At 36.6% G+C, this 72,089-nt stretch overlaps 1 protein-coding gene across 1 annotated transcript; it reads left to right on the top strand.

Annotated features, from left to right (window-relative positions):
* The first annotated feature begins 2,788 nt into the window (after nucleotides 1-2,788).
* On the top strand, nucleotides 2,789-55,270 carry LOC131070624 (asparagine--tRNA ligase, cytoplasmic 1). Its single transcript, XM_058006212.1, has 7 exons — nucleotides 2,789-3,431; nucleotides 10,411-11,001; nucleotides 12,275-12,460; nucleotides 12,575-12,639; nucleotides 12,792-12,921; nucleotides 13,107-13,165; nucleotides 54,787-55,270. The coding sequence occupies exons 1-7, from the start codon at nucleotides 2,958-2,960 to the stop codon at nucleotides 54,968-54,970; spliced, it is 1,689 nt and encodes a 562-aa protein (XP_057862195.1). The 5' UTR covers nucleotides 2,789-2,957; the 3' UTR covers nucleotides 54,971-55,270.
* Nucleotides 55,271-72,089: the final 16,819 nt, after the last annotated feature.

Here is a 72,089-nt window from a genome sequence, read left to right on the forward strand (position 1 = left end):
TTAGAGGGAATATTGAAAGCAATACAAGCTTTCAAATTTAAAAGTTGACTCGATTTCATGCAAAATTCACTTTTGAAAGTGGAAATCAAGGTTGTTGCAATTAAACACTTAATTTCAAAAGTCACAAACTGCAAAAATTTGAATAAAGCACTGAAATTTTGAATGAATGCCAACACACTTTTCAGATTTAGGACTGTAAGAAACACAATTTTAACACAAATTTCAATTGCAACAATTTTTGAATGATTATAAGCCTTTATCCAAGCAATCACTAGACCAACTTTGACTTTAATTTTGAGAGTGTTAGAATTGATAAAATCAGCCAAAATTCTGGATTTTAGCAGAAAAATATAGTAAGATCTAGCTCCCGAAATTTCGGAAAAAATGTCGGGGACAATGGCGCTCGGGGTGCACACGGTCCTCGCAACTTTTTTCAAAATTTTCAAGGATGAGAGATATTATGATTTTGTTGTGGAATCCAAAGTTACAGCCGATTTAGAGGTGTTTTGATCAGTGAAATCATCGGTCAAAGGTTGAATCAAGAGGGTTTTAAAAATTAGGGTTTTGACACTTAACCACTTAATTTTCAGAATTAAAGCACAAATATGAATTGACAATTTGCAATAGAAGGGTAGATTTGAAACAAGCATTAACAATTAAACATTTCACAAGCTCAATTACTAAAAAGAAAATTTTAGGGTTTTTATGCAATTAACCTCTAAAATTTGCAAAAGATCAAACATGGAAATGTAATTAAGGAAGCAAATTTTTCAGATCTAACCATGAATAATCAGAATTAGGATGTTCACGTTGGGTTCACCAAAATGTAAAGTGGAAAATCGAACCCTAGGTGTTCCCCCACTCCATGGAGAGAGAAAGGAGGTCACCAGGGTTGACAGTTTTCACTTAGGAGAGATTTTACATTCAAAAGAGGAGTTGAAACCCACAAGATCCAATCCCACACAATGCAAGACTGGATTCTAAATGAGTTTCAAGGGTTAAGACATCAAGGATACCCTCTTTTGTAAAGAATGTAGATAGAAGGATTGAACTAGGAATGCATGTAAAGTAAGAAAGATTCGCTTGTAGACAGAGATAGGGACATAGGATGAAGCTACAGACCTGAAATTAGTAGTAAAATGTCGAGACGATGCTGTCCTGCAAATTTGAGCGAAAGTTGACGGGACGATGGCGCCCGGAGTGCACACGGTCCTCCAAAAAATCTGCGAAACGAAGGGGGATCTGTTCGTCTCTGCACAAGGATTCCAGATCTTCAATTACAGCCGCGTACCTGCAACCTACACACAGAAAAGAGAGGACGATTGGGGGGTTAGGGATTAGGGGTTTGCCTTTAGGTCAAACCCCGGTTTTGGAATTAACCAAAAAATGAGAATGCTGTAAATGTAAATGTTTGTAATGTAAACAAGTACTGATACCTTGTTGTAAGAATGTTTGTATTCTTACATGCGAAGGTGTAATGATGTTGTATGTTATATGTTGTAAGTGATCTCCTCTTCAATGGTTGAACCCTTGTCTTTGAATGCAATGGAGACTTAGAATACTCAATTGCTTGAAGGAATGCTTGAATGCTTGAATGTTTGAATGTTTGAATATTGCTTCTGCCTCTTGCTCTTGATTATTTCCTTCCTCCCTTTCTAGGAGAAGAAAAGTAGTTTATATACTTGTCAATTAGGGTTAGGAGACTGATTTTTCCGACCTTAGGCCGACCTAGAAGCATTGTTTTCCGAATTGCAAACTTAAAGACCCGATGCCCAACAAGAGACCGGGCCCAAAATAGGGCCAGGGACCAGGGCGCTGGGCGCCATGGTCCCACCTCCCGGGACAGCAGGGTGCAAGGAAGGATTAGGCCAAGGTGCAGAAATATGCAGTTTTTGATGTCGCTAGCAGGTTTCGGGGTCTCCATTCAGATTCAATGTTGCGTCGCCATCGTAAAGACCCAAATGCAGTCGAAATTGCAAGTGTCGCAATTTTAGGATGCTACATAAATATTGTATAAATTAAAATAAAGATTTAAAATATAATTATTCTACTATAATCCAAATTTTAATACAACAAAAAATTTATAAATTGAGGTACTTCTAATAGCTTTTATTTATTAGTATAATTTCACAAAGGAATCATAAAAAAATAAAATAATTTCAAATTTAAATCTAAATTCAATAGTAAAATTAAATAAAAATGCAAACTCAAAATATAAAAAATCTAAATGTTAATAAAAAAAACAAACAAACAATAATGTTAGTGTATAATAAGCTTATTAAGTCAATACACAATTAAATATAAATAATATTAAACAATATGAATAAATTTTTTTTGACTATGACTACAAATTAAAAAAATACTGATAAAAAAATATGACATATTTAATATAGATATAATTTTATATAATTAAAATAATAAATAAATATCAATTTATATTAATCCAATTAAAAATCTATACAAAAATAAATAAATATAATTAATTTAAATAAAAATGTATAGTTAAAGTGGATGTGTTTTTTTACAGTAAATTCAAAGACAAATGAAGTAGAAGAGGATTGCTATAGTAAAATCACCATGGATTAAAGCCTTTTTTTGGTGGAGGAAGGTAAGAGTGGAGGGATACGTATTTAGATTCAAATTATAATGGATTAATACTTGGACATGCTCCATTTGCTATACTCCCATTTTCTACAAAAATTAGCCCCATTGAATGGGTAGTCTTTTAGCCGTTCAAATAACAAAGTTAAATAATAAAATAAAGAACAACATTTTGCAAATGCGTAATTCCTCAGCGATCATTGGCTTTAACAGACAAAAACCCTAACGTATCAAATAACAAGATTTTGCAAAAGCACCTTTTATGCAGGGAGCAATTGTGAAAGCCATACATTTGGAAGAGCGATAACCAATCGGGGGCGTGTGTTGGCATATCAGTGTGTTTGTTGTTGTCGTTCATGGGCACTGAAGAATCCCTCACAAGTGCCATGGAGAACATGAGTGTTTCCTCTGAAGTTGCCCAGGCAAAGTATTCGAGAAGGGTGCTGATCAAATCCATAATAAAACGTCCGGATAAGGGGCAGGGCCTGTTTGGACAAAGTGTTGTTGTAGGTGGATGGGTCAAGACATCCAGAGCGCACGGAGGTATTACTTTTCTCGAAGTGAATGATGGGTCTTGCTTTGATAATCTTCAGGTGTTGGTAAATGGGGAGGTTTTTTCTCTGGCTCAGCTTACACCAACAGGGACCTGTGTAATGGTGGAAGGTGAGCTGACGCAACCGCCTGAAGGAAAAGAGCAGAAGGTGGAATTAAAACTTACGAAGGTTTTGGAAGTGGGTACTGTGGATCCCAGAAAGTACCCAATTGCCAAGACCTACTTGCCCTTGGAGCATCTGAGGAGTTATGTACACCTCAGGGCCAGAACAAACACGGTATGGATATAGAAATTTTCAACCACCCAAATCAATTTTAAATTGGAAATAGGAAAATTTGTATGTACAGTGGTAAAATTGATTCATTTATTTTGGCTGTGGTTGAGACTGTTGATAAATCTCATTTCTTAAAGCTTTAATGTGCTCTGGTTTCTAGTTTTTGATATTATTGATTGGTAGGATTCAATAAAACTGTCTTGTTACTTGGATAGATTTAGAACCCTCGATCATATTCGAATGGGATTTTTTCTTTTTCGTTGGTGAATTGCTCCCTTATAACCTAAGGCATAGAATCATCGATTTTATCTGTTCTGCACCTGTTCTCCTCATTTGAGGTACACTGCCCACATACACCACTAGTAAAGATATCTATTCTACACATGGTCTCCTCACTTGAGGTACACTGTTCCCAGAGTTTGATGTAGTATATTACTTGACTCTACACAGAAAAATCAATGTAACGGACTTGAAACTGGGTTTATCCCATTGGCCTATAGAAGTCTAGTTACCAATATCAGTTTTAGAAGTATTTTTATACACCAATTAGATTTAATCCAAAATTTACAGGAATCATGTAACCCAATATCAGTTTTAGAAATATTTTCATATACCAGCTTAGATCTAATACAAAATTTACAGGAAACATGTTACATGATCGAAAAAGTGATTGTACTTCTCTTTGTTGAAACCAAAATAATGGAAGGTTGATTGTATTGCTTTTTCATAAATAATAAGTATCTTTTATGTTATTTGAGTGTAAAGCCAGATGGTGGGAGTCTCTATTGCAGATATTGTTTCAATTGCACATGAATTAGACATAATTACATTGACAAACTTTTTTTGATTTTTTATGATGGTTTGTTTTTCATTTCAGTTTTGTGACCAGAAAAAATTTGGAGGTGGACAAAAATGAATGCTAATAAACAATATTATGCAAATAATTTCCATCATGCACAAAGATTTTCAATTAACATTGAGAAAAGTTGATTTCTGTTAACATTGATTACAATACATTATCTTTTCTGCAAGATCATGGATGTCTATGGGAGAAAAACAATTGCCAAGCCGTAAATGAGATTCAACACCTTCTTAATATAAGCAATTGGAGTAAAGACAAATTTTTGTATCAAAAGCATTTACTGTCAGTGGATTGAAAGATAGTATTGTACTCTACATGTTCTCAAATAGTCAGGACCAAAAGTTAAAAAATTAAAGCATTTTAGTTCTTTTTGTATAATTAGAGCAGATGGAATCATGGAAGAAAATTGTAATAGGCTGGCATTGCCAAGCTGCTCTAACTTCAAACATTTCACTATAGCATTGGCATGGTCTAGAATTGCAACATTCAGATGGGGTCTGGAACCATTGATGCTACGCATTGAAACATGCATGTCCGGTTTTCCTTAATTCATAAATTTGCAATTTTCAGAGATAATACATCATACACTGTGTCCGTAACATATTTTGAATTCCAAAGAGAGGACATAATGGTGGCAACTAACTCACTGATGTGATATGTAAATTGTAGTAATTATAGCAGATTCCCAGCTGCTTCTTTTCCATCTGTGCTTGTTCTACAAGCTAAAAGGTAAGGTGAGACAATAAATCTTTCTTTGATATAATTTTTTGTCAATTGATCTTGAATATTTCATTACATTTTGTTGTCTAAAGAGCCAATCTTGTAATTTAGCATCACAGAAACTCGTTGTAGACAACTGAAGATGGATTGAGAGATCCTTGGCTGTTGCTAAGCTTTGTGAAATTAATAAAATATGGCTGAGGAGTCCATGAATGGTTTCAATTTCAAATGCATGTACCAAAGGTACAATGTTTCATGAAATAAATAATCATGTCTGAAAGGGCTGTTAAACCTTGAAGCTGCCTTGTTTTGATGCATGAAAATTAAGCCACAGATTACCAGTCAAGTTGTAAATTTCTGCACCTCATTCTTCTGAGGCATTGCAATAACATAATTCATTGAAATTCTGGAGACTTAAGTGATGGTAACTGCCCATGCACATAGGATATGCTGTTATTTCAATTCACAGATAAGATCTATCATGTACTAAAGGATAGCGTGGTATTACTTGCTTATCTTGCACTCCTTTGGCTTCTTTTCTTTATACACAAGATTTGATGTCTTTGACAAAGTCTTTTTTGGTACTTTCTACCAGCATCCACTAACTTGTATCCACAATGTATTTTAGTTGTAGATATCTTATCACTTATGGTTAAAACTTAAATTACATACCTGGTTTGTTGAAATGATTCAGAAAGTGTCTTATTAACTACTTTACTGCTTTTTAATAAGCCACCATACAAAACACATTCATGGGTTGAAGTGCAATGCCTATTGAAAAAATCCATGAATTGAATTGACAAGTAATATTACATAATTATTAGAAAGTTTGTGTTTCCTTGAAATGACCCAGAATGTGTCTTGTGAACTACCTTACTGCTTTTAAATAGTCCATAATAACAAAAATATTCATGAGTTGAAGTACATTGGGTAATAAAAAATATTATTAGCTGAATTGACAGGTAATATTACATAAATATTAGAAATTTTGATTATCAAAAACATGCTGTAAAACATGACTATGGTTCTTCAAATTCCAATGCTAGTCCATTCCAGAATTGCAAAAGATTGACTTATTAGTGCCAGTTGTAGGCTTTACACCTTTCCTGTTGCTTCCAGGATATTGATCTTCTCAGATGCAAGTGGTTATTAGATTTTCTCCCTGCCAGTTGAAGCTTTCAATGATATCTGCTTGCTTTTAAACACTTTGTATGTCTTTCTCTGGGGTTTATCTCCCAATGAATTTTGTTTACGCTCGAGTGAAAGTAATTTTTGGCAGTATCCTTTAACTGTTTCTTTAGTTCCTCCTGATTTAATGTTATCAGCTGGAATTTTTTCCAATGAGAGGAATACTCTTCTGGATGTAATAGTGTTTTGCAAGAGACATGAATGAATATAGGGTCTTTAGCATCCTCCTCTGATTTGATGTTGGTTTCTAGAAATTTGCCCATGATGAATAAACTTCTTAAGGTAAGAGTATAGCATTTGCTGCTTATTATAGTTTGAACTTTTGAAACAAACTTCAACGTTGAATACGTCTGAGCTGGGAAGCTTGTGGTTTGTGCAAGTTTCAAAAGAGAATGCTAAACACAAAAAGGTCCATCAACTCCCACACAGGTAGTGACTCTCTCAATATATGTAAGAGATTTATGCTCATACCAAAAGCTGTAACCCTGTGGCACAAGAAAGCAGCAGAATAGGCATTTAACTTTTAAATTTAGGTACACAAGAGTAAAAACTTATGATCCAGAAAATTGTAGGAAGTACATTTATTAATGCCAAACAAAGGGTCATTGTGAAATTCAGCATCATGCTAGCGGAGGTGATGGAGAGTGATCTGTCCTAGGTTGATCTTGTCTTCGTGACTGGTCTTTTCACCCTTACAGGTTATAACTTAAGCTCATCATAGATCCAATCCTCTTGAATATATAAATGTTTTGGAGGCAGATTGGGTGCTAGATTATAGGCAGACCTTTCCCCGAGTGGATAGGGACAGGGGGCTGATTAAGCTTTTGAAGAGTGGGGCTCAAAGAACCTGCAAATTAACTTAGCTGACTCCCTCTTGCCATCTATCAGATGGTGATATTTCTTGTCTTGAAGGAGCTCTACCTTGCATTCTACTGTTAAGTTTTTTGGAAAAGATTCCTACCTACAGTCAGCGGGGGAGCAGCATCTGCCTTGAGATTTGGAGTGCCTGCAATCATGGGGACGGACCTGGAAGCTTCTCCATTCAACCTTCGGTTTTCATTTATCAAGAGATGAAGAGTCAAGCCCTGTCTGCTGAACAGACCTGGTAGACTGAGCTTGACTATATGCTGAAGTTGTTTCAATTTTCGAAGGTTTTTCCATAAATTTTTTTTAGTACCAGATGCCAATTTTTAAAGATAGTTATTGTACTGATATTTTATAGGAAGAACATATATTTTGAGTATTTAGTTTGTCTTCATATTTATTTTTGAAGGAATATGAAAAATAATAAATAGGTCTATTCAATTTCATTTGTTTTTTATGCCACTGATATTTTAATCCTTGGTTTCTTACACCAAAAATACTTTCGAATATTAATTTGTTTATAAATATCGTTTCCTTTAGTGTAAATCTGCGCTTTTTTTGTCGGTCAAGTCTGAGGTCAGGGCCCTCACCCAATAGAATAAAAAATGACAACTCTTTAAAGGAACACAACACTTCACAGAGAAAACACCGAACATCAATCAGCCATCACTAAAGAAACTCCAACTTACAGAGGAGAGTCAAAATTTTCCTGAGAGAACAAAAGAAGCTAAACCACATGAATAAGCCACTCAAAGATGCTGATCGATAAACTTATAATCGAAACTGAGGCTGAAGAAACTATTGTTACTCAATGTAGAATCTCAGGGTCTCAAGAATGTTTTGAAAGCAGCTTCCACCTTCTAGTGATGAAAGCATCCATGGTCCACTGTGTTCCATCATCAACCGAGACATGAGCTTCCATTTTTAATTTTTCAACTTCTGTTTTCCTTGCTCTTTGCTTACCCAAAGCTCCACAAATTGGTTGATTATTTCGTGCTCAGTCTGGGAAATAGTTAAAATATTTGATGAGAATAACTGATTTTCCTCATTCTTGAGGAAGTTAATTTCAGGCTCCCACCTTCTGTAATTTCTTGGAGGAAATGAGCCTCATCATCTAATATCTGCTCCACATGGTGTTAAAATTCTTCATCATCACCAATTTTTGATCCATCAAATGATGAGCTTTATCATAAAAAATCTGAATGGGGTTAGATGCTAGAGGAACCCTTCATGGTTTAAGATTGTTGAAGGCATGGGCAGCTCTTCTAGCCGCCTGTATTGATCTGGGTTTTGAGATATTGGAGACTTCAATTGTGTGAAAAATTGTACATGGTTACACCAAACAAAATCATTATCAGGATTGCCAGATTTCCTCACCCATTTTTTCAGGTAGGTAGATTGATGAACTGGGGAAACATGGGAAGAACACCCTGAGATATTGTGGCCAATCACATTGCACCAAAAGCACCTGAGTAGCAACCCTTCATGGTTAAAATTTTGGTTCACGTGTTTTAAAAGTGGATTTTGATAGAATGAATGGTTAGCTTGTACGTGTTAATATAGGTGCAAATACATACTAACCTGCACTTAGGGTCATCCTGCTCGGAATCAATTTTCACATGCTTACCCACCTTTGATCTATCAACTTCTGAATGAATTTATGGTCTCTCGTGACCAAAGGAAGATTATTCATGCACAGCCATATCAGAATATTAGAAATGTTGGCAACTTCTGGGTTGAACATGGACCATCTGCCGCACAAAATTGTAATTTTCAACTAAAAGAAACTGCAAGAGAAAGAAATTGTGTTTTAAAGCAAACATGGAAGGTGTGCCATATTGCTCAAAATATTTTTAGTCCAGCAAACAAAATGAGGGTGCATCCCAAAACATCAGAAGACAAGAGACCTGCTGCCAATGTTGTATGAAGTTGTATCAATACAGTCATCAGGAACATGAAAGTCAAGAGGTTCTTCCGCTAAACACACTCTTGCGTAGGAAAAAAGAGGCAGAATTTTTGACTGTTTTGAGGGGAAGAAATAGGGGCATTGGGATTAGTTTTGCTATCCAGCTAATTGGTTAGAGAATCTGACAATTTTGTCACAGCCAAACTTTGAGCAATCAGGGAAGGAGAAAGATTAAGGTGGCATTTTAAGATCTGATGCTTGCCAAAATTGCCAGCTGTAGAAGGGATTTTCAATATTTGTGCATTCCTTAAACAGCAGAAGGCCTGCCTTACGTTCTGTCACGAGCACTTGAAGCGCAGCTTCTGGGCAGGGGGTCTTGTGGATGAGAGAAATCCATGCCAAAGACCACTAGAGACATCCCCACTGGCCTTAGATCGGGTGCCCTTCTGTTGACCAATGCCCCCATGCAGTCCAAACTCCTTGTTACCATTGCCATCTGCTGTCGATTTTGCCTTCTGCCACTCTGCGTCTCTCCCTTCTCCTTTCACTTCTGCATGCCATTGCAGTTAGTGCTTTCAGCTTACTGAGTATGGTCACTATGATGGATGGCAATTATAATTTATCTGGTGCCAAAATCAATAGTACTCCTTTGGCATCTTATTACTTGCTGCTCTTATCCTTTCTCTAGAACACTGATCCAAGTTTTAGTTCATTTTTTTGTTTAAAGCTCTAATTCTCTTGACTCTACCAGGGCTGTTACTTTGAAGGTCATGCAATATATCCAAATTTTTGAATTTGCTGTCCTTTATTTCTGATATGCTGATGATTAGAGAATGAGATTTAAATGTGTTTTTATTGACAACTGTGATTGCTATGGCAATCAATGGTCTTTATGTGTAGTGAAGGCACCATGCTAGCAATTTCTTTGAATGAGTACATGTGGAAAGGTTGAATTTGCATTTGGGAAACTTTCTGATCTCAACCAAAAACTAGGTATTCTTGATTTGAAATGTGTTTGGGTTTTATATTTTCTGTCAGAAGTCTCTTTTATGCAAATAAAATAAGTGGATTGTCTTTCTTTCAGATCCATGGAACTGAAATCAATTCAGTTGAACCTATACCAAGATTAATAGTTTGTTTTTCATGAAATATATTGCTTAGCTTGTAAGAGCTGGTTTTAATTTTTCAATATCCTCTATGTTTAAGGGTTTGTTAGGATGCATCAAAAAAGTCAGTCTTCTCTAAAAAGTAGTTAATTCATTTTCTTTGTCTGGCTAGTATTTGGATTACAAAGCTTTTGATATTTGTATAAGAATGTTGCTGCTGCAAATAGGAATGAAAATGGAAATAGCACTACAGTTGCATTGTGTTTTCTTTTATTTTGTATCCTATTCAACACATGCAATGACTATTTTGGGTCTATTTTGTTTATCGTATTGCAGATTTCAGTTGTTGCACGAATTCGCAATGCCCTGGCATATGCAACACACACTTTTTTCCAGAATCATGGTTTTAATTATATACAGACGCCTATTATCACAACTAGTGATTGCGAGGGTGCTGGGGAAATGTTTCAAGTTACAACACTATTTAGTGAGGCAGATAAGTTAGCGCGTGATTTAAAGGAAAGCCCTCCACCTACTGAAGCGGATATGGAAGCTTCTAAGCTTCTTGTTAAAGACAAAGGTCAACGAGTGTCAGATCTGAAAACAAACAAAGCTGATAAGGCATCAATTGGTGCAGCGGTTTCTGAGCTTCAGAAGGCAAAAGACCAGCTATTAAAGTTGGAAGAAAGGTTTAAATTAAAACCTGGCCTTCCAGAAAAAGATGGGAAAATTGATTTTTCTCATGACTTCTTTGCACGACAGGCATTTCTGACTGTCTCTGGTCAGCTCCAGGTTGAAACCTATGCTTGTGCTTTAAGTAGTGTTTATACATTCGGGCCAACATTCCGGGCTGAAAATTCTCATACCTCAAGGCATCTTGCAGAATTTTGGATGGTTGAACCTGAAATTGCTTTTGCAGATTTGGAGGTAAGCCTAAATGCATCATGATCTGTTCTGCAACCATGTTAAGTAATTAATTTATATGGAATTATTATGCATGAATCATTCACATTTCCTATTCCTTCATGTTGCATTTATTATGCTGAGAGGTGTTCTACATTGGTAGCAAGGAGTCTCATGTTGTGACTGTGCACATAAAAACCCTTTAACTTAAATTTTACAGCCATTTACCCATCAAATAATTGGCGAGAGGTGTTTGACTTTGGCAGCAAGGAATCTTATGTCATGACCATCTACACAAAATCCATTAACTTAAATTTGACAGCTATTTACACTTTAGAAAATTAATATAACTTAAGTTTAAAAGGCAACATATAAGTATGTTGTATTTACTACATTTTTTAGTGTAAAAACAAAACAGAAGAGTTACTGAAATAATGAATGTTATATTTACTACATTATTTAATGTAAATACCAAACAAAAGAATTACTAATGAACAGTGGCTTTTTCAAAAGTAAAATTAGATTTTAGTCAATAAGCCCTTGGTCTGCTGGTGAAGTTGAATGGTTCTGGATGAGCCCACCAGGGATCAAGTCTTGCTGAGTGCAAAGTCCCGGCATCATAAGAGATGAGGTTGAGATTGTGCCCCAGTCGACTTTGATGGAGTGGATACTCCTCAGTCCTTGGCTCTTCACTGAAGAGGTTCAGCCTATGGCTTATGCTCCTGTACTGGGTAGCTAAACAAATTGGGGTTTATATAAAACCCTCCAAAGAAAAGTAAAGTTAAATTTACATACAAAAGTAAAATAGCTCTTCAGATAATTAAAACCAATATAATAAAATAAAATAATTCTCTAATAAAAATAAAAATGTAAGTGCCCATGCAGTAAATGAAATAACTCTGAAGTTAAATAAAATAACTCTTTAAGTAAATAACATATCTTCAAACTGATATATATCAATATTTTTTAGACAGTTGTATATAATATATGTATGCCGGTAGTATTCTTTTTCATTCATTTTATATATAGATGCATTCAGTTTTTGGCTGGCAGAGGATGTGCATTTGTTTATTCTACTGGTTTTTGTATGTCATCTGATGTTATTTTCAGTAAATTTGAATCTTACAGTTTGATGCCCTGAGAAAAAATACTCTAAAAAAATTGAGATCTTTTAATTAGATTTAAATAAATCTAGTGCTGATCGTTAATGATATTGGGAGAATGAAGATCATGATAAAATCTTATGAATACTGTATGGTTGGTTTGACTGTATAATATTCTGTAATCTCATTTGCAGGATGACATGAACTGTGCAGAAGATTATGTGAAATTTCTCTGTCAGTGGTTGCTTGATAACTGCCTTGATGATATGAAATTCATCGCAGATAAGATTGACAAGACTGCCATAGACCGTCTTCAAAAAATAGTTTCAGCTCCATTTGCACGTATTACCTACACAGAGGCTGTTCAACGACTAGAGAAGGTTATACTTCTTTTGCAAGTAGTTGTAGACATAAATTATCATTTACATTTCTTGATTTCCCAATTTTTAAACACAATAATTTGAAATTTTTTGCATATGTTTGTAAATAAGCAGGTCACAGATAAGAAATTTGACAGCAAGGTAGAATGGGGCATTGATTTGGCATCAGAACATGAAAGGTATGCAAATTAAAAGATTCACATACGTTTTGCTGGAATGTACTAGAAACTTAACAAAAAATATGATTATACTTGCACAATCCATTTTTCTGAGACTGTTGGATCCAGTTTTTGGGAAGTTGGATGGAAATTTTAATACCCAATTGATGCAGATATTTAACGGAGGTTATATATGAAAAGCCAGTTATTGTGTACAACTATCCAAAAATGATCAAGGCATTTTACATGCGACTTAATGAGGATAACAAGACTGTTGCTGCCATGGATGTACTTGTGCCAAAGGTAGGTTCCTCATTTCCTGATGATATGTTTAGGTAGTGAGCCTAGATATAAGAAATAAAATGCACAATAACCATAAACTGGTTCTCTGAGATTGAGTTAAACCTGACGAGTCCACATATGTCTAAGCTTATGATTGTAGTCACATCTTTTGGTCAGAAGTTAATCTTATGTGCACCACTTCACAGGTTGGGGAGTTAATAGGTGGGAGCCAAAGGGAGGAGCGATTGGAAGTTATTGAGAAAAGGTATGTGGTACAATGCATTTTCTTTTTTCGTTCTTTGTGGTACAATTGGACGGAAAAGTCAACATAGTGCAAAGTGCATATTATAACGACTTTGAACCAAATCTAACAAAAAATGCTTGTCGTACTGAATAATTTCATTTAAATTATTGTCTTTAATGCCCTAAATAGTTTGCTTGTCATGTATCACCTGTAGTGGCTTTTGAGTTATGCTATGATCTTCACTATAAACTTGAAAGTGCCATAAAAATCGAGTTAATCAATTAAAAGAAACATAAAGCAAATATTTGAAGATTACAATACGTCAAAAAATGAGATGAGTTTCAAGAGGAAAGAATGGGAAGAAAATCCTGGTGCATCAAGAAGTTGGTAATGGTAGGACATGATCTCACTTGCAATACTTAGTGTCTTTTGTTTCACATGTGAGGGGATGAGTGTGTGCTAGGTGTTCTTGGAGCTATATATGAATGTAACTCTATGATTCCTATCTAAAAGTATGGAGGAGGTGAAATGCAAGTGACACTTCCATATTTTTTATTATATGGATTGAAAATTCATATGAGAATAAACAAAGTAACTTAGGATCTCTTGTTAACTTCAAATAATGTTAACCTTCTCACACTCACCGTTGAAATTTATTTTGGGGGATTATGCAGATTTGAAATTTAGTTGTCATAACATTATTCTTACCCTTAATAGCAACTTCCGTCATTCCAGTCTTATTGAGCAATGGCCAGATATAAACCGACAGTCATTAGGATCACCAACACAGTTATAATCAATATAACTTGCCAAAGAAAATGTGCAATTTGAGGTGCCGTATGCCTAAAGCTGGAGTATTTTTGATATCTCAAAGAGTTCTTTTAGCAGCTTTGAAATGGGTTTGTTGAGGTTTAGCCATAAATCTAGAGACTGAACCCACAGTCAAGGCAATATTAATTCTTATTGAGTAAAATAACTCAAACTTCCAATCAATTGTTTATAAATAATAGGGAATAAATAGGAGTAAAATTCATTATAGAAAGTTATTTTACTTCTTAAAATTAACTGAAATAGGTTTAGGAATTTCTGTGTGAGATTCAATCAATAAATTATGATTATATTTATGTTAGAAGATAAGAGCCCTATTTTTCTCTTTCCAAATGTGAATATCAAGAAACTAGTGCACCAAGCCTAAATCTAGCATTTGAAATGTCTTACTCAATGCAACTTTAATTTCTACACTTAAAGCAGAATTAGTAGCAGTTAAGATCAAATTAGCTACATATAAAAGGATAATAAAATAATTTGAACTGTTTTTGACATATACATTGGGATCATTTTTAATTCTAATAAATCCATAAGAAAAAAAAAATGCATTTATTTTGCTATACTTGGAATAAGAATCAGCGTACTTTATTGAAATAATAACAAGCCTTTTATAGGCAATTACAATGCAGTTGTCCAAGTTGGGACTAATTGTTAAACTGACTCTAAAAAGAAAAACTCCCAGTTATTCATAGTTCTATCATGAAGTCTCTAAAAATATAAACACCAACTAAAGAACTCTTTAAAAATATAACAACCAACTAAAGAACTCTCAAAAAATATAATAACCAACCAAACGACCATTAATAAACACACACAACTAAATATAACAATTAAATATTCTAATACCCTCCCTTAATGGTCATTCTATCAACCACCCAATTGATGACAAAATCTGATTATCAAAAAGCATAGAAGGTTGACAACTCCTCATTAAATGCTTTGCGAGATGAGCCTACTCCTGCTCCTGAGACCCTCCTTGGTCGGACTTCTGATCAGCCAACCTCTTTTTGCAAAACCTCTGGATATGTTCAGGTCCACCACAATAGTGACTTGTGATTTTCTTCATGAACCCCTCCTCAAGTTTGTGCTGTCCTTTTTGCCGAGTGGACTCGCCTTTGCCTTTGTCTTTGGCAGTAAACACTTATTCCACACTAGTCTTGTCAATGTTGCTACCAAATTGTTGTCTCCACTTGGCTTGCTGCAGGAGCTTATTGCCCAATTCATCAAACTTAAAGTCAACATTAGTGGAGGTAATGCTGAGCATCTCAATAAAGTGTTTGTAAGATCTGGGTAAGCTCTTCAGTGTGATCACGGCCATATCCTCTTCCTCCATCTTGTGACCAATAGCCTCTGACTGGTCACGAAATTCTCGATCTTCGTAAGATGTTTTATAGTGACATCTTCTCATCCATCATAATTGAGAACATGTAATGTCCCCAAGTAAGTTTAACCATTTAAGACATCATAATTCCAACATCCTCAAAGTAAATAGAAATAGAAATAGAAATAGAAATTAACAATACGATGGAGTTCAACTTAAAAACCTTACTACCAATGTAAGTTTGGAAAGGATTATGATCTTGAATAGGACGCCTTGATACCTCAGCGTGACGACTCCCTCAGGGTTTTGGTTCCAAGCCCAGGCCTAATTTTGGGATGACACCCTCAAGGTCTTACATGGGTCGCTGATCTCTACCCATCTTGGGATAGACGCCCGATGGTTTTACACAGGCCTTTCCCTATTCATTCATACAACCTTCCGACTACATTCATATTAAGCATTAACAATTTGTTTCTGTCTTGTTTAATTGTTCTAACTTGTTCATTTGCTAGTTACGGATAAGAGTTTGTATGATAAAGAATAAATAGTTCTGGATTCATACATGTGTTACAGATAATAAATTAATTACTGAATTATTGCGATTTTATTAAAACACTGATATATTTGACATCCCCTTTATAGTTTATTCTAGTAATCGTGAATTAAATTACTGATGTTGTATTTTGCTGTATTATGGATGACTTGCATTAAATATATATTTCTGTGTAAATTATGTGTACCTTGCAGGATCACAGCGGAATTCCTGTAAACTGATCCCAGACGCGTATTCCCAGCCTAAGGAAATCGGATGCCAACCAATGGCTAGTGATTAGAGCAGCGTATATTCAGATTGAAGTCCTGACATGATTTTTCCTCCACGATTTCCTCCCCTTTATATCTCTCAATTTGAGGGAGAGGTCACACCTCTTCATCATGTATGCCCTTTGGCAAGAGACATACCCTTTCATCATTAGCACCCTTTGAAAGAGTGCAACTCTTCATTATTTCTACCCTTTGAAAGGGACACAACCTTTCATAATCACATCTGCACTTATTATTGAAATCAGATCTGCACTTCTCATTTCCAAATTATCCCCCTCTCAAATGAGGTTTTCTTCTCCCTTTTATATCTCATTGTTAAGGGAGCCACAACTTTTCCTTTCATGTCTTTTGACTTTTCATTAACTTAATTAATTTTTAATTAATCACATTTAATTATTATTTTATTTTTTAATTTAATGTTTTAATTTTATTATTAAATTCTATTTCAAAGTGGGGACATTACAGAACAACATGTTCTTCAGAAAGAACGTTTGGCTCTTGTTGGATGTCTCATAGTGATCCCAAATCTCATTAGCTTTCTTGCCTGATGGCACTTTTGGGAGCATCTCTTCAGTGACTGATAACTTTAGCAATATAACTGCTTCTCGGTTATGCTCATCAAACTTGGTCTAGTTGTCGCTGGCCGTTGCAAGACAAGTTTCTTTACCCAGAACAATTTGGTCAAGGCATTGGTACAAAAAAATAGAAAGCATCCGTTGCTTCCAGGTATTGTAGATCTTGTCGTTGAAGTGCTGATTACCTTCCAACAAGATGTTGGTCAACGACGCCATCCCTCCCGTTTTCTTATGCACAAAAAATGAGGCAAACTCGAGCTTCAAAAGATGCCGATTTTTTTGTCAAAAACCAAGCAAAAACCTTTAGCAACAGTTGGCACAAATATCGAAAAATTTGGTTTTCAGGGTCAAAATCAGTCAAATCAGTTTGGCATGAATCCCAAGACAACTTCGTTTTTGAGGAAAAATGGTAAAACCCTTGTACAATTTTCGAGGCACAAATCCTAGGACACAAAATGAGGCACAAAATGAGGTGCTGTGTAGAGCAAGAAACCCCCTGATAAAAAAAATCAGACAAAAAACAGAATTGCCTAGATCTCGGAAAACTTTCTGTTGCCAACAAAACCCTAGGTGAGGCCAAACACAACAAACCCTACTCATCTTCAGATATCCGCGCGCAGAAAACATTATACCCTAGTCGGCATTAGAAAATAATCTTATCGTGGGATTTTCTCAAGTTGTAGGAAACACAGCTGTGCGGAGAAAAAAACCAAAAACACAACTGATCCGTCATGAGTTGCTGAGGGAACAAGAATGCGTGAGAAGAGAAATAAACCCTTAGCCAAGAAAAAATCGTGCGTGCAGAAAAATCACGCAAAAATTGCTGCTGACAGAAAAACACACCTAGAAAACCCTTCGGCGGCTCCCAACATGAACGTGAACGCTTAGAAAACAACTGCGCGGGTAGCCCAAATATTTTGCGAACTGCAAATATGAAAATGCACCGCCCAACAGAGTCAAAAATGAAAATCAGACTTGAAAATTGCCACTGCGAAAAAAATGTGGGCAGAAGGAAGGACTCGCAGGACAAAACAAAGCTGTCGCGCAGTTTGAAGTCACGATTTCAGAAGCCTGCGAAAAACCAAAAAATGCGTGCTAACAGACCACTCAAAACACAGAAACTCAAACGCCTACGATTTGTGATCTCAGATTTTTTTAATAAAAAAAGAAAGTTAAATAAAAACTGGAATATTTTCTAGGTAGCTAGGGCACGAAAACAATTTTTAAGGCTCATCACCCGCTTTGATACCATGAAATAAAAATCAGCACACTTTATTGAAAGGATAACAAGCCTTTTATAGGCAATTAAAATGTGGTTGTCCAAATTGGGACTAACTGTTAAACTGACTCCAAAAATAGAAACTCCCAGTTACTCACAGTTATATCACGAATTCTCTAGAAATATAACCACCAACTAAAGAACTCTCTAAAATTTTAACAACCAATTAAAGAACTCTTTAAAAATATAACAACCAACTAAATGACTATCAATAAACACACACAGCGAAAAATAACAATTAAATATTCTAATAATACTATTCCATTAGAGACTGTTATTTTTAGTACTTTCAGATTGAATAAAACTCAGAAAATTAGAATTAGGTTAATTAATTTATATTTTTCCAGACTTTAAGCATAATGAAGGAAATGAAATGCTAAAGACAATGCACAGTTACCCTGGGAAAACCTCCTAGGAGGAAAAACCCAGCCAAAGGATCCTCAGATCTGATTTATGATTTAGAATTCAATTGGGCATTACACACTTATCTGGAGTTGCAGCCACTATGAGGAAGGAATAGTTAGTTTACAGTTCTCCTTATCTGATCACAATCCTTTAATGGAGTCTTCGATATTTTGATGATGATCTGCAGTCTCTAAAGGAGTTCGCTGCCCTCAATTTGAAGTCTGCTGCCAATTGATCAAGTTCGCACTCTCCTATTTTGGATCTGCTGCTACATATGAGGTTCGCTGTTCGCTGTTTGGGATCTACTGTCAAGTTCGCACTCTCCTATTTTGGATCTGCTGCAACATATGAGGTTCGCTGTTTTCTGTTTGGGATCTACTGCAATCCTTATGAAGTTCGCTGCCACCAAATAGAAGATTTGATATTGCTAAATGCATAAGTATGAGATTCGCTTTTTATGAGATTCGCTTTTCACCGAAGATTATTTCATCAACTTGAAGAACTTGATTGTGCTAATGAGAGGAAAATGTTGCATTTATAGGAGACATATGTTTCCCAAACATGTCGGCCTCCTTTATATTTTAATCCATATTACTTATTGATTTCCCTTTTAATTTACTTTGATAGGGTCGGCCCTATCAAGGAGGCGAGTTTAGTTTGAGTGTGGCGTGCAATCCTTAGTGCCGTGAGGTAATAGGTCTAGCTCTATATTAAGGGGGCGGATTCCAATGTTGCCCAAGGCAATTGGAATCTGCCAGCCCTAATTACAACCAACACTCCCTCTTAATTAGGGAATAGAATCATAATCATAATCTTCCAGCTTGCACACAAGCATAGGCTGGATCCACCTTGTATTGCTCACAAAGGGTGGAGAGGATCCTTTACTACCATCTTACATTGCCCGCAGAGGATGGTCAAAAGGTTACAATACCATCTTACATTGCCCGCAGAGGATGGTTTAACAATTACACTTCTCTCTGAGAAGTTTACAATACCACCTTACATTGCCCGCAGAGGGTGGTTAACAATACCATCTTACATTGCTCGCAGAGGATGGTTAAGAATTATACTTTTACAATACCACCTTACATTGCCCGCAGAGGGTGGTTAACATTTACAATACCATCTTACATTGCCCGCAAAGGATGGTTAAGAATTATACTTCTCCCTGAGAAGTTTTACAATACCACCTTACATTGCCGCAGAGGGTGGTTTTATACAATACAAAGTATCACTGAAATTGAAACTCCCTCTTAATCGGAGTTTCATTTTCCACAATACCAAGCCTATCCCTGAAGTACACAAACTTCACTTTGGATAGAGGCTTGGTGAGGATATCTGCAACCTGCTCATCAGTGCTGACATACTTCAGCTGAATAGCACCTCTTTGCACCATGTCTCGAATAAAATGATAATGGGTTTCCACACGTTTTGACCTGTCATGAAACACTGGATTGATAGACATTTTAATACAACTTTGATTATCACAGTGAATAACTGTAGGATCCCATGGCTGACCAAACAACCCAGCAAGAAGCTTACGAAGCCACACTGCTTCTCTGGATGCAACACTTGCTGCAATATACTCAGCTTCACCAGTACTCAATGCCACTGAGGATTGTTTTCTGCAAGCCGAAGAGATCACTGCAGAACCCAAGCTAAAACAAATACCAGAGGTGCTTTTCCTGTCTTTGACGCTTCCAGCCCAGTCTGCATCAGAATAACCTTCCAAGGTTATTGGAGTGTTAAGTGGATACTTCAACCCAAAACCAACTGTGCCCCGCAAGTATCTTAGGATATGCTTGGCTACAACAAGGTGAACATGCTTGGGCAAGCTCATGAACTGGCCGAGAGCATTTACAACAAAACATATGTCTGGTCTAGTGTTAACTAGATACATCAGTGATCCAATCAACTGTCGGTACTCGGATGGATCTGCAAATTCAGAGTTAGCTGCAGAAACACTTAACTTCTTTAAGTTAGATTCCATAGGAGTAGACATTGGTTTACAATCCATCATTCTAAATCTTTTCAAAATGTCAATAGTATACTTCCCTTGACTTAGAAAGATTTTGTTAGATCTTTGCCATACTTCTAGACCTAGGAAATAATGCATTAGACCTAAATCTTTCATTTCAAATTCTGAAGCTAGTTCTTTCTTGCATCTAATAATAAGTTCATCTTTACCAGTAAGAAATAAGTCATCCACATAAAGAACTAGAATTAGCATTTCATCATTGGCTACTTTAAAGTAAATATTAGGGTCAGCATCATTTTTACAAAAACCTAGACTTAGCAAATATTTATCAATTCTTTCATACCAAGCACGAGGAGCTTGTTTAAGACCATACAGAGCTTTCTTTAACCTGCACACATGGGTTAATCTATCCTGAATCTCATATCCCTTAGGTTGCTCAATATAGACTTCTTCCTCAATGGCACCATTGAGAAAAGCAGTCTTAACATCCATCTGATGTAGTTTCCAACCCTTAGAGGTAGCAATAGCAATTATTGTTCTAATGGAAGTCCATCTGATGTAGTTTCCAACCCTTAGAGGCAGCAATAGCAATTATTGTTCTAATGGAAGTATATCTAGCAACAGGAGCAAAAGTTTCTTCATAGTCTATGCCTTCCTTTTGGGAAAAGCCACGCGTTACAAATCTAGCCTTATATTTTTCAATACTACCATCAGCATTATGTTTAATTTTAAATAACCATTTAGATGAAACAACAGATTTACCTTTGGGTCTGGGCACAAGGTCCCACACATCATTCTTGATGATTGACTGATATTCTTCATCCATAGCAAGCTTCCAGGCATGATGATTTAAGGCTTCTTCAACATTGCAAGGTTCAGTTTCAATGAGATTACACATTAAAGAAACGTAGTTGGAAAATACCTGAGGTCTCTTAGTTTCACGGAAGGTACCACTTGGAGCAGCAAATCTCTCAGCTTCTTGAATGGTGTTTCTTACCCAGAGTGGCCTCTTTTTGGTAACAACAATGTCACTAGGAATATCAGTGGGATTCATGGGTTTTGGAGGATCATCATGATCATCTTGAGGTGGAGGTTCAACTTGCTTCCTCTGAATCTCAGGGTTAGTATCAACATCTATATTTTGATTATCATTAGATTCATCAATAACACAAGAACCTTTCGATTTCTTAAAAGCAATGTCTTCTTCAAATTTAACATCCCTACTTACCTCAACGTACCTTTGACCTGGGATGTAAATCCTGAATGCCTTGGAGGATTCACTGTATCCGACTAGCATGCCTTTCTTTCCGGAGGGTTCCAACTTTGATCGTTTTTCCTTGGGCACATGAACATAGACGGGACTTCCAAAGATTCTGAGGTGGCTAATGTCTGGTTTGGATCCTGTGAAGGCTTCTTCCGGGGTCATGTTCTTTAGAGCACGGTGAGGACATCTGTTCTGGATGTATACTACTGTTCTAGAAGCCTCAGCCCATAGGAAGGTCTGCAAGTCCTGATCATGGATCATAGCCTTTGCAGCCTCCACAATGGTCCTATTCTTTCTTTCAGCAACACCATTTTGTTGAGGATTGTATGGGACACAAAACTCCCTCTTAATTCCAGACTCAACACAAAAATCATGAAAGCTACCGGAGGTGTATTCACCTCCATTGTCAGATCTTAAACATTTGATTCTTTTACCAGAGAAGTTTTCAGTTAATGCTTTAAACTCCTTAAATTTACTTAAGACTTCATCAGATTCTTTAGATTTCAAGAAGTAGATCCAAGTTTTCCTAGAGAAATCATCTATGAAGATTACATAATAAAGGAATCCACTAGGAGATGCTATAGACATAGGACCACATAAATCAGAGTGAACAAGTTCTAGTTTGTCTTTAGCTCTATTTTCACTTTTGTGAAATGGACTTTTAACATTTTTACCAACAGCACAACCTTTACAAGAGTTATCATGAATTTGACTGAGTTTAGGCATACCTTTAACTAACCTTTCAATAGATGGAAGGGCTTGATAATGTAGATGACCAAGTCTTCTATGCCATAACTCATAGGATTCCGGAGCCTCATTAATGAGGGCTTGAATAGGGTTAGTGGAGAGCTTGTAAAGACTATCATATCTATGTCCAATTATACGAGCAGATTTAAAACTATCTTTCTTAGGCCAAGCAAGGACTTTTCCTTCAGAAAATGCAATTTGATAACCTTTATCTTGTAGAGCAGAAATGGAAATTAGGTTTCTTTTAATTCCAGGAACAAACAATATATCACTGAGATGTAAGGAAATACCGGAATCTAATTTTAGAGAAGTAGAGCCAGAACCTCTTACCGAATAACGAGCGTCATCACCAATTACCACGTGAAGGCTAGAATCCTTTTCTACTAGGCCTGAAAGATGATCACAGTAACCTATGATGTGTCTGGAGGCACCACTGTCAATCAACCATGTATTGCTATCTGAAGGAACACTGCTAGATAGAGCGGAGATAAATAAGAAGTCATCATTTTGTTCTGAGACTTCATTTAGGTTTGCTTCACTTTGGTTAGGGTTAAACTGACATTCCTTAGCATAGTGACCAAATTTGTCACATCTAAAGCATCGCACACGCGAAGTATCTCTTGGTTTCTTCCAAAGATGTTGGGAAAAAGATCTGGATTCCCTATTTCTTTTAGGATAGGGTTGCTTCCAATTTCCCCTTTTCTTGCATTGAGCTGCAAGGATGTGATGGTCATCTACATGGGGGCTCTTGGATTGACTCCTTGTGATAAGGCGAGACTCTTCTTGGATGCAATCATTCTTAAGGCGATCAAGTGAAGGTAACTCAGACCGACCACTTATGGTTTGGATAAATGACTCCCATGAGTGAGGTAGACCATTAAGGGCAATCATGACGAGATCTTTGTCTTCCATGTTATGGCCAATTAAACCTAGTTGATTCTTTAGTTCTAAAATTTTCATGAAGTAGGAAATAATAGAATCTTCTTTAGCCATTTTTATATTGAGTAGTTGTTGTCTTAACATAATTGCCCTACTAAGATTATTAACTTCATATGTACCTTGTAGATGGCTGAACATTTCCCTCGCAGTGGTGAATGAGGCAATAGAGGTGACGAGGTGGTCTTTGACTGAATCAATGAGAATCTTCCTGGCCTTGATAGCATGCTTTTTGAATTGTTTCAACTCAGCTGCATCCGAAGGTTCAATTAGCTCTTTCGCTTCTATGAATTGGAGGAGATCTTCTTCCTCAAGAGCTAACTTGATTCGAACTTTCCATGCAGTAAAATTTAGATTCCCATCAAGCCTATCTTCAACTTTCAGCCCCATTGACCTGATTTGCAAAAGCTACAGCAATCTGAAAATGAAAGTGTATTGAATTTTAAATCTGAAGATTGATCTAACCAATTAGCTCTGATACCATGTTATTTTTAGTACTTTCAGATTGAATAAAACTCAGAAAATTAGAATTAGGTTAATTAATTTATATTTTTCCAGACTTTAAGCATAATGAAGGAAATGAAATGCTAAAGACAATGCACAGTTACCCTGGGAAAACCTCCTAGGAGGAAAAACCCAGCCAAAGGATCCTTAGATCTGATTTATGATTTAGAATTCAATTGAGCATTACACACTTATCTGGAGTTGCAGCCACTATGAGGAAGGAATAGTTAGTTTACAGTTCTCCTTATCTGATCACAATCCTTTAATGGAGTCTTCGATATTTTGATGATGATCTGCAGTCTCTAAAGGAGTTCGCTGCCCTCAATTTGAAGTCTGCTGCCAATTGATCAAGTTCGCACTCTCCTATTTTGGATCTGCTGCTACATATGAGGTTCGCTGTTCGCTATTTGGGATCTACTGTCAAGTTCGCACTCTCCTATTTTGGATCTGCTGCAACATATGAGGTTCGCTGTTTGCTGTTTGGGATCTACTGCAATCCTTATGAAGTTTGCTGCCACCAAATAGAAGATTTGATATTGCTAAATGCATAAGTATGAGATTCGCTTTTCACTGAAGATTATTTCATCAACTTGAAGAACTTGATTGTGCTAATGAGAGGAAAATGTTGCATTTATAGGAGACATATGTTTCCCAAACATGTCGGCCTCCTTCATATTTTAATCCATATTACTTATTGATTTCCCTTTTAATTTACTTTGATAGGGTCGGCCCTATCAAGGAGGCGAGTTTAGTTTGAGTGTGGCGTGCAATCCTTAGTGTTGTGAGGTAATAGGTCTAGCTCTATATTAAGGGGGCGGATTCCAATGTTGCCCAAGGCAATTGGAATCCGCCAGCCCTAATTACAACCAACAGAGACTGCTTCAAATAATAGATAAGTTTTCCTATTTGTAAACTAAATGTTCAGTTCCATGTTTAATAAAACCATTATGTCGGAACAAAAATAATTCTTTGTGGAAGTTACTATTTAAAATTGCACTTCTTACATCCATTTGTGAAGAAGCCAATTCATTTGTCCTTGCTAAGGATAGGACTGACTTAAATGTGGGCGTTTTAGCTACAGGAGCAAAAGTTTCAGTCTAGTTTAATCCTAAATTACTGGTTCAGTTTCAGGTACATTGGTATTAATGACAATTTTTTGGGGGGGTTTGGTTTGTTTCTAGTACATCTTTACAAAAATGTAAGTCATAAATATATACATGCAGCCTATAAACATTGATTAAGTTCAGAATACCACATAGCATGCACTTAATAAACAAAACTACCATGAATTAGAAATACTAATTTGATGTCAATTTTCAAACTTGAATGCCAATGCTATGTATTCATTGTTCAATATTAAATTAATAAAATCGGCAATGAGCATCATATGGATCTTCATAAAAATTATGAGGATGATCATCAACGTTAGATGTTATAGGTAGATTAGAAGAACCGCAAGGAGTGCCATTGGCACTCACATTAAAAGTATGCTGGCTATTTGACTCCAAAAAAGTAGATTGATTGTTGGGCAGCAGCGGCATCGAAGTCAGCTTCCTCTGGTTCTATATTGCACAACTTTGTTGCCCTATTTTATTGTGCAAATGAAGGTGCAAGTTGGAATACATGTCTACTAACCCAGCCCTTTTTGATGCCCAATTGGTTGTGCTTTATTGACAAGATGAAGATGTATGTACTCAAATTTTGCTTGGATGGAGATGAATTGACAACACGTTGAGTTGAAGTTAGACAGTTAGAGTCATTAATTTATAATGTATAAATCAAACTTCAAACTTGAAAAAACTTTAAAAAAAATGAAAGCTAGAAATTGAAATTCAGATAAGTTATAAGTAAAAAATAAAATACATACTTGCGATAAAACTTTGATCATGAGAGTTGTAGGTGTTGGAATATGTTTGGCTATGGAAGTGACACCAATCGCGAGCATCCTTCTTATATTTTTAATTGTGAGTGGAAATGCTTTGACCATTGGAGTGTAAAAGATCAGTGAACTTCTTTGTAACTACATCCTTCACATTACGATTAGGGAAGAGTCTAGCGGAGCCCTTTTCTAATTTCCACATTTCTATATGGTACAATCCTCTTTGACAAATAAAGCACCTTTTTGTGGTAACATTTTGGAGGCTAAGGATAACTGCTTTGCTTGCTTCCTCTTGCTCTCTAATATATTTCAAGAATCTTGTTTGGGCAATTTTTGATGCACATGCTAGAAATGGTGCACAAATGGGCTTTCACTCAATTCTATGAGCTAAGTGTATTTGACCTCAAACCCATTTTAAATCCAAATATATCCCTACTACTTGGAACTTGTGTTATGCCAACATACTTCCACAAGAGTGAATCGGGGTCGTTTTGAATTGGGATTGGCCCTCAAAGCTAGAAGTAGCTGCCATTGCAAATGTAGAAGAATGAAAAACAAAACAAAATAGTTTGTTTGTAGAAGGGGAAAAAACCAAAAAAAAAACTTACTTCTAAGGTTGGTATGCCTACTCCTATGAATCTACTACAAGCACGACATACAAAATAAGGATGCGAAACAATTTCATTAATAATCCTTATATGGTGGAGGCGGCATACCGAGCCAACCGAAATACAAAAAGCTTTCACATACAAAAGCATAAACCTTAAACATTAAAAGACACTACAACCATCAAATTTTTGTTGTTACGTGCCAAAACCAACATAGATAGCACAACCATAATGACATCTTATCAAGAAAGTTGAGAGTCTCCACTAGTTCACATTGGGTCAATTTGGAGCCATTCTCCACCAATCGTATGCTCCTTTTCTTAAAAGCCATTGTTTGAGCCATAGACACTTAGGTCTCCTCTACCGCCTCTAACCCATTGAATTTAATATCTTTTATCACCTTGGCTCCCTTGTTTGAGGTTGCAGTAGCTTCTCGTTCTTTAGCCATTTGAACGTGTGGCCACTTGTAATCTCAGGTAGACCTTTTTAGTGCGAAACAACCATATTCTTATTAATCATATGTAGATCTTGTCAAAATCCCACTAAGGTGTTTAGGTCTCAAATAAAATCTCATATCTCCTCTTGCATTGCCTTGTTTCCTACTCCCAACCCACTCACCATTCCTTGCCCAAAACCATGCACTCATGGGGGACACTTTTCTTCAATCATGGATTTTGACACTTCATACAACTGGTCCATTGCATTTAAAGGTTTCACAAGAAGTTGCAATAGGCTATCCCTTACATTTGCCAATTGAATTGCTGCCACCAATTTAGCCTTAAAGTCTTCCAAAATGGATGCTTGTGTGTGTAGCATCCCATTGTGTTCAATGCTGTCATTGCCCAATATATATTTGATTACCTTTAGGCTGAAAAGTCTTCTTGGATTTATGATTAGAGATTCACCCTTGTTGGAGAGGGTCCCTAGACTGCCTCTTTCAACCGTGATAAATATTAAAACTATCAACCACAAAATCGACACAAGAAACCATTGAAGAAAGGAATATGATAATCTAGTAGCAAATGATGAACATGCTATAATAGGTCATACCCCTAAGTTCTAAAATATAAACTTGTAGCACTCATCCTTCTTGTTAATTATGTGATATGCCTCAAAGCTCTTTCATCCTTAACATGTTTGACATGCATAAATCTTTTGCTATCCATCATCCACCACATGCAAGGGTTATCTATTAATCATGATACACTTATAGGGGAAGGAAAGGATAACATTCATGCAAGGCAGCAGATCTTTTGCAATAAGCTTAGACCACACCATTCATCAATACCGTGACTTTCAATGGCAAAAAAATTAGACAGTTCTACATCCTTGTTTACAAAAATGCTGTTCTATTTTGCTTTCTATAGCAATGGACTACGTTGACCTTTTGTTAAATTTACTTTTGAAGTTAGTTTTCTTCCAGCACTAGCAAGTTTCCACTTAGGGAAAAGAGCTTTTTCAAAGCATTTGTCACTATTGACAAATCTCCCTCAACTATTAGGTTATGAGTACACTGCCATCATTTTAATAGACCTTCCCATGAAACTTTGTTATTTGTTTAATGCCCTAGATAACGAGGTCTACCAAAATCAAAGGTTCTTGAAGAGTCCCAAAACATATATTCGGCCCCAATTGGGGTTTGAGATTGCCTTAAGGGTACCATTGAAGTTGAGCTTTCCCCCTTCTCAAGGAGCTTTCTTTTTCTCCTTTCTTCTATGATTCTTAGGAATAACTAACCCATTAGTGAAAGAATACGATGCCCTTATTATATTGTCCCTATATCTTCACTAGAGACATTCAATAAAACAAAATTGGAAAGACAGGACCTTGTAGTACTCCTTGCCTTATTATTAATTTGTAGCTAGTCTTTGTTTGTCATGCCATAGGGTTTTAGATCAAGCATGCAACCCATTTATCTCTCCTCATTCAAGTGATCTTCCATTTAAATTTTTCATAACCCAAATTTACCCATTAAGTTTAGCAATTTCTTTACTAAGGGTGCTTGCCATCTTGGAAATTAGATTTCAACCCGTTGATGTGTATTTCGTACACGACCAAACACAGAATAAAATACCTAAAGGTACCTTATCCTCTCTTGAGCAAAGTTTCCCGACTGCTGAAGATCTCGCCGAAGGATCAGTCGAGGCAACTCCAAGGTTCTTGTATGTAGGTTTTCTACTCATGGATAAGCTCTTTGTGGTATGATGTGATTTTGCTAGAATCACAAGGGGACTTACACTTGACGACTAAACATCTGATTTGCTTTGAACATTGTTGGAACACAGGATTTCACTAACCTAGATTTTGAAAAAAAAAAGGAAAAGGAGGAGAGCGAGGGAAGGATCTAATTCTGACACTAAGAATGTAGGAGCAATGAATGACCTTTGATGAAATTCTAACTAAGTCTTGTTTTGACATCCCAGGACCATCTCCACAAGGTTAGTGCGATCTTCGGAGGAAAACTTTATGATGTTCAGATCATCGCTACAGGAATAGACACCATCAGGCTGATGCATATCAGAGAAGAAGCGGCAATTGAAGTTAAGCTTAAGCTGAATGATTCCAGTTGACTACACAAGGCAAGTCTGCAATCAACAAACTGCTAGTAGTATGGATATACGAATTTCACCATCAATCAAACACATTTCTTCCCCTCATCTAATAACATGAAATCAAATATGAGAAGTATAGAGACCATGCAAATTGTTGAATCGACCCATAAATTTCACCATTTCTTCAATGAAGTTTTACAAGTCTTTTACAACAACGTCTTGGCAACAATCTTTGCCTTCTCTCTCTACTCTACTTTAATTGCTATTCTATCAACTGACTATTCACTATTTCTAACTATTCACCTTCTAACTACTATTGACTAACTATTCTCTATCAACCCCCTATTAGCCTTTACAAATGAAGAGCCAGGGCTTATATAGTGTCCTCCATACAATTCAATGGCTCAAATCAATTTGAGATTAATGGTCGAGATTTTACAATGAAAACCTTAATTAGGGTTTGTTACAACAACTCAATTCTGACCAATGAAATGATTGCATTATTTGGACACGTCTTCTCTGGAATATTCGACCAATGGAGAACCGGGGTAGGTACATCGAAGTTTGTGCCATCTCCCATGAGTCAGGTACATTGAATCTGGACATGCTGAAGTGGACCAACCCGACTGGAGGAGTGATGACTGGGATGCCACCTTGCCTTTCCTTCAAATGTTGGACTGGAAGAGGTCGTCCTTGATGAGGCTGGTTGGAGAAGGTCGTCCTTGATGAGGTTGGGCTGGAGAAGGTCGTCCTTGTTGATGCTGGGCTGGAGAAAGTCGTCCTTGTCCTGGTCTTCTTTCATCTGCCAAAACACAACAAAAGATGATTAAGGACACATGATAAATTCATTTCAACATAGCATTTCCTACCTTAAATCATCAACAAGAAGATATCAAAATGAAGTTTGCTTAAAATCCTTTCCAAGGACAGGCTCCATAAGAATTTCGCCCTGGACCCTTTGGAAGGGTCAGGGGTGAATTTTGCATTCCTGGCTCAAATTCTTCTCACCTTGTGATCATACTTGCTTAGATACATGCCCAAGGACGTCCTCATTCTCAACCAACACCAAGCTTGATGTAAATTTGGGGCAAAAATGGAAGTTTTAAGAATTTCGCTCTGGACCCTTTGGAAGGGTCAGGAGCGATTTTCTCTTCTTGTAGCTCATTTTTGATCGTTCCAACTTCAATCGACCTCACAAAGCTAGGAAATATCTTTCTTCTTTCACCCAATCTAAGTTTGATTTCGTTTTGCAAGGCAGAATAGGAGATTTTAGGATTTTCGCCCTGGACCCTCAGGAAGGGTCAGGAGCGAATATCCTCCTTTGGCCTAAAATCATCACTTTTGGAAACCAACATCAAGTCAAAGGTCGTCTCAAGGGCATTTCTTACCTTAATCAAGCCTTGTCTTAGCATAAATTTGAAAGGAATGGGTAGGTTTTAGGATTTTCGCTCTGGACCCTTTGGAAGGGTCAGGAGCGAAAATCTTGGTTTAGGGCTATCTTGCCATCCTTCCAACTTCAAATCACTTCCAAGGCATAGAACATCTTGTCTTTCTCCTTCCCATGGTATAAAAACCAAAATCTTATCTTGAATTGCAAGGAAAAAGGGGAATTTTAGAAATTTCGCTCTGGACCCTTTGGAAGGGTCAGGAGCGAAATTTTCATTAGGCTTCAAAATTTGCATTCTTGGCAACCAAAATCCACTCTAAGGCAATCCAAATGCCTTCTCACACGCTTGTCCTAGCTTGGCCTTGCCCAAAATTTTGAAAAAACAATGTTTTCAAGGATTTTCGCTCTGGACCCTTTGGAAGGGTCAGGAGCGAAAATATTGTCTAGGCTCAATTCCCTCATCATTCATGGTCTTTAACAACTTAAAGTCATTCTTAAGGGCATGCTCATCTTGATTTTGCCTCATCCCACACTTGACCTAGCAAAAAACTTGATAGCAAAAGAGGTTTTGAGAAAATTCGCTCTGGACCCTTTGGAAGGGTCAGGAGCGAAATTTGACTTTTTGAACTCTCCGTCAGGATCATTTTATGGAATATAACATTTAAGTATAATACTTTAAGTTATATTCCATATATACTTTCAGGATGTTTAAGAGTGGTTTCGGACCTCCAGGAGTTATATTGCAAAATCTAGTTTTTGGAGGATTCTTCAGTTTTCCAGACTTAGTCAAATTTCAGGATCAGGACATTCCAGACTTAGCCAAATTTCAGGGTTAGGGCATTCTAGACTTAGCCAAATTTCAGGGCATTTGAAGATCAGGATGACATTCTAGACTTCATCACTCACCAACTGGACCTAACTCAGACCTTCAAGGATGATACCCACTCACAAAGCAAGACACAATTAGCAACAAGCGCAAAACCAGGCCCTAAAGAAGATTCTCAAAGAAACCCTAACTTGGAGCACCTGCTGACTCCCCTGGCACAAGCAAAGCCTACCATCCTATTGATCTCCTGGCGACACTCAAAATGCAAAGGCTAATAGACAAACCCTAAACACCTAGAAAGCAAACCCCAGAAAGCAAAAAGCAAGGGTCCCCATTTGCAATGGGGCGATGTGTGAATACATCACAACACAACCACACAAAGCTCCCACTGAAAACAAAGATTTACATGTAGAGAGAATGTTGTCTCCTTAATTGGTCAAGCAAAAACCAAGCTTTGTTTCCTAATGTTAAAGAAACTAGGCTAATCATTTATTTAGGAACAATATAATTTATTTACAAATCAGCAACACATGAAATAAATTACCTATATAGCACCAGTAACTATATGAACATTGTTTTTTGATTACAAATACGATGGGAATTTAACTTGTTCTAAAATTGTTATATGGCCTGATTTTGGACAAATTTTGGACAAATTTTGGTAGTAGTTTGATGCCATTATTACAAAAAGTAATGACAGAGAATGTAATAACCCACCAAAATTGATCCAACAAAAATTGAGTATATTTTTTTTTCTTTATTACGTTTTATTCAATTGCATACTCTGGGCATCCATCCAAATAGGACTGGGCATTCATCCATTCGGGATGAGCTTCTAACCATACGGGTTAGGCAGTTGTCCATACGGGACGTAAATTTCATCTATCAAATACGGGATAGGCATCTACCCATACAGGGTAGGCATCCATCCAAACGGGATAGGAGATGCTCTGGCCAGAGACTTAGACTCATCGGGACCATTCGGGTCCTGAGCCACTCACTAAGTACTACATTCTTCTAACAAGAATGCACCGAGGTCGCCGTCCTTAGGAGTAATAAGAAAATAAGACAAGCTTGAATTCCGCCTCGGAATTTGGCTTAAAGCCTCGGGAAGTCAAGCGAATCCATACGGGATTCCTTCCGAGTATGCATTGAATTGAGTTTGATTATCTTATCTTTCGATTAGGATTCTTACTCAACCAAGCCTAGACCCCACCCACGAACGCCTGAGTACGAGGGACAACTCCGTCCCAAGACTGCCTACATACCCACTTCGGCGTGGGATCAAGGCGTAAAGTATGTAGTTCTATCTTCTAATCTATGGTTTGATGTAAACTGATTTTTTTTGTGGGTACGCAACCCTTTCTAGGGTCAGTGTCCCAGACAGTTTCTCTGCGGTTGCTACCCACGAAGGTAGCACTTAAGCGAAGGCTCAAGATGGCCTATTGCTTGTGGCCTAACAAAATAACTAGATCCTAATACTTAACATGAGCGTCACCCAATTACAAATCACCAATATCCCTTCGAGGTGAATAAATAGATAAATAAAGTCATTTTCACGAGAGCTCTTAACTAGACCATCCCTAAGAGGGGTTTACTATGGTTTATCTCAACGGATGTGAAATTCAATTAAAAGTTATCTTATTAATTATCGATCCAAGAGGGATTACCCGCCCCTTGGATTTTTAACTTCCAAATGACCCTTATTACTCCCCGACGATTTATAGGGACGATGCCACAGACGTCGTTAATGCAGCTTTATTAGGCGCTAAGTGCAGTAGTTCAACACGACGGCATTACCCGTAAGCGTGACCCAGAGGCACCATATATACCGAACGCTGCTAGTTTTGGTTTTCCAACTTCCTTTATTTAATTTTCTAACTACGAATGACAAAATGAAAGCGTAAATAATTGAAGTAACTACTTGAAGTGTAATTTGCATAGCAAATGAACTTGCATAATAGTAATTGCATGGAAGGTATAATTATCCTAAAAAAATTCGCATGCTATGAACCATTAACGGAAGCAATTAATCTATGATGAAAGATGACTTAACGAATCCAAAATAACGATTAAATCTAAGTACTTGTAATAAGGTAAGTTAATCTCAATCGAGTGTCTTAAAAATTTTAAAGTTTATTTAGGATAGTTTAATTACAATCTTGCTACACATTAATCCCATTTTCAATTGAAAGTCGATATCCTTAAATTCATACTAAGGAAAAAAAAATCATCATTTCCTAATGTCATTATTATCAACTAAAGAAGAAAAAAAAGACTAAATAAAAATTAACTTTGTTTCCTTTTTTTTTTTTTTTTTTAAAATAACCAAATTACAATTTCAATTTTCGAAACTTAAATAATAATAAAAAAAAAAACTAAATTCTAACTTAATGGCAAAGAGGGCTTGCATTGTTTTATAATAATATAGAGGGTTGCGGGGTGGGGACCACGGGTCCCATCACCCCTGCGGCCCTGCATGCGCAGGTCCGCAGGGATGAGGGGACCCTGCGGGCCCCTCCGTACCCTGCAACGGTTACTATGTAACCGTCCCTGCATGCGGCCTACCATTAAAGCAAAACGCCATGCGTTACGGGCGAGGGTGAAGTTCGAAAGTTTTATTTTCGTTTTTTTAATTTTTTTTTGTTTTTATTTATTTTTTTGGGTTACTTATATATATATATATATATATATATATATATATATATATATATATATATTTGTTATAGTATTGACATTATCATTTTATACAGGAGTATTATAACAAAAAAAATAGGTAATTAATAATGTTGCAGGTTTGCCTTAGGGACAAAATGAAACAATAACCAGAGGGATTCCTTTTTTTCCATTTCTTTGTTTTCTACAGGGAAATTCATTCACAGATAGAGGGAGTTTATTTCTTTTCTTCATTTCTTCTGTTTCCTACACAGGGAAAGCTTATTCACAGAGAAAGGAATTCATTCCTTTACACAGGAAGAAAAAAAGATTTCATTCACAGAGAAAGTTATCCATTTTTATTTTTATTTTTACATAGGGAAAATTCATTCACAGAGGGAGGAGATTTATTTATACACACAGGGAGATCTAATTTTTATCAAAATAAACTGAAGATAATAATCTAATTTCCATTTACTTGAAAACTAATTTCTTATCAGAATTAGAACAATGAGTCTTATTTTCAAGAAAGAAAATGAATTTCATTCTACAAATCTGAGACAAAATAATGAATTTTATTCTCTAAAATCTGAAACTAATGTATCTTATTTTCAAAAGAAATGAATTTCATTCTACAAAATCCAAGATAAAACAATGAATTTTATTCTCTAAAATCTGAAACTAATGTATCTTATTTTCAAAAGAAATGAATTTCATTCTACAAAATCCAAGATAAAACAATGAATTTTATTCTCTAAAATCTGAAACTAATGTATCTTATTTTCAAAAGAAATGAATTTCATTCTACAAAATTTAAGACAAAAACAATGAATTTTATTCTCTAAAATCTGAAACTAATGTATCTTATTTTCAAAAGAAAAGAATTTCATTCTACAAAATTTAAGACAAAAACAATGAATTTTATTTTACAATAAATCTCATTCTTTACAAAAATCTAAAAACTAAATTCATATCAAGAATTTTAACAATGAACCTTATTAAAACCAGGATTCTCATTTTCTACAAAATCTAAACTAATTCTTTAACAAAATACAATTAAAATTTCATACTCATAATTAATCTAATCAAATCTAATCTACCATAAAAATGAGATGCATGAACTAATTTGGAGGAACCTGGATGCTTGAAGATGGTGTGGAGTCCTCCTTGATCCTCCAATTTGAAGAAAAATCCTCCAACAAAATCCTTGCTGCCAATGAAGTGGACTACCAAAGAGAATTCAACTTGCAGAAATTTCTTATCAAGATTAGCTAGCTTTTCCTTTGAAACTTGTTCCCATTTTATAAAAGAAATTACCCTTTTCCCACTACCTATTTTTTTAATTTAAAAAAGAGATTCTTCTCCCAATTTGGCCTCCATGCAAATTAATTAGGCTTAGTGGGAGGAGTTACATGCAAGGAGGTGGAGAAGCCTCTAGAAGCTTCTTATTCCTCCTACAACATGTGCCTTAATTTGGGTGAGGGAAATTAAATAACAATTTTAAAATATATATGCATTTTCCATGTGTGTGTGGTTTATTAATTTATTCCCTTACAATATTCATTCCATAATTCATCCAAAGAATATAAATAGAGTTTTGTATTTTAAATCAAAAAAAGTGATAAAGGAGGGTTGTGACATCCTCCCCCCCTTAATCGGTGCATCGTCCCGATGCACTTATTAAATGTATTCAAAAGAGTTTATAGTTCATGTTCAAAACAAAAAGGGAAATAGCTGCTGCATCTCCTTAGTATCCTCCCAGGTGGCATTCTTCTCGTCGTACTGGTCCCATTGCACTTTGCACTGATCAACCTCTCTGTTGCGCAACTGGCACTGGCGCCTCTCCAAGATTCTGAATGGCTCTATCATTATTCCCCCCATTTCTTGGACCTGCAAGGCATCCCAATTCAAAATGTGTTTCTCATCAGGTACATATTTCTTAAGAAGAGATACATGGAAGACATCATGGATTCGGCTCAATTGGGGAGGCAAGGCTAACCGATAAGCAACTGGATTAATTCTTCCCAATATTTCAAAGGGTCCGACATAACGAGGTGCAAGCTTAGTCTTTTTCCCAAATCTTATGGAACTCTTGTGTGGCCTAACCCTTAGGAAGACTTTCTCTCCTACTTCAAACTCCCTTGGTGTTCTGTTTTTATCTGCATAACTCTTTTGCCTATCCGAGGCTTCCTTCAACCTTTGCCTAATTTCCTTAGTTTTCCTTTCCATTTCTCTCAACATATCTGGCCCAATAATCACTCTATCTTCAAGACTATCCCAACTCAAAGGTGTTCGACATGGTCTACCATACAAAGCTTCAAAAGGTGCCATTCCCAAAGATGTTTGATATGTATTATTGTAGGCAAACTCTACCAAAGGTAGGTACTCTTCCCATTTTCTCTGTTGGTCCATGCAGTACATACGAAGTAGGTCTTCCATAATCTGATTTGTCCTTTCTGTCTGACCGTCGGTTTCCGGGTGGTATGCGGTGCTAAAATTTAGTTGAGTCCCTAGGGCTGATTGAAGTGTGGTCCAAAACCTGGAAGTGAATCTTGCATCTCTGTCTGATATGATTTTCTCTGGTACTCCGTGCAACCTAACTATCTCCTTAATGAAACGTCTAGCCAAGGTGGGTGCATCATCTGTCAGATTTCCTGGTATAAAGTGTGCCACCTTAGTGAGCTTGTCAATTACCACCATTATTGCATCATGCCTAGAAGGTGACATGGGTAGCCCTTGTACAAAATCCATACTAATAACTTGCCACTTATGTTGGGGTACATCGTGCGATTGTAACAATCCAGCTGGGTGCCTATGTTCTGCCTTGACTCTTTGACACTCCAAACATTTGGCTACATACTTGACAATATCGTTCTTCAACCCTTGCCAAAAGTATAACTTCTTTAGATCTGCATAAAGTTTGTTAACTCCTGGGTGGCCTGAATAAGGGGCATTGTGAGCCTCCGATAAAACTACTTCCCTTAAATTCCCTGAATTAGGAACATAGATTCTGTTATTGTATCTGAGTAGCCCATCTTCATCAAATGTGTACCCTTCAACCTTAGGGTCGGTCGGGTTGTGTCTTATAGTTAATTCGACTTGCTCATACCATATGTCATGTCCTTGTTCATCCATTACTTGCTTTTTGAAAGAGGTTTTGAAGGTTGCTATAGTCATCAAGTGTCTTCTCCTACTTAAGGCATCTGCCACCCTATTTTCTTTCCCCTTAATATATTCGATCTCAAAGTCATATTCGCTTAAGAACTCTAGCCACCTTCTTTGTCTGGCATTTAAGTGAGGTTGGGTAAAGATGTATTTTAGCCCTTGGTTGTCCGACTTAAGCTCAAAGGGCTTCCCTAGTAAGAAATGTCTCCACTTTTGCAGGGCATGCACAATTGCTGCCAACTCTAAGTCGTGGGGTGCATAATTGACTTCATGAGTCTTTAGCTTCCTAGATTCATAAGCCACTACCCCTTCATCTTGGACAAGTACCCCTCCTAACCCTTCAATAGAAGCATCTGTTACAACTGTGAAGTGTCCATTTGGGTCTGGTACCTTTAGAATGGGTGCTGAAGTTAGTTTTCCCTTCAAGATTTGAAATGCCTTATCACTTTGCTCGGTCCATACAAACCTTTTGCCCTTCCGTTGCAACGAGGTGATGGGATTTGCTATCTTAGAGAATCCTTCCACAAACCTCCTATAGTAACCTGCTAGCCCCATAAAGCTTCTTACCTCTGAAACATTCTTAGGGATTGGCCATTCTACTATCGCCTTTATTTTATCTGGGTCGACTGCTATTCCTTCCTTCGATATTATATGCCCAAGATAGTGAATCTTTTCCTCAAAGAAGGCGCATTTGGACAATTTTCCATATAACTTATGTTCTCTCAATCTTTGCAAAACAATCTGTAGGTGCGCTAAATGTTCCTCTTCATTTCTAGAATAAATCAAAATGTCATCCAAGAATACCAAAACAAACTTATCCAAGTAGTCATGGAATACACTATTCATCAGGTTCATGAATGCAGCTGGGGCATTAGTTACTCCAAAAGGAACTACTGTGAATTCATAGTGTCCATATCTCGTCCTGAAAGCTGTCTTTGGAATGTCTTCTTCCTTAATTCTGAGTTGATGGTACCCTGACCGAAGATCTATCTTGGAGAAAACTGCCGCTCCTTTCATTTGGTCAAAAAGGTCCTCTATGCGAGGTAAGGGATACCTATTCTTTATGGTAACTTTGTTCAACATCCTATAGTCGATGCATAGCCTTAAGGTTCCATCCTTCTTCTTAACAAATAAAACTGGCGCTCCCCATGGTGATACACTTGGCCTTATTAATCCCTTAGCTAAGAGTTCCTCTAATTGCATTTTGAGCTCTTGTAATTCGGTTGTGTTCATCCGGTAAGGTGCCTTTGATACTGGTTCAGCTCCTGGGAGTACTTCGATAGAAAAGTCAAACTTTCTCTTAGGGGGTAAACCGGGTAGTTCTTCTGGAAAAACATCCCTAAACTCTCTTAAGAAAGGGGTATTTTCAAATGTTGGTGTATTTTCCTCCTTCCCTTCATCAAATTCGACCATAAAGATTTGTCCTCCTCTTCTCCTTTCCTTCTTTAATTGCATTGCTGAGATAGTTTCTACATTAATGGGTTTAAACTTTCCTTGGATTTTGACCCTTTTCCCCCCATCATCCAAACATTCAACAATTTTGCTATAACAATCTACATTAGCTTGATGGTCTGCTAACCAACTCATTCCCATAATTACATCATATAATCCTAAGGGTGCCACATAGAGATCTACCCTTGTTTCGAACTCAGGGAATTGTACCTTTGCCCTTGGTAAGCACTTAGTTACTTCTCTAGTTGCCTTATCCCCATATTGAACCGTCCATGATGACTCCATTTGATTAACTTTAAATGCATATTTGTTCACTAATTCAGGTGAGATGAACATTCAGATGATCCCGTGTCAATTAGAATTGATATTGGTTGTTCAAATAGTGTACCTGTAGTTTCCACGGGAACATTCTGGTATCTTCTTCTTTGGTTCCTAACTGCTGCATGAATCCTCTGTTGGGGCCCTTGTTGGGGTTGATTGGCTCTAATTTGTCCTTGCATCCTGGGGCAGTCTCTAGCAAAATGATTTTCCCCGCACATAAAGCATCCGCCTGGAGGACCTCTCCTACCTTGATTTCTAGGGGGATCATTCCTTGTTTCATTTCCCCTGGGTGGATAAGTTATCCTGTTCTGCTGGTCATTCCTGTTATAGTTGCCTCTGTTATCATTGCCCCTGTTATTATTGCCCCTGTTATCATTGCCCCTATTATTGTTGCCCCTGTTATTATCATTTCCATTCCTCTGATATTGATTAGGCGGTGGTCTCCTTTCGGAAGAGTTATTCCTTTGACCCTTGTTGAAATTAGTGTTTCCATTGAATTCTTGCTTCCTTTTGAATGAGTGATTCCCATTATAGTTTCGTCCTGCTAGTGTCTGAATCTTCCTCTCTTGCCTTAGGGACTTTTCAAGTACTTCATTCATATTTCTGGGTCCATGCATGTCAACCTCTGCCCCTATGTTGGTATTCAGCCCCAAAATGAACTTCCTTGCTTGGCCTTCTTCATCCCTTTGGTACATAGGCACATACTTAAGCAACTTGGCGAATTTATCCCAATATTGTTGAACGGATAGGGACCCTTGACGTAGGTTATGGAATTCTGTCACTTTCTCATCAAAGAACAATTGAGGAAGCCACCTATCTCGAAAATGGTGAACAAATTGATCCCATGTGATTGTATCCCTGTTATACCCATTTTGTTCCTTGGTGTTGGTCCACCAACTAGCCGCCTCCCCTGTGAGTTGATAGGAGCCCCATAAAGCCTTAGTTGTTTCGCTGAAATCTCTTAGCTCAAAATATTTCTCCATTTCATTTAGCCAATTCTCAGCCCCTTCACCAATCTGCCTCCCATCGAACTTAGGAGGGGTGATTTTCTTCAAATCCTTGGAGAGTTCTAATATGTTATTTTCCTTTCCATTACCCATCACATTTCCTTGATTGCTACCAGGGTTTCCATTCTCGGTACCACTTCTATTCTCATAGTCATTCTGCCTTTCCCTAAGGTCCTGCAGTGATTGTTCCAGGAAGTTGATTTTATCTCTTTGTTCGGTTAGAAGGTCGATTATAGCTTGGACCCCATCTCCGTTATTACCTAGGTTGTGTCGATCCTCTTCATGATCTTCCTCGTGGTTTCCTTCATGGTTTTCCTCATGGCTTTCCTCATGGTTTTCCTCCCTTTGACTCCTAGTACGTCTTCCATTACCCCTTCCTCTTCCTCTTCCTCTTCCTCTTCCTCTTCCTCTTCCTCTTGCCATTCGAGGTTTTACCTGGAAGTTAAATTATGTAGTTAGTTTCTTTCTGAAGAATAAAATTTAATTTCTATTATTGTAAAACATTCCCTTAGTTGAATAAATTGAAGTGAGCACAAGGCCTAGATTTGAACCTTTGCTCTGATACCACATGTAATAACCCACCAAAATTGATCCAACAAAAATTGAGTATATTTTTTTTTCTTTATTACGTTTTATTCAATTGCATACTCTGGGCATCCATCCAAATAGGACTGGGCATTCATCCATTCGGGATGAGCTTCTAACCATACGGGTTAGGCAGTTGTCCATACGGGACGTAAATTTCATCTATCAAATACGGGATAGGCATCTACCCATACAGGGTAGGCATCCATCCAAACGGGATAGGAGATGCTCTGGCCAGAGACTTAGACTCATCGGGACCATTCGGGTCCTGAGCCACTCACTAAGTACTACATTCTTCTAACAAGAATGCACCGAGGTCGCCGTCCTTAGGAGTAATAAGAAAATAAGACAAGCTTGAATTCCGCCTCGGAATTTGGCTTAAAGCCTCGGGAAGTCAAGCGAATCCATACGGGATTCCTTCCGAGTATGCATTGAATTGAGTTTGATTATCTTATCTTTCGATTAGGATTCTTACTCAACCAAGCCTAGACCCCACCCACGAACGCCTGAGTACGAGGGACAACTCCGTCCCAAGACTGCCTACATACCCACTTCGGCGTGGGATCAAGGCGTAAAGTATGTAGTTCTATCTTCTAATCTATGGTTTGATGTAAACTGATTTTTTTTGTGGGTACGCAACCCTTTCTAGGGTCAGTGTCCCAGACAGTTTCTCTGCGGTTGCTACCCACGAAGGTAGCACTTAAGCGAAGGCTCAAGATGGCCTATTGCTTGTGGCCTAACAAAATAACTAGATCCTAATACTTAACATGAGCGTCACCCAATTACAAATCACCAATATCCCTTCGAGGTGAATAAATAGATAAATAAAGTCATTTTCACGAGAGCTCTTAACTAGACCATCCCTAAGAGGGGTTTACTATGGTTTATCTCAACGGATGTGAAATTCAATTAAAAGTTATCTTATTAATTATCGATCCAAGAGGGATTACCCGCCCCTTGGATTTTTAACTTCCAAATGACCCTTATTACTCCCCGACGATTTATAGGGACGATGCCACAGACGTCGTTAATGCAGCTTTATTAGGCGCTAAGTGCAGTAGTTCAACACGACGGCATTACCCGTAAGCGTGACCCAGAGGCACCATATATACCGAACGCTGCTAGTTTTGGTTTTCCAACTTCCTTTATTTAATTTTCTAACTACGAATGACAAAATGAAAGCGTAAATAATTGAAGTAACTACTTGAAGTGTAATTTGCATAGCAAATGAACTTGCATAATAGTAATTGCATGGAAGGTATAATTATCCTAAAAAAATTCGCATGCTATGAACCATTAACGGAAGCAATTAATCTATGATGAAAGATGACTTAACGAATCCAAAATAACGATTAAATCTAAGTACTTGTAATAAGGTAAGTTAATCTCAATCGAGTGTCTTAAAAATTTTAAAGTTTATTTAGGATAGTTTAATTACAATCTTGCTACACATTAATCCCATTTTCAATTGAAAGTCGATATCCTTAAATTCATACTAAGGAAAAAAAAATCATCATTTCCTAATGTCATTATTATCAACTAAAGAAGAAAAAAAAGACTAAATAAAAATTAACTTTGTTTCCTTTTTTTTTTTTTTTTTAAAAATAACCAAATTACAATTTCAATTTTCGAAACTTAAATAATAATAAAAAAAAAAACTAAATTCTAACTTAATGGCAAAGAGGGCTTGCATTGTTTTATAATAATATAGAGGGTTGCGGGGTGGGGACCACGGGTCCCATCACCCCTGCGGCCCTGCATGCGCAGGTCCGCAGGGATGAGGGGACCCTGCGGGCCCCTCCGTACCCTGCAACGGTTACTATGTAACCGTCCCTGCATGCGGCCTACCATTAAAGCAAAACGCCATGCGTTACGGGCGAGGGTGAAGTTCGAAAGTTTTATTTTCGTTTTTTTAATTTTTTTTGTTTTTATTTATTTTTTTGGGTTACTTATATATATATATATATATATATATATATATATATATATATATATATATATTTGTTATAGTATTGACATTATCATTTTATACAGGAGTATTATAACAAAAAAAATAGGTAATTAATAATGTTGCAGGTTTGCCTTAGGGACAAAATGAAACAATAACCAGAGGGATTCCTTTTTTTCCATTTCTTTGTTTTCTACAGGGAAATTCATTCACAGATAGAGGGAGTTTATTTCTTTTCTTCATTTCTTCTGTTTCCTACACAGGGAAAGCTTATTCACAGAGAAAGGAATTCATTCCTTTACACAGGAAGAAAAAAAGATTTCATTCACAGAGAAAGTTATCCATTTTTATTTTTATTTTTACACAGGGAAAATTCATTCACAGAGGGAGGAGATTTATTTATACACACAGGGAGATCTAATTTTTATCAAAATAAACTGAAGATAATAATCTAATTTCCATTTACTTGAAAACTAATTTCTTATCAGAATTAGAACAATGAGTCTTATTTTCAAGAAAGAAAATGAATTTCATTCTACAAATCTGAGACAAAATAATGAATTTTATTCTCTAAAATCTGAAACTAATGTATCTTATTTTCAAAAGAAATGAATTTCATTCTACAAAATCCAAGATAAAACAATGAATTTTATTCTCTAAAATCTGAAACTAATGTATCTTATTTTCAAAAGAAATGAATTTCATTCTACAAAATCCAAGATAAAACAATGAATTTTATTCTCTAAAATCTGAAACTAATGTATCTTATTTTCAAAAGAAATGAATTTCATTCTACAAAATTTAAGACAAAAACAATGAATTTTATTCTCTAAAATCTGAAACTAATGTATCTTATTTTCAAAAGAAAAGAATTTCATTCTACAAAATTTAAGACAAAAACAATGAATTTTATTTTACAATAAATCTCATTCTTTACAAAAATCTAAAAACTAAATTCATATCAAGAATTTTAACAATGAACCTTATTAAAACCAGGATTCTCATTTTCTACAAAATCTAAACTAATTCTTTAACAAAATACAATTAAAATTTCATACTCATAATTAATCTAATCAAATCTAATCTACCATAAAAATGAGATGCATGAACTAATTTGGAGGAACCTGGATGCTTGAAGATGGTGTGGAGTCCTCCTTGATCCTCCAATTTGAAGAAAAATCCTCCAACAAAATCCTTGCTGCCAATGAAGTGGACTACCAAAGAGAATTCAACTTGCAGAAATTTCTTATCAAGATTAGCTAGCTTTTCCTTTGAAACTTGTTCCCATTTTATAAAAGAAATTACCCTTTTCCCACTACCTATTTTTTTAATTTAAAAAAGAGATTCTTCTCCCAATTTGGCCTCCATGCAAATTAATTAGGCTTAGTGGGAGGAGTTACATGCAAGGAGGTGGAGAAGCCTCTAGAAGCTTCTTATTCCTCCTACAACATGTGCCTTAATTTGGGTGAGGGAAATTAAATAACAATTTTAAAATATATATGCATTTTCCATGTGTGTGTGGTTTATTAATTTATTCCCTTACAATATTCATTCCATAATTCATCCAAAGAATATAAATAGAGTTTTGTATTTTAAATCAAAAAAAGTGATAAAGGAGGGTTGTGACAGAGAATGATTATCAAGATATTTGATATTCAATATTAACAAAGGAGTGAAAGTCTTTTTAAATAAGAGTTACAAAAGATCTATTCAATAAGGATAAGATCAACAACTAAGATTAGCAAAAGACAACTAAAAGAATAAAGAATATTCCTAAACCATTCCTAACATCTTAATTGACTATTACAACTAAATTTTACAATATTATTTTTATACCCTCCCTTAATGTTCAATCTATCAACTACACCAAGCTTATCCCAAAAACATGAAATGGTCTAGTGGTCAAAAAACATAAAAGGTCGACTCCTGTTCATAATGTTTTGGGACATGAGGCTTTGGTGGAGACCCTCCCTAGTTAGATTGCTGATCAGCCAACCTCTTTTTGCAAAACCTCTTCATGTGACAAATTTTACCACAATAATGACATGTCTCATATTGTCATTGTTATATGGAGTATTTCTCTTAGCATATGTAGGTTCCTAACATTTGGTATTAGAGCTTTGATTTGGGCAAAGTGGGAAGAAAGTTTTTGTTGATATTTTTCAGGCTGTTTGTCTTACACAAGTCTTCAATTTAAATTATTTTGAATTTTCTGGAAAAGAATTTCTTTTGAGCTTTCAAAAAGAGATCACAATGAAGATTTTTAGCTGCAATGAGGGAGATATGATGTAAAGGTGACCTTTTTATCTTAATTTTTATGATTTTTTTTGGTATGATATTAAATTTAAAATAATTATATCTTGCAGCCTAGGTGAGGAAATTGAATTCTATTTTGTTGTAAGTGGAAGGAGATATTTAGGTCTACCTTCCTACATTATTTTATTTTCAAATTTATGGTAGAAGAGTTGATGGATTGATTTTTTTGTTTTTTTTGTGTTTCTTACATTTGATGGAAGTGCTAGTGCAGAATGGTGGTTCCAATTCAAAAGGGCATAAAAGTTATTTTCAATCTAAATTATGGACATTAAAGCAATTATTTGTGGTATAAAATGGAACAAGTTTTTCTAAGTTGATGAGCGACAAAAGAAGTAATAGTGGATAAGGATAAGCAGATGGAGGAGGAGGAGGTGGTGATGAAGAATTATAACTCAAAAGTAAGGATGAAGAAAAGGAATAGGATGATTTTGATATTAACAAATAAGATGAAGAGATGTAGGATAAGGGTACATGCAATTTTGTGTCTAAGGAAGGAAGCTTCACTATTTCAAGAAGGAAGATTCACTATTTTAATTTCATCAATACGTTCAAACTGAAAAAGATCATTGTATCCATAAACCCTAGCTGCAAGTATAATTTCATCAAATGGACCTAGCCAAGAATATTAACAAAGAAGTTGAAGAGATGGAGGATGAGAGTACATGCAGTTTAGTGTTTTTAAGGAAGGAAGATTCAATCATCAAATGGACTTGGCCAAGCATGTTAACAAAGAAGTTGAAGAGATGTAGGATGAGAGTACATGCAGTTTAGTGTCTTAAGGAAGGAAGATTCAATCATCAAATGGACATAGCCAAGCATATTAACAAAGAAGTTGAAGAGATGTAGGATGAGAGTACATGCAGTTTAGTGTCTTAAGGAAGGAATATTCAATCATCAAATGGACTTAGCCAAGCATATTAATAAAGATGTTGAAGAGATGTAGGATGAGAGTACATGCAGTTAAGTGTCTTAAGGAAGGAAGATTCAATATTTCAATTTTATCAAAATACATTCAAACTGAAAAGATCATTTTATCCATAAACACTAGCAGCAAGTATAATTTTATCAACATGAACTTAGCCAAGCAACTAAAGGTTCAAGCAAAGTACACCAAAGTTGCTCAAATGGAAGTAAACATGCTCATTTTTTTGGAGGTTTGAAGCTCACCATGGAAAAATAGATTTTTCATTCAAATTTTTATGCTTTTGATATTGATGGGTTGGATTTTTTTTTCAAATATCCTGGTTAGAGATTTTGGGAATATTCAATTTTAGTGTGCAAAAGAAGTCAATGAAGCTTTTGTATAGGGAGAAATAATTAGCTTTGTAGGATATTACTCATAATGTGGACAAAAACAAGGGCAAGGTAGAGCAAATGAATGGAGTTGAAGAAGAGTATATAGAATGATTGGAAGAACACGAGAAAATGCATAAAATGATTTAAAACATTGAAGAATCAAATAACTCGAAGTAGTAAAAAGAAGCGCAATATATAAATATTTCTTACCATGAGAGGCAACAATCATGGAGGCATATGGCACTATGCATAAGGAAACACTAATTATGGATATGCATGGAATCAAAGGACCAATCACTATGGATCTACTTGGAGTAAAAGGAGAAGTGGTGGTTATTTGTGGAAGCAAAGGAGGAATTACTACAGTGGCAAATGGAATTAGAGTGTGATAACAAATTATGTAACAAGGTTAGGGCCTATGTACAATCAAGAAACGATCTCTACGTATAGATGTTTGGATGATAGATCATGTTTGTAATGACTTGCAACATTTTTACTATTTAGCATCTTCTCATATATAGGGGGATGAAACATTTTGAGGAGGGATGAAATGTCAACCTAGAGATATGAAATTATAATGCATATGGATTTATGGAGATGATGAAAATTGGCACACGTCCTTTAAGTTAGTTATGTTGGGGAATGGGCTTGGGTGTATATACTTTATAAGCTACCTTACACGGGGATGTGTCCCCTGTCCCAAAACCACCCGTCCTCGTTACCTACGCGTTTTTGGGGCAAGGGGATGTCAAGGGGACACTCCCTTGCTGTCCCCAAATCTTGCCAAACCCTCTAAAATGGCTGGAAATGTTTCCTGTCCATTGAGGACGTCTCATCGTCCTTGGGATGGCGAGGGGATGTTAGAAACATCCTTCGCCATCCCAAGGATGGGGATTTGTCCCTTGTATTTGGGATGACTTGTAGGTGCTAAAAACATAAAAGAACACCTTTTTTTATTGTTACTGAAGTGGGGGGCCCACAATTAGGTTAAAACACAAAAGTGAAACCTAAAATGCCAAAATACTTAAAACCAAAAGAAAACATTAACCTAGCCACCATATTTCACTTTCATCTTCTCAGGTTTTGCTCTTGCTGTGAGAGTTTGCTTGTTGGAGAAGATATTGGCATGCTCTAGAGTAGAGATTAGACTGATTAGATGATATCTTGAACTGATTTTTGTCTTGCTTTAAGTCTGAAACAAGTTCCCAGCTTCAAGTTTCAAGCTACAGCCAACGTATGTTATTTTTTTTAATAGTTTTTTTTCTAAGTTTTTAGCTTGCTAGTGAGTTTGTAGATTGAAAATATTTTCATTCATTTGTTTTTAGACCTTCAACCATAAACAAAAACATACAAACTGAGCAGCAACAACAATGAGAGTCATGAGGGTAGTGAGAGTGAAAATGATGCGACAATGTCAGTAGACCCTTCTTCTACATCTGAAAATCCAACCTCAGGTTCTGCTGCACAAAACCGTTTTGCATGCCCTACACACTCTCTTCAAAAGTTTTCAAAAGGCCCTTTCAACCACAAGAAACCATTGCTTTAGTTTGCCATAAATGTGACCTGCAACAAGGGCTAAAATACAGGAGGCATCAAGAAGTGGCTTTGTCATATTTGGAACACTCATTATCATGGGAGTTATTCTAGGGTTACATGCCATCTTGTGGGTGAGAGTGGAAAAGGTGTTAGAGTTTGTGAGGAAATAACATTGGAACAACAGATTGAAATGGCAATTCACAATAAAAAATGGCCAACATCTATTGATTTGCATACCTTTTCAAATGTATTAGTTGGAGATAGTGGTGTTAGGGGGAAGAGGAAAGCAAGTGAGAAGCCTTCAGCGACGGGGTTAATGCATGTGCAAAAATGTGAACAAGCTGATGATGTAGTGGCCAAATTCTTTTATGCGCATGCTCTTCCATTTCATTTGGCATGGTTGAAAAATAAATTGAATGAATGATTCAATAATCGGATAATGTATTCAACAATATACGAGCGTATATATAGAGATTACAAGACGACGTTCTAAATTAAGAACAAGTCGTTTAAAGTGAACTACTAAAAAGCTAAACGCTAAATAAAGCTTAAAAGCTAAACGCTAAATAAAGCTTAAAAGCTAATTAACTAAAAAGAAAAAGCTAAATGCTAAATAAAGCTTAAAAGCTGATTAACTAAAAAGCTAAATGACCATTAAACAAGGAACTAAATATAGGTGACTAAAATATAATTAAATATTCTAATACCCTCCCTTAATGGTCATTCTATCTACTAACTACCCTACAGAAGACACTGCAGGTCTTTTGATCACAAATGAAAAGAACACTCTGCTGTAGTGGAGACCCTCCCTAGATCTGAAAAGTGTTAATGACCAAGAATACCGGAATCCATCCAACCTAACGTTGGGTAACCAAACTGAAAACTGAAACCATGATTTTGAGGAAAATCGGCAAACCCTTTTGCAGAAGAGTATCAACTCCAAAACTGACTGCAAGATACCACGGTTGCAGATGTTCGCCCTGGCAAATGCGACCCAAACTAACTGCAACAAAGCACGATTTTGAGGAAAAAACCGTCAAACCCGAAAAGAGAATTTATGATTTGAAGGAGAAAATCGAAAAACCAAGAAATCTGAGGTTACAAATCATCGTTTTTGTGGAAAAAAACAGTAAAACCCAGATAACTAAAATCTTACGCGAATATCGCGGATTACAGATGAGATAATTTTTAAGAGGGAAAATTATAAACCCTGCAAACAATTTTTGAGGAAAAAATCGTGAAAACCCTCCCATGATTTTTTGTGGAAAAAATCAGAAAACCGACAGACAATTTTTCAGGAGAAAATCGTGAAAACCTTGGGACCTGTAAGACGAGGTCTGGCTTAAATCAATTTGATCAAGGCAACGATATTCAGATATCGTGAACATGCACTGTTTCCAGGTGTTGAACTTTTGTTTGTGTTCCAACATGATGTTAGTCAAAGATGCCATCACAAAAATGGAGGTTGAACGAGGTCAACCTAGTGAAAGCATGAGACAGAAGAATCTGATTCAAAAATCAGAATAGCAGCTGCACAAAAATTCTGAAACCTTGGAGGAGAATTCTGCCACAAATTCCAAGGTGCAAATTTCAAGGTTTGGAAGAAACCTAGAAATTAAAATTTTTTGCACACTTAAAACAGCATAAATGGTGCCCAAAAAACAGCAAAAATCCCTACGTCCACAAAAATAGCAGAAATTGTGAACTGTTTTTAAATTCCAAGGCAAATTTGTTGGCACAAAAATTGAGGCACGGAAAACGAGGCACTCAAAAAAATCTGAGACTAACTCAGAAAAGCTCTTGAAAAACCCACCAAGAATCTGAAAATAGAATGCAGATCCGACGGCTCAAAAATTGAGGCACGGAAAACAATGCACCCAGAAAAATCTGATGACGACCCAGTTGAGCTCTTGAAAAACCCACCGAGGATCTGCAACCAAAATAAAATTTCGACTTGAACAGAAGGGTCAAAACCCTAGTCGAAAATTGCAGAAACCCTAGGAAAATTTTCAACCTGCAAAAAAAATACTGCCTAGGAAGAGAAAAAAAATCTGCTTTTTAAAAAAAAAAAACAGTTTTAAAAAAATCTCTTAAAAAAAAACTTTGAAAAATTTTAATAATAAAATTTTTCGAAAGTTTTAATTTCCATGCTCTGATACCATGAAAAATAAATTGAATGAATGATTCAATAATCGGATAATGTATTCAACAATATACGAGCGTATATATAGAGATTACAAGACGACGTTCTAAATTAAGAACAAGTCGTTTAAAGTGAACTACAAAAAAGCTAAATGCTAAATAAAGCTTAAAAGCTAATTAACTAAAAGAAAAAGCTAAATGCTAAATAAAGCTTAAAAGCTGATTAACTAAAAAGCTAAATGACCATTAAACAAGGAACTAAATATAGGTGACTAAAATATAATTAAATATTCTAATAATGGTCACCTTATCTCAAAACTATGGTGAGAGATTTATTCAGTTGGACCCTCTTATGCTCCTTGAAGAACATAGCTTGCGTACCTCCCTCCTTGACAAACAATATTCAAAAGTTACCATGATGATGGAGATGTGACAAACATGGATCAGGACTGGATGTTCCATTGTCATGGATGGGTGGATTGATATTCGACATAGGCCACTATTAAATTCTATTGTTACATGGCTTGCTGGTTCATACTTTCTTCAAGCTATTGATTGTTCTGTAAAAGTTAAGGATGCTGATCTCTAGTTTGGCATTTTGAGGGAGGCCATAGAGGAGGTCAGGCCTTCTATTGCTGTGTAGGATGTGACAGATTCAGCTCGTGTTTGTAAGCTAGCTGGTTTGATGATTGAGAGTGCTTACAAACATATTTTCTGGACTCATGTTGTGTACATGCTTTGAAAGACCTTGACAAAATAGTGAAGGCAGTAGTGGCAGAGGTTAGAGACATACAATTGTTTGTATGTAACCATCACACTTCACTTGCATTATTCCGGTCTTATTCAAAGAAAGAATTCCTTAAACCACTTGAGACTAGATTTTCTAGCTATTTTATTTTGTTGGAGAGGATGTTGGAGGTGGAGGATGCCTACAATCCATGGTTGTATGTCTAGACTGGAAAAGGTGGCCTCTATCAAAGACAGATGAAGGGAAGGCAATGAGAGATTGAGTACTTGATGAGTCTTGGTGGGCCAATATCAAGTAAGAAATCTGGAAATTTGATTTATTTTTCGAATTTGTTAGAATTTGTTTTACATTTTGTATTTTACAAGTTTTAATTTTTAAATGTTGATTGCAAGTAGATTTGCTCTATCATATCACCAGCTGTGGGGTTGATTCGTTATGCAGACACAGACTCTCGTAGCCTTCGAGAGATCTATGAGACTTTTGATAGCATGCTTGATCAAATGAAGCTTGTAGTTCCTCAAAAGGATCCTGAATTGCAATTCTCTGAGTAGCATATTAGACCCATTGTCACAAAGAGTTGGAACACAATGAACACCCCTCTTCATAGGCTTGCCTATGCTCTTAATCCGAAGTGGTATGTACCTAGACCTGGCAGATTTCTTTTTTCTGAGGATGAAGAGGTGATAGAGGGGTTTACAACAATCGTTGCTAAAATGTATAGCAATGACCGGGCAACCACTGTTCGAGGGCAGTGGCTTCAGTTTGCCGATCTTCAGGGTCCTATATTTAGCAAACCAAAGGCTAGGACAAATAGGGCCACCATTGCACAACAAAACTCCATTGGATGGTGGAAATTTCATGGGAGGGACACACCGGAATTGAAACAACTTGACATTCATTTCTCTCCCAGATTTAACATTGGGACACTGTTAAATAGTATCCTCTGTTGCAATAGTATCCCTATACATTTTTCTTCCAGAAATTCCAGTGATTCATGCGATTTCTTCTCTTCCCTTTGCTTTTCCTTTCAAAAGAAAACTCTGTTTTGAATTGTTGCCGTTGCACCTATCTCCACTTGAATTAGCTTAAGTAGACTTGGGTTGGGAGATGTTGGGGTCTGCTTGGCTGATAATGGTGTTTTCTGCAGGTAAAAGGGGATTCAATCACATGAAAGGGCTGCATTTTGAGCAGGCCTCTCAAGCTATGGGTAGCCAGTAAGAAGATTGTTGCAGCTTATAAGCATTCCTTTTTCTCCCAGAGTGTCAATCAGGACAGTAGGAACAACTCTACGAGGCTCTGTATTGAGGAAATGTGGAAACTAGCTAAATACAATGATGACTTGGAGATTAATGACATATCAAGGCTCTTAAAGGAAAATGATTCTTGATCCTGGTTGATATGTGGGATGGAGAAATGTATTTATATGGTGCAGAGCCCTAGCTTTTGAGAAATGTGTTGATATGGTGCAGAGCCCTAGCTTTTATGGATACCATTCTTCTATGTAAACTCTAGTTTAATGAATTGGTGACGATAATTTCTATCATTCTCACCTGATTATTGATAGAATCTGCTCAATAATGCAAGGTAACAAGGAAATCGCAGTTTGGCTGGGCGTTAAGCTCTCCTTGGATACTTAACTCATTTCTGTGTGCTGTACCCACTCTGTCAATGAATCAGGAGAGACGGTCAAAATCATTTTACAAGCTGCCAGGAGATTCATTTGATGATTGATGCTGTGAATGATGTGAAAACTTGTTTAGTTGGGCATGGCCTCCATAAGTTGCCAAACAGCTGGGTGCTAATAGTCTGTGGAAAGTGTGAACTGTGGATTGTGTGGAACCTTTCCCACTTACACTCTGAATTCATAATCATAAGTGGAAAACAATATCTGCTTTTGCTATAATCTGTGTTTCAACTTAGTCATATTTTTCAAAGCATAGTAGGATGAAGGGCTTTGAATGTTTTAGTAGATGATATGAGAGTGCTTCAGCTGGTGTAATGGATCTCAATAATGAGATATTGAGAGATAGAAGTGGTCTGGTCTGTAAAATCTAATTTGTCCTATTCATGATAGAAGTAAAGTTGTGTTGAATTTTTGTGTGATAAAATCTCTGGGAATTTCTTTTCTCGTAGTACAAGCCAGCGTTGTAAAGAAGTATTTTGTGTTGATTTAATTCAACAGCTTTCCTGTATAGAATTCTCTATACCCTCTATCACTGTGCCTATGTCTAACTGATTCGTCCAAGTATAATTTTGGGATGCAAGAATTTTTCTTACATCTGACATGAGAATGGGTGTACTCTTTGTCTTCTATTCTTTGCTTTTTAGATGGCAGATGATCCGATTGTCTTTGGGATACTGCTTCTCCGGTGAAATTTGGATTATTGATCTTCTCAAATAATGATATTTAGGGTTTTTGGCATCCCTTTGGTTGAATTGCATAGAAATTTATGGGATTGAAAGTTGTGAAAAGAGCTTGGTTTACTCTCTTCATTTTCCATCTCCCAGTATAGAATGTTTGAAAACTAGCCTCTGTATACAGATTGATTTTGATATAATAAAGGGGTGAAGCAGTTAGAATAGTGTTTCAATTTCTGCTTATATCCTATTGGAAATGAAAATAGTTGTTTTTAATATCTAAATTTTTTGTTTCCTGTAATAGAATTCTTTTTTCCTTGTGTCAGTCAGTGTTGTGAAGAAGTATTTTGTGTTGATTTAATTCAACAGCTTTCCATTATTGATTGTATCCTCTATCTGTGAATTTCTCTCTATATCCTATTCTGGAAGCGAAAATAGTTGTTTTTAATTTTTAATTTTTAATTTTTTTTGTTTCTAACTATCTTGTAATAGAATAGTGTCTTGAGTTTCTGCCTGGATCCTATTTTGGATTTTAATTTCTATTTTTTTTTGCTGGAATAGAATCCTTGGTAAAACAGAGATACTAGGTCCTATTATGGGAGAGGAGTGAGAGAAATGCTTGAATTGTAAATGTCATTTACTCTTCCGTGCTGTGCTTCAGATAGATTCATAAAAAGCCAACGCACCATATTGTTTTTGCTTGATAAAGGACTACATTTTCTGTAGTTTAATCTCTTCTTTGATAGTGCTTCAAAGGTTAGATTGAAACCCATATTTATGAGTTTCTTTGGTTACTATGAAATTTATGGGATAGAGAGAATTTGCGGGAGTGGGGAGAATTGAGAGATTGAGTATGAAGTGGGTCCTTACTCAAATGGTTTGAATCTTACCGCATTTTGCCTTGTTCCAAGGGGATGCATCTCCTCCAAAAAGACTAGGCATTTCTGGGACGGGGATGTTTTGGAGACATGGGGACCTGGGGGAACATCCTCCTTCTCTCCCACCACTGCCATCTACCTGGGGACATTTCCAGGACATCTCCCTCAAAGGGGAGTTGTTATTTGGAAGGTCCCTGAGACATCCAAGGGACTCCCAAACATCTCCTGAGCCCCCTTGAGACTCTCAGGGACCCCTGCAGCAGATCAGTGAAAATGTTAAAATTTAAAAAAAAATCAAAAATATTTTGGAGCTTTGTCCCACAAAACCTAATTTTAATGGTCTATGGGCTCCACCCACACCCAAAGCAATCACAAAAAACTTTTAAATAGCCAATAGGCATCTAAGGCTCATTTCCAATCACTCCCAAAATTCAAAAATAGTAAGGACTTGGTATTGCTGAAAACAAAGTGATAAATTTGTAAACATGTGTGTCATGAAGCTTGTTGTGGTTTTGAAGGCCTTTATTTGTGCTTCAAGATGGGGGTTCCTCTCTTCAACTTCACCTTGTATCACAACAAGGAATGCACTTGGGGTGCTGCCCTCAGACCTTGCGAGGGGTGCTGTGCCTTTACTCCACCTCCAAACCTCCATCTGCGAACACCGCACCACCATTCCCCACCATTCCCAATCTAGGCCCTTTGGTCTCCTGTCCTTGAGATCCATCTTTCACGTCCCTTCATCCCCCATCTCGATACTCTGGAACATAGGCATTTTCTTGGTACAGTTGATGCCCAAATCCTTGATGAGAGATTATGACTGGCACCTAACTCTTTGATATATATTTGTATTGCCTTTTATCTGCTGAAGGGATTGTTTTCCTTTCTTCTTTATTTCTGGCTGAAAATGGATTATTTTTAGGATACGTTCTCAGTGTATTAGTTCTATAGGAGATAAGTTTCTATAAGTACTGTATTCTTCTGAAGTGCCTGTTTGTGCTGGCAATATGCTTGATGGTTGGCTAATTGAATTATCATAGAATGTGGCTACATCATTGTGATGATGGACTGTACTAAAATACTTCATCAGCTGCCAGACATTCTAACGTTGACACTACCTTGTACAGTCATGTTTTTCCATGATCCATAAATTGGAAGCCTTTCTCAGCACTCTCTGTTTCTTTGCATGACTGGTTAGTGTAATGATATCGACATTTGTGCTTCTGTGCACGATAATATTTTAGGATTGTATTATATTGTAATTTTTACTGCCTTTATTGTAATCAACAAATGATTTGTCTTTAATTATATACATTTCACAATGCAGGATTGAAGATATGGGCTTGCCAAGAGAGCCCTATGAATGGTACCTTGATCTACGTAGATTTGGAACTGTGAAACATTGTGGATTTGGCCTAGGGTTTGACCGCATGGTTCTGTTTGCAACTGGTTTGGAGAATATAAGAGATGCAATTCCATTCCCTCGATACCCAGGGAAGGCTGACCTGTGAACATGGTAAGTTTGATTACACTTGTCATGTTGCATAATATGGGATACACCATGGATAACTTCATAGTTGAATAGGTAAAATATTTTCTACTTAGATAAATGCTTGTAGCCAAAGGCAGCTGATTCCGATATATCCTATTTTGGGAAAGCAATTCTTACCTCTTGCGTTCTCTCAATTTCTGCTATTGTACTTTTATACATGGTGGAATTTTTGTACCTGGATTGACTTGCTTTTTATATGATATTGATGTAAATCCTCTAGTTTGAGGGTGATTAATGGAATGTCCGTTTCATTTTTGAATGGGGTTTTGAGCTTGTAGACATTAAGCAATGGTTTATATGCAACTTATTTACTCCTTCAGTTGTGTTACATATTTGCCTATTACTTGTGTAAGGCAATCGATCAAATGTTTAGGAGCTTTCGTTATATTTCTTTATATCTTGCTTTTACAAGACTACCAATATTCATTCATAGTCACTGAATTGTGAAGCAAGAAAAATGTGTTTGTCGTTTTAATTAGGCAGTGCTATAGTTTAATGCATACTCAGAATATTGTAAATATTGTATGACTAATAGAGAAGTTAGGTCCATTTTCAATGGTCCTATTCTAGACTTATTTGTCCTCTATAGTTCCTTCAAGGATTATTTTTATTTGTTAACTAAGTATATAGTTTATACAGACCAAAATGGGAGAACTCAACTGTATATATATTGAAAATTATTCAACTATTTATGCATGACAAGAATGATGTGGATATATTTTCTGTAAGCCAAAAAAAAAAAAGCAATTTGAAGAAAACTTTCCAGGACAATGAAAACAATATATATGTTTGGTTTATAGAAGTCCAGCTTGTCTAATTTCATTTAGCAAAATATGCTTCATCACACATTAGACATGAACTTGGAATCTTTTTGTTTCCTTGTATCTTTAACTATCCTCAAGATTCCTTGACCATAAGGTAACTATTGTAGGAATGCCAATTTTAATAGATAATGCATGAAGTCTCTGGTTCACATTGTAGATTTTTAAGTCCAAATTGACAGGAGAATGTAGATATCACTTTTTTTTTGGTTTGTTTCTGGATTTGGCTGTGTATAATTTTTTTTTTCTCTTTATCAACACTGTCTTTGGGTCACATTCTGTGATCCACCATCAGGATGAAAGAGAGTTCAAGAGATCACGGAGTGTGACCTGAAACTTTGATGATAACAAAAATTATACACAATCAAATCAGAAAACATAAAAGTGATATTTACATGGATTGTGGAAATCTGTTAATGTTAATTTTTAAGGAAAATGTAGATAAATAGGGGAATGTGCCCACAAATTGAGCAGGATCCAGTGGTTGTGAGTGCATCAGGACATTCAAAGACCATATATTTTATTATTTTAGCATTATTTGTCATGACTTAAAAAGGTTTTTGTGTTGACCATTACTACTCTAAGAAAGTGAAACGAACAGATTAGAATCAGTCACATCTAAAAATTAACAAGTCATGTCACATGGGCGCACAAAAAAGAACTTAATCTAATGCGTTACTATTGGACTTCCTTTTATTCTTTTGGTATTTTATGACCCCTCAACAAACACTCATTGATATGGCATTGTATTTGATGACATGGACCTGCACCTTAGGTTTATACAGTGAACTTATGAAATAAACTGTTATAATGATATATGAGTAATTCAAAATTACTTTTCAGTTTGAAAGTTGCAAATTTAAGGTGCACAACTACTAGTTACTCTTCCCTAACTAATAATATGTAGGTGTAAGTAAATATAGTACATTACCATCTGCTTTTTTATAAACTTTGTAGCATTTGCTGACTCCAGTGATTTTTAGCATACAACTAAAAGTTGGAGTGAGGACTAGGCTGATTTTAAGAGATTTTATATAAAAGTATTGTTGTCAATCAAGCTCTAATGAGAGGACTAGGCTGATTTTATGACTTTTTATATAAAAGTATTGTTTTCAATCAAGCTCTAATGTTCCATAAGCTCAGGATCCACCTTGTAGGCACAATGGAACCACAACTTATTACAGCAAGAACATAAAGCAAAGTCTGATTTTGTGTGGTTCATTGTTTATTAGAGTTTTCCTTATAATGTCACCTATGATATGGTATTGTGTTTATTGAGAATCAACTAGAAGCTACCACCTACATAGAAATCATCGTTTTTAGTTTTATATAGCTATATTTATACTTCTGTTGTGACCATTTCACACATCGCCCCATTAGAATGGGGACCCCTCTTTTTGCTTTAGGTTTTGCTTTCTCTTTGCTTGTTTTTCTCTCTGCTTTTTAGGGTTTTGAGTGAGTGAGTGATTTCCTTGGGCTGGCTAGATTAGGGCTAAACCTTGGAAGCTCGTTTTAGGGTTTCTTTCAAGCTAAGTCTAGTCTTGTTTTGGGGAGTTGTTAGTCGTCTGCTCGAAACCTCAAGTTTGCCATAATGAAGCATGCCTTTTAGGGGAGTCAAGTTGGTTAGATCAGGGGACAGGGAGAATAGGTCTCAGGTCAGGTCTAGATTGAAAGAGGTTTGTCTTGTCAGGGTCCTCTTTGTTCCCTGTCTAAGTCAGTTGAGTAGAGCCAGTGAAGAAAAGGAGTTGGTTTGATCAAGTTTGATGGAGGATGAAGCGAGTCAAGGTAACATCCAGTTTGAAAATGTCAATTTCGCTCCTGACCCTTCCAGAGGGTCCAGGGCGAAAATCATTGTAAACCTCTTTTTCTCCTCATTTTTGACTAGGTGATGCTTTCTAGGGCATGCTTGGAGGTGAATTGATATGTTCTTGCCTGGAAAGGGATTTGATTGATTTTTGAAGAGCAAGATGATGCTTGAAAGAGGATTTTCGCTCCTGACCCTTCCAAAGGGTCCAGAGCGAATTTCATCCTAAACACTATTTCTTGCCTTGGATAGACTTGCAATCTTGTTCCTAGCTTAGAAAATGACCTAGCTTTGCCTTATGAGGTGGTTTGAAACATGAAAATTGAGCAATTTGGCCTGGAATGGAGATTTCGCTCCTGACCCTTCCAAAGGGTCCAGAGCGAAAATCTTATTTGAGCTTATTTCTCACTAACTTTGGCTAAATTGTGATGTGCAGGGTATCTTGGGAGAAAGATTGGACATCCTTGAGATTTGGAAGCATAAAAAAATGGAGAACTTTGGACAAAATGGTGAATTTCGCTCCTGACCCTTCCAAAGGGTCCAGAGCGAAATTCCCAAAAGCTCTTGTTGTGCAGTGGAGAAGGTCAAGTTTTTGGCATGAGTGAAACAAGAACAACTTGCTTTTGCCTTTTGAAGATGTTTTAACTTGGAAAAATGAAGGATTTTGCCCAAAAGGAGAAAATTGCTCCTGACCCTTCCAGAGGGTCCAGGGCGAAAATTCCTCAATCACCTATTTTTCTTGCAAAATCAAGTCACTTTTTGGTTTTTATGGCTTGGATGAGAGAGGAGTAGTGTTTTCTTCCTTTGAGAGGTGAATTCAACTTGAACTGATGATGGAATAGGCCTAAAATGAAAAAATCGCTCCTGACCCTTCCAAAGGGTTTAGAGCGAAAATCTCTATAGGAGGTATTTCTTGTCTTGTTTGGTCAAATTGATGTGTCAAAGGCATGATGAAAGGAAGAACGAGCATGTTGAACTCCTTGAAGATGTTTTAGAAGTAATGAAAATGAAGGATTTTGGCCAAGAAAGGCAATTTCGCTCCTGACCTTTCCAGAGGGTCCAGAGCGAAATTCCTTATAAACACATTTTTAGCCTCTTTCTTGGACATGAAATCCTATCCCTAGCATGATGAAACATGAAATCCCACTTAGCAAAGAAGTTTCAAGGTGAAAAAATGAAGATTGTTGGTCAAAATTGAGAATTTCGCTCTTGGCCCTTCTAGAGGGTCCAAAGCGAATTTTCTCAAAATCACTCTTTGCTATCAAATTTTGCTAAGTCAAGTATGGGATAAGGTGAAACATAGAAAGAATTGCCCCTGGGAGTGAATTGAGGTTGCAAGAAATCATCAAAAAGTGAAGGAATTGAGCCAAATGGTGAATTTTGCTCTTGACCCTTCCAGAGGGTCCAGAGCGAAATTCCTAAAAACACCTATTTTCTTGCAAGGTCAAGACAACTTTTTAGTTTTTATGGCTTGAATGGGTGTGAGGAAGTGTGTTTTGCCTTTTGAAGATGACTGAGATTGTCAAGAGGAAGCAATTAAGCCTAGAACATGATTTTCGCTCCTGACCCTTCTAAAGGGTCCAGAGCGAAAATCCTCAAAACTATCCTTTCTTCCAAAGTTTGGGCAAAGCTAAGCTTAGACATGGGTGTGAGAAGGCATTTGAATTGCCTTGAAGTGGAATTGGATTGCCAAGAATGCAAGTTTTGATGCTTAGAGGGAAATTCGCTCCTGACCCTTCCAAAGGGTCCAAGGCGAAATTTCCAAATCCTCCTATTTTCCTTGCAGTTCAAGATAAGACTTTGGTTTTTAGGACTCAAAGAGGAGTAAGGCATGATGTTCTATGCCTTGGAAATGATTTGAAGTTGAAAGGATGAAGGAATTGCCCTAAAACCTAAAAATCGCTCCTGACCCTTCCAAAGGGTCCAGGCGAAAATCCTAAAACCAACATGTTCCTTTCAAGTTTGTGCTAAGGCAAGACTAGACCAAGGTAGAAGAGGCCTTTGAGACCACCCTTGAGTGGATGTTTGTTCCAAAAAATGTTGATTCTAGGTCAGAAGAAGAAAATCGCTCCTGACCCTTCAAGAGGGTCTAGGGCGAAAATCTCAAAATCCCCTATTTTGCCTTGCAAGAACAAACCAAGCTTGGGTGGAGTGAATGAAGGAGACCATTGCCTAACCTTGAGTGAAGGATTCAAGACAAAATGATGGAGGAGTAAGCCTAAGCAAGAAAAATCACTCCTGACCCTTCCAAAGGGTCCAAGGCGAAAAACCCTAAAATCACCTTTTTCTTCCAGATTTGAGTGAAACTAAGCCTGGACTTCAATGAAAGAACCCATCTGGAATGCCTTGGAGAGGTTTTGGACCTTCAAAAATAAGAATTTTGAGCTCAGGAGAGAAAATCGCTCCTGACCCTTCCAGAGGGTCCAGAGCGAAATTCCCAAAAATGCAATATTTCCTTCAATGTTTTGATGAGCTAACCCGGTGATGGAGATAAATGAACCCTGGAGATTGCCTTGGAGAAGTTTAATGATCAAACTAAGGTGAATTTTGGCCTAAAATGTAAAAATCGCTCTTGACCCTTCCAGAGGGTCCAGGGTGAAATTCACATTTTCACCTAAATTCCTCATCTGAAATACCAAAATTTGAAATGCAAGACTTTGATTAGGTCAAAACAAACATGAACTCGCCTTCCGGGAGATTTTGGAGTGAAGGGAATGAGGTATTCAAGATCTAATTGGAAAAATCGCTCCTGACCCTTCCAAAGGGTCCAGGGCGAAATCATCAAAAAACCTATCATTCGACCTCGTTATTAAGTCTAAGGCAAATGGCAAGATTGTGAAGACAGAGTCATGGAAAGTTGCAAAAATAAGTTGTGAAGTTTTTTAACTCATGAAGTGAGTAAGTCTAGATAAGGGGTTCAAACAAGTCTTGAAGTGAATCTAGACCTTCATCACTTTGAATATTTCAAAGCCTAAGGAGAAAGGAAGCGTCATTAAACCTCAATCAAACCTCAATTCTCCTCAGTTTTCACTAAAATTGCCAAAATTAAGACATTTGGGGAGGTTAAATTAAGTTCGCATAATTTGAGGCCTTTATAATTGAATTAATTACTTTTTAAAGCCTTAAAGCAAATATAAAATCCACCTTGGAGGCCTTGAAATTCATTTTAATTTAAAAAAAAAATTAAGGAGAGCGCTCAAAATACATTTATTTGCTTTTACAAGCAAGTCGGCCTCCTTTTAAGTGGGATTTTATCTTATTTTATTGCTAAATACTTAGGTCGGCCTCATGGTTAATTAGGGTGAGCGCCCTATATAAGAGAGGAGTGTTGTAGCATTTTCAAATCATTCATTCATTCCTTCTTATGCGAATTTGAGGAGCAGATCATAGGAGCGAATTTTTGCTAAATTGGGGGCTAGTTTCCAGAATTTGCTAAGTGGTTGGAGGCTAGTGGAAGGTGAACTTCTTTTGAAGGTTAATCAAGCCATAATTCATCCAAAGGGAGATCAAAATTCAATCCTTATCGAGCAAGATCTAATCTTCTTTCTTCCATTTTTGAAAGTTCATAGTTAAGCTTTCAAAGAAGGAGGTATGAAGAATCGAATTTTTGAAGTTTCTATTCAAGAGTTATTGTGATTTCATAGCAATCTTTTAAAGTCTAAGTCTTGAAAATCTAATTTTCATTCATAATTAATTTGAGAATTTATAATCCTGGATTTATCATGTCATTTTCAAATTAATGTTTTGAATTATTCCCTTGAAAGGTCTTAGATCATATGCTTTAAGATATGATGCTTAAAAACTAATTTTAAATTTTTTATGTAGGCATCAAATGACGACCCCCAAAGCTGGAGGATCTACTAGTCGACAGGCTCTCATCAAGGAAGATCAGAGGAGCGACGAATTGGAGACCAGGATCGTGTCCAAGTGGAATAATATCGGAGACACCAAATTAGGAAATTTCAATGTGAAGAAGTTTGGAGAGGTCCCCTACATTGGCAAGCCATCACCTGTTGCAAGGAGGATAATTGAGAGTGGCATCATCAAGGCTGCAGGTTTCCCTCCTGTAGTCAAATGTCATGAGTTGATGATCGAGTGTGCTCGCCACTATGACTCACAATCAAGGACGATCGTAACCAAGGACGGGAACATCTTAGCCTACCTTTCAGAGGAAGCTATAGGCGAAGCTCTTCATCTTCCGGACCATAAAGACATGATCTACAAGAGCTTGGAAGGAGCAAGGTCGATCTATGAAGATGATCCTGAGTCTTGTTTGAACTTCATCAATAAGAATTGGTTGTTCAAAAGTCGGCCTCGCTTGAACAAGATTCCCAATACACCACATAGGATTGACTTCCAGGAGGAATACATGGACTTGATAACTTTGCTCAATCGAGTTACGGGTGCTTCTCAAGCCTTCTTCTTCGACAAGTGGATGTTCTTCTTTATACAAGTGATTGTCCAAGGAAAATGAATGCTTCATTGGGCCAGAATCATTAGCAATTGTCTGGACGTGCAGTTGAGAAGTCTAAGACCCACCAAATCATTCCACATGAGCTCATATATTATATATGCCTTGGTCAGGTGTTTCGAGTATGCAGGGTTACCTCACAGAGGAGTGATTGGAAGAGGACCTGGAGAAATAAGAGTTTGTGATTCTTATGTTCAACTGCATCATCCGCCTACAAGTGACTACAAGTTAGTCAATGACACCTTCACGATGAACATTACTAGGGTATTGCAAGGTGGGATTCACAATCGACTGTCTCTGGATGCATAAGAGCTTGTGAAGAAGCATGGTGCATGGTTCATTCAGTTTCAAAAATTCACATACATCAGAGTTCATGGGTGTCCTTCACCTCCCTACATGTTGCCAAGATATCCAACAGACAGGATAGTACTACTTGAGGTGACCAGACAGTTGGCAGCTTAGGCGAAGGCATCCAGACAAGCATGGAAATGGAATTCCCGTGCCCATCATACTAGGGAATTCCTGTGCTCCTAGAGATTCTTTCTAAAGGGTTCCTGACTACATGAGATTCCAGAGTCGCATCCTCGAGTGCTTCCAGAGTTTCTTTCTAGTGGGACATTATTGAGCAATGGATATACAATGACATCATCCCAACCGGAGGTCATCTTTGCAGTTCTTCAGCTTGAAGCACATTTTTGCAGATTCATATCTTCCTGTCTTCAGATGGTCAGTTTCTGTATTCAGAGACCGTGTACCTGTCTGTTCATCCATTTGAGCAATACAGAATATGTACAACTGCATTTTTAAAGTATCCCAGAGGTACTCATGCAGTGGTTTCTATGATTTTGATACAATCCTGTTGTAGTGTGGATTCATTTGCAGTTCTTCATCGATAATTGTAGCTTTCTTCTTTAGTTCGAATAATGGTCAGGAGTTTCTCTCCTTTGGGTTTTCTCCATTCTTATTTGTAATTGGGTTCCTAATGAGGCTTTGTTGCCAGGATCCACATCTCTCCTATCTCTCCTTAGTTAGACTTAAGGGGGGGTGTTAGCGGTGTATATCATGCAGTGATAGAATTGCGGTGGTAACTCCAGTCCATCATCTCCATGATTTATGGGCATCACCATTAATTGCATGATATCGCATAATCCTAACTAAGAGAAATGTGTAAACAACAAGTTAAACTCAACTTGCCTCTTCCGTGAATTCCATTGATTTCTGCATGATCAAGGTTCATGCATTGGTTCATGATTTGTATAAGATCATGCGTTGGCATAATGTAATCAGAGACAATGGATTAATATAATTCCTTTCTCAGCTGCTTTGTTTATCTTTTGGATTGGATTTGCAAGTTTCGTTTTCTCTTTCCTAGCTAGATCTGTATTTTTGCTTTGCAGAAAATTCTACATGGTATCAGAGCACTCTGATTGTCACACCAAAGAATAGTGGGACTATCAGGAGGAAAACCAAACTCAGTCATCAACTGTCGAAGCCATAAGATCTCCTGACTAGCGAGCACAACAGAGCGGTACTCAGCCTCTGTAGATGACAGATCTCGGTCTGTTGCACTATTTCCTTGGTCTTCAGGTGATTCAGTCTTCTGATGGGATCTCTCTCTACCAGCAGAAGTATGCTCTTGACATTCTTCAGCGCTTCGACATGCTTGATTGCAAGCCTGCTCCCACACCATTTCAGTCAGGGGTTGTTTTGACCACAACTTGTCCCACTCCTTCAGTCGATTCTACACTTTACAGGCAGTTGGTTGGCAGTTTGTTGTACCTGACTCACACCCGTCCTGATATTTCCTTTGCGGTTGGTCTTGTCTCTCGATTCTCCCATGATCCTCATGAGAGTCATTGGTAAGCTGCCAAACGTATTTTGAGGTACATTCAGGGCACTAGTTCTCATGGCATTCATTATACATCAGGGGAACCACACATTGTTGGCTACACTGACTCAGATTGGGTTGGTGATGTCACTGATCGGAAGTCTACTTCCGACTTTGTTTTCTGTCTTGGCTCTGGTCCTATCACATGGTCTTGCAAGAAGCAGACTGCTCATGCATTATCATCTACAAAGGCTGAGTATCGCTCTGCTGTGCTCGCTAGTCAGGAGATCTTATGGCTTCGACAGTTGATGACTGAGTTTGGTTTTCCTCTTGATAGTCCCACTGTTCTTTGGTGTGACAATCAGAGTGCTATTCATATTTCTCGCAACCCGGTAGAGCATCAGCGGACAAAGCACATTGAGCTTCACATGCATTTCATCCGTCAGTTGATTCAGGATGGTGTTCTCATTCTGGAGTACATTCCCACTTCTGAGCAGGTTGTAGACATCTTCACGAAACCTTTTGCATCGCTGCGCTATCTTCAGTTGCGCTCTATGCTTGGGGTGAAGGAAGTTGTCCTTGGGGGGTTTTTATGAGGCCTTCCTTCTTCTTTCAGCATGTTCTTTTATCTTTTTTTGGAAATGAGTTTTTTCCCACTGGGTTTTGTCCTTTGTCTCTGTTTCATAGAGATTTCATTGTATTTGGGTACCTGATCAGGCCTTGTTGTCGGGACCCATCTTTCATCCTTTCAGTAGTTGTTCTAGGTTTTAGCTTCTCCCTAAGTCTAGCTTAAGGGGGGGTGTTAGAGTAATTGGGTCTTTACTTGATTAATTAAACATTATTTGTTTAATTCTTTAAGTTTCCAATTATCTTTTTACACTTAAGCTAACATTAGGTGCATAATTATTTTAATTAATTATTATGTGCAAGCCTAGGGTTTTCCCTTTTTAGGGTTTCTTGACCTATTAGAGGTTACTTTTTCTTTTCATTGTATTATCTTTTCAATATACATTTTCTGGTGAATTGGAGCTCTCTTTTTTGGAGAATATTTTTCCTTTGTTTTGTTTGTTCTTCAGATTTTGCTTCATTGCTTCTCCTTGTAACAGGTTATTCGGTTTGTAGAAGATCTTTAGGCTATTGTGGGGTTGTATTTCTCAACTCCTATAGATGTACAACATCAAAAGTTGAAGGAACAAAATGTATCAATGACATTCACCTTGGAAGCAAGACCAGAAGAAGGAGAAGCAAGTGTGAGTTAGAATACTTCTCATTCCAAAGGCTCAAAGAGGAAAGGACCTGAGAAGAGAGAACCTTCCAAGAAGCAGAAAACAAATCCTGATCACCCACCAAGCACATCTTCTAGGCATGAAAAGGAAGCGAGTCAAGGGGAAGATCAAAGGCAGATAGTATATGAAGTTGATGAGTCTATGGAATCCATGGTACAAAATGGTAAACAAGAGAAAGGATAGACGCCTCAACATTCATCAAGTCAATCTCCCCAAGTTGGTGCTAATGAGCAACACGAAGAAAAGAATGATGATGAAGCGACATCTCCTTTCCGGGAAGATAGACCACTACCTAAAGAAATACAAGTTAGGGAAACAAGATCTGCCATTCCTGATTGGCTGAAAGAGAGACTGACAAGGGTAGTTGTGGTTGAAGAAGAAGAAGATGTGTTTGACTTGGAAAGCCTTATAGGAAATTCTCATGAGGTAATGGAGAAGAAGATGGCCACCAAGATGTCTCAGGTAATTAGAGATGAGACAGGATCCAGGAAAGTGCAGGTAGCTACACCAGTGGTGGACAAATATGAGGATGAGATTCTTGCAGAAGAGTATGACTTAGAAACATTTGAGCCTGGTCCACTTACCTCCAAGCAAGCGATGGAAGAAGCAACTGATTCATTTGAAGCACTTAAAGACAAACTTAAAGAAGAAATGGAAAATAATAAGAAGCTTGAGAGAGAGGTTAGTGCTTGGAGGAATTATTTTAGTCATCTTAATCAACCCTTGAGACGTCAGGATCCAGCAGTATCTCCTTTACATGCACTCCCTCTTGAATCAGTAGGTGAGGCAGAAAGGGTGAAGAGCTTGGTTCAACTTATGAGTTCTTGGATTGATGAATCTCACAAGGTAGCTGTTGAATTTGCAACGAGAATGATGAAGACAGTTCATCGAGCTATCCAGGTCCTTGAGATTATCCATAATCTAATGATAACTGTAGCTGCATTCACTCACACTAGAGATGTTATCATCCCAGTCTTACAAGTGATAAGAGAAACACCAAGACAGATTTTGACGCAAGAAAAGATAATGGATGGAGGAACCCATAGCCTCCTACAGTGGTCAGCTCTGCTCCAAATGAAGGAAGTCCTTTTTGAAGACATCAACACCAGATGCAGTCGAGTTGAAGGCACCATTCATCCAATTCAAGATAAGGTGTTTGAGGTGTTGTGTACCATTCTTAACAAGCGGATCGAGATCGAGACAGATGTGGACATCCAAGAGTTGGAGGATAGAATCAAGGTCATCTTTTGCAAGAAGGAGAACATCATCACAGATAAGCAACGAGATTAAATGTTCACTACTATGTTCCTGATTGAGAAGACCAAAGAACTTGAACCTGGATGGGAGACGGCTCTTCTCATTGCTTTTGATCAAGTCCTTCACCTGGAAGAATGAATGAAGAATCTTCCTGAGATTCCCATTGCTGAGATTGAGGGAATTGTGTTTAGATTCATTGAATATGCTAAGAAAGAGCATAGGAAAGGGAACAAAATTCTAGATGAAAAGTTGTTATAAGATGATGTGGCAACTTAATTCCTATTGGTCTATGTCTCCTCGGTATTTGTGCCAATTCTTTATTGGCTATGGATTAGTGATGTTTATCTAAATGGGGACTTTTTTGTAATAAACCCTAATAAGGGTTTAGGTGTCAAAATCTCAGCCGTTGATCTTCTTTTGATTTTGGCCATTCATTGTATTTGAGGATGCTATATATGCCCTCACTCATTTCATTAGAAGAAGGTTAGAAAAGTTCGAAAAAGAGAGAGAGCTTAGAGAGAAGAAAGTTAGAAAATTATTGTTGTAGCAAGGTTGAGTAGTGAAGAAAGAATTTTGAACAATTGTTGTCCATTTGGCTATGAGATAAATAAAATATTGAAGTTATGGTGTTTTGTTGCAATACTTGTGGTTATCTTCATGATTGTTTATCTTCTTAAATCACTCTCAGTCAAAATAGCATTTAGATTTTAAGTTTGAAGGGCGAATTGTTGTGCTTGACCTTTGATAAGATTCATATTCCAAACCACTAGCTTCTTACTGATTGTAAGAACGCCTTGTGTGGTCAACTAGAAACATTAAGATTGATTAAGAATTCAATCATTATTGGAAGTATTGATATGTATCTCTATGATAGTATCTATATCCTTGATGATTTGAAAGTTATTGAATCCCTTTAGAAGATCGCATCAATTCCAGTAGAGTTGTAATTTCTTGGCGATACTGAAATTGGTAGAATCTTATCAAGTCTAGTCTGCATTGAGTCATTCTTAGGATTAGTTCAAGTATTCCTTCTTTGAAACCCTTATCTTTTGATATTTTTGAAATCTGTTAGTGTTAGGAAAATCCTGTTCCTCCATTTGGAAAGAAAGTAACACGGACAAGCTTTCTCTGAAAGTACGTAAGGCCCCTTGAAGAAACATCATATACAACGACCACTGGTGCATATCCACACGTAGAGATCCTACAAAAAGAACCTTGAAGTCATCCCGATTTATCCTTTACGCCACATCTTCAGCATTCGGAGACTTTAATCAAGAGAGGATAAGGTACCTTTAGGTATTTTATTCTGTGTTTGGTCGTGTACAAAATACACATCAACAACTCCCATACAATTTTATCTCTAGGGATCTATATATCAAGTAGCTTTGTTCCGACAGGTAAGTGAGATCGTAAGTAACCACTATTTTTGTGATCATGTATTTAGCTTGCTAGTAGCATTGAGGTGGCAATACAAAAAATGTTAAGATTAATTGTCATACTGGGGGCATAGGGGAAAGGAACCAGTAGGTGAGTATATCAAGTAGCTTTGTTCTGACAGGTAAGCGAGATCATAGGTAACCACTCGTGTATTTATGATTGCTAGTCCCATTAAGGTGGCAATACAAAAAATGTAAGGTTAATTGTCATAGTGGGGCATAGGGGGAAGGAACTAGAAGGGTGAGTATGTTCCAATAGTTATAGTATTTGATGATGTTATGTCTAATATTTTTAATAATACAACACCAATATTTGTGATTTTATAGTTTGTGTTGATGATGAGTATCCATAACTGAATGTAATGTATTCCTTGGATCTAAAAGCAACAAATCATGTGGTGCCACATCAGAATAACAATAAAATACGACTTATTGCACAAGTATTGGTCTAATTGTTTTTGTTTTGTTTTTTGGACACCTTAACAAAAAGTATGCTGATGTAGTCCTGAAACCTTAATTATAAGCAGGGGATTTGCTAAGAAAGCTACTGTTAAAAAATGGGAGCCATTTGAAATTTCTATGTAAGATTTTGAGAGGTACAAAATTAGGGTGCTCAACTATTAGATCCTCTCCCTTATTGAGCAAACATTGGTTGATTGAGTAGTTTGATAATTAATAATTAAATGCATATTAAAAAATAAACAAATTAGCTCAAAACAAACTAATAGAATTTCATGGCAAGTTGCAAACTACAAGCGGCATGTATCTTTTAGATAAGGCAACATGGATCTTTATTGTTGAAGGTGTATCTTTACGTTGATGGAATATTTGGTCACACTCAAGCTGGACAACACCCAAAGTGAACCCAATTAAATGCTATTGGAGCTTAATGAGATGACAATAACAATTGGAGCTTAACCAGACGACACCACCAAATTTCTTTATGCTCAATTAATTGGTATTGGGAGTTTCAAGTAATTTGTAGTCATTGGATTGCTAGGCAGTCCCAAGTATCCTTAATCATTGATTTGTACATGTAGGTCTACATGGTTAGAAGAAAGCAACCTTCTGCTCTTCATTTTAGAGCTTTGTGTTGTCTATGATGTTTCCATCTTTTTGTTGGGTCAATTTTTTTAATACAATATTATAATTTAGGAGGTGGTTTTACTAGTTGCTTAATAAAATTTATATAAAATTTATTTATGTAGAAGCTTATTAATGTGTGAGTTAAGGCAATTGTTAAAATATGATATAACACATGATTTGTAGTAACAGGTTAAATGGAAGATTCTAACACATGATTTGCAGTAATAGGTTCGATGGAAGTAAATCTTCCACATATGTATGTGGTCTTGCACACGATTTACATTACTCAATGATGTCATTATATTATACAATGTGAAGGATGCTATGTTTTTGGATAATAAAAGTGTTATTTAGAATTGTTTTCTTAACTTCAAAGTTTGAACATAAACAAGAATGACATTCACATATTATTAGAAACCAAATTGCAGCTTTGAAATTGAAAAAAAATGTAGAATAACTTCCTAGAATCAAGAAAATATCAATTTCCATTAGATTCCATTTTAAAAGCAATGTGCATTGTATTTATCTTCAAATCATCACTGGTTGTGATTATTTAAGAGCTTTTGACCAAGCACTCATTGAGGATATGCATGTCTACCTATTTGTGATTTTTTCTTTCAAGGCTTCCTACCACTTCCCCAAGGAGAAAAATAATTGTGTTCGTTTCATTTTTGAATATATGGCTTGTTGGAGTTATGATTTTGTTTTTTTTCAGAAGTTAAACATAAGAGGGAAAGAAAAATAAAGGATAATATGATTCTTTGGTTAAATTGAAGATTAATGAAGAATATCTATGAAAATTCTAATAAAAAGGAGGAATAAATATATTAATTAAATAATTATTAAAGACAACCATTGTGGAAGGGTGTCATGGTTTGAAAACCACCCCTTAAGATTTATATAAAGCATTTATATGAGACTTGAGACTTGACAAGAGACAAGCAAAATCCTGTGGATGCTAGAGAAGGGTTCGTTCTATTCGGGGTATAGAATACACTTAGGATTGGCTTGGCTAGGGCTTTGATGTGTAAGCATGGTGCACGTAGACACATCCTATGTTTTTACATAGGTGCCTCAAGGTGTGTCATAACTATGAGGGCCAATGCCATTAAAATCTTCTTAAGAGTGAGAGATTGATCTTTCCAAGTGTTGTGATTTAGATAAGTTTTAGTTATTCAAAGATATATTAATTATAAATGAGATAAGAGTTGTTTTAATTAAATTCCTTTAGGATGTTATTTGTTTTTTTGGTTCATATTCAAATTGTTAGATGCCAATTTATATATTAAGGTTGGTACTTTTAATGTGCTTAAGGTAGTTAACATTCATAAATAAGTATTTTATACATTTGTATTAAAATTATAGATAAATCTTATAATAATTTAAACTTAAATAATTACACTAATTCATATGTTACAATATAACATTAACTTTGATATATTCAAGTTCTATAGTTGTTGTTTGATGTTTTGTTGGGCTTAATGCTTAATGCTTACCTATTCAAAAACTTTGATAAATTCAATCTATCCAATTTATGTTGAGAAAAAAGTAGTGTTACTTCTTGTTTGCCTTAGAGAATCATGACATATTGCTATTTATGCTCAAAGTAAAGTGACACATTTGCTATTTATGCTCAAAGTAAAATGACACATTTGCTATTTAAATGTTTGTCCTAAACTAAGAGAGGAGATTTTGTCTTATGTTGACATCAAGAGCATGAGGAGAGAATACACCAAAACTCTCCACCTATAGGCTCAATGCCTATGGACCCTAAACCCCCAAAATATGATGCATTTGTCGTGTCAACCTAGTACTAGGCTTGGAATAATGTTACATCAAGGAAACCTATAGCTTGACCATCATATTGCAATGAGAGGACCAAGCCTCTCGGTTCTCAAATCTAAGCAAATATTTTTCAAAATGAAGAGTTAAACTGCCACTTCTAAGTAGCCTAGAGCTTGACCCACACTCAGGGATGGCAAGTTTGAGTTTACTATTAAGACTGAATTCCTATTAAAAATTTCACATAGACCAAATTATTGGCTCGCTTGACGAAGTATAACATTGCCTTTCAAACTCTCTATGCTTAACTCATTTTTTTGTTTTGTTTTAAACAACACTCCCATCAATCTTTAATGTTTTAAGCAACACACCCTTGGATTGTAAAATCATGATGGTTTGCTTCATCCCTAACCTTTCCTCCCTTTTGTTTTCTATGCTTGTTCATGACTACTTCAATATGGTTGGGGATGAAGATTGTGAATAGACATGTAGATTCATGGTATCGACACTAATCAAGCATAGTTTGATAAAGAGATAGTGGAACATATAGTCATCATCACCAAAGAAAAGCATATGGCTATGAAAATCCCTTCCATTTGTTGATATCGATTATAATAACACATGTACTATACATGGTAAAGAAAAACCAACGATGTTTGAAATTTCTTCTTGAGAAGGATTTGAGTAAGACCAACAATAATGGCTAATAAATTATAATAACTTGGGGTTCAAAGGTCATAATGAGGTTGATGGATTGATTCTAGGCACTTGTATTTGAACAAAACCATTAACATTGTGTAAGAATTTTTTAAAGATAACATAATGCATTTTTATGTATTTGGAGTTAGTGAGGGTTGTTTACTATTAAAAAGTAACTCAAATATTTCTTTTTCTTGTACAAGTAGGCTTCCATGATTCTCTTTAAAATTCTACAATTTTCTTAAGTTTTATTGTAAAGGTTTAGATTTTCCTAGAGGGCTCTTAGTAACATGGCAAATTCCCAAAGTACCTATTAGACATCTCTTGTGATGTGTAGTTCATGTAATATTATCAATGTATTGAAACTCTAAACAACTATACAAACATGACATCTCACTTGAAACCCTCCCTCCACGAGTGATACATTTTTTTAATATACACAAAGGTAATCTTGATGATTCACTCATGTATCACAAAGCTCTAGGAAAGTGACATCTAAATGGATCTAGTAAACCCAATTGAAAATCAATTAGGGTGTATTAGTTTATAGGAGAATAACTTTATAAGTGAAAGGTTTTAATACTTGGGTTGTGATTCCATCTTCACGA

Source organism: Cryptomeria japonica, chromosome 1 (genome assembly GCF_030272615.1).
Source record: "Cryptomeria japonica chromosome 1, Sugi_1.0, whole genome shotgun sequence".
Taxonomy (NCBI): domain Eukaryota; kingdom Viridiplantae; phylum Streptophyta; class Pinopsida; order Cupressales; family Cupressaceae; genus Cryptomeria; species Cryptomeria japonica.

Bases quoted from the DNA above. Each gene is read 5' to 3' on its own strand.
- LOC131070624 (XM_058006212.1), top strand. From the start codon at position 2,958: ATGGGCACTGAAGAATCCCTCACAAGTGCCATGGAGAACATGAGTGTT. The intron at 11,002-12,274 runs GTAAGCCTAAAT...TCTCATTTGCAG, and splicing joins TTGCTTTTGCAGATTTGGAG to GATGACATGAACTGTGCAGA. The intron at 12,461-12,574 runs GTTATACTTCTT...GTAAATAAGCAG, and splicing joins CTGTTCAACGACTAGAGAAG to GTCACAGATAAGAAATTTGA.